Source organism: Scyliorhinus canicula, chromosome 10 (assembly GCF_902713615.1).
Source record: "Scyliorhinus canicula chromosome 10, sScyCan1.1, whole genome shotgun sequence".
Taxonomy (NCBI): domain Eukaryota; kingdom Metazoa; phylum Chordata; class Chondrichthyes; order Carcharhiniformes; family Scyliorhinidae; genus Scyliorhinus; species Scyliorhinus canicula.
Genome location: NC_052155.1, coordinates 39,565,975 through 39,638,063, shown reverse-complemented (window position 1 = coordinate 39,638,063; position 72,089 = coordinate 39,565,975). Strand labels below are relative to the sequence as shown.

Here is a 72,089-nt window from a genome sequence, read left to right as displayed (position 1 = left end):
AGAAGGAGTCCATTCGGCCCATCAAGTCTGCACCGATCCCCTGAAAGTGCAGCCCAAACAAGGCCCACTCTCCCGTCCGATCCCCGTAACCCCACCTAATCTTTGGACACTAAGGGACAATTCAGCAAAGCCAATCCACCTGACCTGCACATCTTTGGATTGCGGAAGAAAACCGGAGCATCTGGAGGAAACCCACACAGACACGGGGAGAACGTGCAAACTCCACGCAGTCTCCCAAAGTCGGAATTGAACCTGGGTCCCTGGCATTGTGAGGCAACAGTGCTAACCACTGTGCCACCCAAGACTTGTAACAAAATGTTGCTTTCTGGAAGAGACAAATACTTTTCGGAGGGTGACTACAGCACACGTGGCTCCTTTCACAGTTTTCGCTAAACACAACACATTCATCAGGACAGCACATGGCTACTCTCTCCCCAAAGAACTTTCAATCTTTCTTTAAATATGGACAGCACAATGGCACAGTGGTTAGCACTGTTTCCTCACAGCTCCAAGGACCTGGGTTCAATTCTGGCCTCGGGTGACTGTGTGGGTTTCCTCTGGGTGCTCTGGTTTATTCTCACGGTCCAAAGATGTGCTGGTTAGGTGGATTGGCTACTATTTTGAGGTCCCACAAACAAAACAGAAGAAATAGGAGCAAAGCAAAAAAAGGGCTGCTCCTGTTAGGGTCACTGCCCGAACAGAACAAAGATCAAAGGAAACTTAAAAAACATCAAATAAGAGTGCAGTTAAAGGGGTCAATAAAGCACCCCAGCCCCTGTGGTGCCCATCGGGCACAGAAGGCCTCGATGGTGCCCGTGGACACCGCATGCTCCCTTTCCAGAGACACCCAGCACCGAATGTAGCCGTGGAAGAGGGGCAGTCTGGCCGGATGACCCCCTCGGTTGTCCGCTATCTGGACCTATAAATTGCGAGGTTCGCCAGGCCCAAGAGCAGGTTTACAAGGAGTTGGTGGATTGGCCATGCTAAGTTGCCTGTTAGTATCCAAAAGGTTAGGTAGGGTTACTGGGATAGGATGGAGGCATGGGCTTAAGTCAGGTGCTCTTTCCCAGGGCCGGTGCAGGCTCAATGGGAGAATGGCCTCCTTCTGCACTGTAGGGCTTCTATGAAAAATTATATTCTATGTTTTTTTTCTCTTTCATATTTATACCCATTGCTCTTAACCTCCTTTGGAAGTTACCTTTTCCAAAATAAAAAACTCTTTTCAGTTATTTTCATGGCTACTAGCTTTGGGTAAAAAAAACATAATGCTTTGCTTTTATTCGTTTATGATCTTTGTCAGTTGTAAAGGTTCCTTTTGAAATACAGCAAGTAAACTTCAACTCACCCATTTATCTCTGAATGTAAATTTCTATTCATATCGTTTCCTGGTGTCCCATCATAACTTAACTCAGCTCCACTTCAAATGCTTACACCCAACTCCTTTTAATGATTTAAACCTTGCAATCGGGCATTGGTTTAATTAAATTAGTCACACAAATCCCACACCCTGCTTCCAAATATACCACAGTAATAGTGGTAAAATATGATATTTCTTTACAAATTCTACCACTCAGTGTGAAGAAATAGTTCCAAATTTCTCATCTGGATGGCCTGGAATTTTCCCCATGAGTGGAAAACATTAATCTCAGCCTACCCTTTCAATGTCCTAAAAACATCCAATCAAAATCACCCCTTAACTTGTTAAACTTGCTCAGAACGCTGATTCAACCACAACCGAGCACTGTGTCGAATTCGGAGCATCAGACCCGATAAAAAATGTGAAGGCAGCATTCGAGAGAGTACAGAAAAGATTCACAAAAATGGTTCCAGAGATGACAGGATATGCAGATAATTGATCTTCGATTCATGGAAGCTTCAGACCCATCCTGGAGAGTTGGCACCCCTAAATTGACTGGATTGCTCCACAGAGAGCCGGTATGATACTGATTGGCTGAATTATCTCCTCTTGCTATGACTCTTTGGGGAAAAGATGTATAAAAGGTGACCATGATTGGTTACATGCTTCAGCTCAGATGGCTACAAGAGAAGGTCAGAGGTTAGGAACCCCGAGGCGAATGACTCACCTCCTGACTCCCCAAAGCCTGTCCCTATCTACAAGGCACACGTTAGGTGTGTGATAGACTACTCTCCACTTACCTGATGAGTGCAACTCCCAACAACACTCAGAAGCAGCCCACTTGATTGTGCTGGTGGTGGCTGGAGTGAATGTTTGTGGATGGGGTGCCAGAGTGGCAACATGATGTACCATCTGCAAGATGCACTGGAGGAACTCATGAAGGTCCCTTAGACAGCACCTTCCAGACCCATGACTATCATCACAGAACGCATGGGAACACCACCTCCAAGCCACTCACTATCCTTACTTAGAAATGTATCACTGTTCCTTCACTGTCACCATGTCAAAATCCTGGAATTCCCTCCTTAACAGCACTATGGCTGTACCTACACCACACAGACACCAGTGATTCAAGAAAGTATCTCACTACCAGTTTCTCAAGAGAAATTAGGGATAGGCAAAAAATGCTGGCCCAGCCAGCGACACCCACATATCATGAATGATTTTTTTAAGAAGCACCTACTACTATTGAGAGTCCTGAAAAACTTGCTGCACAATGATCATAGGGAACATTATGCTCAGTAATTTGGTCAGTAGAGATGCAGATATAGAGATATGTCATCTGTTCCAATGTTACCTGCGCCTGCCAGGCCACAAAGGTTGCTAAAGTTGTGATGGAGAACCCCAAAGTGTATCATGGAGTTTACCTGACTCAAAACTTTTAATAGATTGTGGTATGGGGAGCACACGGCTCACTCTACAGGTGTGGTACAGCAGAAATGGAAAAGTATTTAAAGCAAAACAATGTATAGTCTATGAACTCAAGTTAACCTTTTTAAAACATGGTGAACATCTTGGCAACCATTAATGCAAAAACAATCCCCAAAGAATACAACACTAAGTAATCCTTTAAACTTGCCTTTTAACATCCATAAGACTTAAAATCACCTTTTTACCGAAAGACATCAGGCTTAACTTCACTTCTGAGAACAGTTACCACGTTGAAATCAGCAAATGGACACACATAAGCTTGCAGAGATTCGCACACATCCTGCTGTGATTGCAGCTTCTCCAAAACTAAAATGAAACCAAACCCACCCTGCAGCAAAAAGCCCAAAGCGAAAGTAAAAAGCTGACAGATAGCCCAGCTCCACCCACTCTCTGACATTACTGCAGTAATAAACACCCATTTCTTAAAGGTACTCTCACTACAGATATTTATATACACACTCATTTATAAACACTCATTTCTTAAAGGTACTCTCACATGACAAGTCAATAATGTTAACTTGCGGCCTGAAACCTGGCTCTATTTCCTTGTGGCTATGCAGTAATGATCTATGGGAATGATACAATGATGTAGTACACGGTCCTACTGCAACACTTCAGCAGCCATTCGCAGGAAGGTGGTGCAGGACTACTCCATCAGTTGCTTGCAAACTCATGTCTGCTTCTTGGATTTCCTTCCCCTCCACTTTTACCGCTTCAACTCTCGCTGAACATGGCTTGAGGTGCCTTTGGACTCTCCAAATGTTTCATGATTTTTTTCGTCACTCTTGTTCCACTGCCCTTATCCCTTTAAATTTCACCACAATGTAATTTCCCAATTCCATTAAAATCTGTACCTGTAGCTCAGCTAAGGAGCTGACTATAGTCCTTAGTTTTTAATCACACAAATAGTTATTCCAACTAGGAAGTTGAAAATGTAAGCTCGGATGTATATAATATTCAAAGTTCATTAACACCTTTTTCCAATGACCTTCCATGTCCCCCACTATTGCAATATTTTGAACTAAAGGGAATATAATTGAAGATATCTGCAAAGTCATATTGTAGGTTCATGCTTCTGAGGCATGTGGAACACTGATATTTTTAAGAGCGAGTTCAAAGAGGGGGAGAAAAATGTAAACACCAGTGGAATTGGTCATGCAAGTTCTCCAAGTCATAAAAAGGTTCATTACTTTTATTGGTCTACAAAGTAGAAAGGTCTCAGCATTAAAAGATTAAAATTATTACGAGTATACAAATTGCATATTTGAGTTACAAAGAACAGCTTATTCTTATGGTTTCCAAGGAGGGCGATGGAATGTCATTGGAAATATTAATGTTCCAACTTAAGAAATTTGAATGATGGATAATTTAATATGTTTGGCAGTGAAGTGAAAAGAAATGGTGCGTTTTTCTCATGCAAAGTTTAAATTCAACTCAGGTTACGAAAGCACATAGCCTGTGATTTAACTACTCTCACCAGAGGCAGTGGAAGGGACCCCACAAATGACCTCCACATACTGAAGGAGAAAAGGGAAAGTGAATAATGCTCCTAATGATTTCTTCTGTTATGTATGAATGCATAAACAATTGAGGATAACAATGGATTTGGCTGTGATAATCTGCTGATGTTCACTGTCAATTTGTGGTTAGCACTGCTGCAACAGTGCCAGGGACCTGGGTTCAATTCTGGCTCTGGGTGACTGTGCAGAGTCAGCACGTTCTCCCAGTGTCTGCGTGGATTTCCACCGGTTGCTCCGGTTTCCTCCCACAGTCCAAAGATATGCAGGTTAGGTAGATTGGCTATGCTAAATTGTCCCAAAGGTTAGGTGGGGCTACTGGACGACGGGGATAGGGTGGGGGCATGGACCTAGGTAAGGTACTCTTTCCAGGGGTCGGTGCAGACTTGATGGGCCGAATGGCCTCCTTCTGCATTGTAGGGATTTTATAATTCTATGAACAATAGCTACTTGAGTGAAATTTATCATATATATATATATATATATATATATATATATATATATATATATATATGAATGATCAGTGTTTGTAGACTATTAGTAATTTCATAAACGTAGTGATATTGTTGAATGAGAAGAGTCAGAAGCATGAGTAACATGCTCCAAGGAGAAAAAGATACAATCAAACTTAAATTAATAAAATTGACTTTGATACTGAAATTTTACTATAAAGTATATAAAGTATGTTGGGAAATCCTGAGGTTGTGAAAGGCTCTATGTAAATACAAGTCTTCATTTTATAGCTGAAAGTTTCACCTTGGAGCTATAGAATTCCTACAGTACAGAAGACCATTCAGTCCATCAAGTCTGCACCAACCCTCGGAAAGAGCAAAGGCCAATCCACCAAACATGAACATCTTTGAATTGTAGGAGGAAACCAGAGCACCCGGGGGAAGCCCATGCAGACATAGAGAGAAGGTGCAAACTCCACATAGACAGCCAGCCAAGGCCGAAATTGAACTCTGGTCCCTGGCACTGAGAGGCAGCAGTGGTAACCACCATGCCCCTTTTTTTCCATCCCTCGAGTGGTAAACTTACGACCGAACATCTGATTTATTGGCTGAAATCCAAACGTTTTAAATGTTGTTTAGGAGCTTAAAAGAGACGGTTGCTAACAGCTTCTGTTACAGTTCATGGCTCTTACTTGTGACCTATTGGAGTGTGTGACATTGGCATGCTCTCCTTTGAATAGCGTGATTGGCTCTCTCTCTGCTTGTCCATTTCAGCACACAAAAGCATGTAGTTTAACAGACACTACTGAAAATATTGCACTCTTCAGGATGGCACTTGTGTAGGGGCTCAAACCCACTATGGAACAACACAAGATTTTAATTCTGAAACATACATATAAAGTACTATTAATTTAATTATGAACTGCTTCTTTAGAATATTACAATCCCAGACCCCAACAGTGGCTAGGATACTGGACCGAAACTCCAATATTTTAGTTTATCTTGTAAGACCGTGAGGAAAGATTGATTCACTCGAGGAATGATTGCATGACAAAATAGGGATTTGGTATTCTAAAACAAAACTTTATTATGAATGCAAATTAAATTTTTAATTTCACACCCGAAAAGAACAGCTAATAATTAAACACTGCTACTCAATTCCACATTAAACAACAAGAAATGTACAGCTCTCAACCCATCTTAAAAGTCCAATAAGAAGTATTACAACACCACGTTAAAGTCCGACAGGTTTGTTTTGAATCACGAGCTTTCGGAGCACAGCTCCTTCCTCAGGTGAGCTCGAGCCAGTCCAACATCAGCATCTCCACATCATGACATCTTAAAGTCAGCACGGCATAGAGTAAAACTTGCTTTACAATACAGATTTTTGGCTCCTGTCAGAATCCCTTCAGACTCTGACTGAACGCCTTCAAATAGCTGTTTAAACGAGGTTGTTTCAGCCTCTTCCTCGTCTTCAGACAAGACTGCTCTGCTTTATTATTACTCTTTTTAGAACTATTCTACTGGGAGATAAAACTGCCTTTGCTTATGGTCAAAGCAAGGTTTGCCAGATCAGACTTTAACTCTCTTCAAAACCTCTCTCTCTCTTAGCGTCACCCATAGTCAATTTCAACTCTGGCTCATAAAAGCTCCCAAGCCCTGCAAAACAGGATTATTTTTCAAAAACATGACCACTGTATTCAAACACACTAACCCCAGGCTTTCATCCCTCAAATTGCCCAATACTTAGAATCCAATATTCTTATAATCCTCCAGTCATCACAAGGAGACACAAACATGTTGCACAAGCTGTGCTTTCTAGAAATATTGATCCTAAATTTCTGCATAGGCTTTCCTGCTGTAATGGCAGCGTGACATTATTAGAACTCTCAAACTGCCATTTTTAGATTTTTATGTTTTTCTGGGAGTTCTACTAAATCAATGCATCGTTGTTCAGCATTTCATTGCACGTTCTGCCTGTTGCTATGCTGTAGGTGGAGAATGTGCTGTTTAATAATCTGTGTCCCATTTTATCATTCTTTCATTACAAAAATGACTTCACTGCATGTAAATATCTTACGATTTTTAAAAGATTAATGATTGACAGCAAAAATGACTACTTGTGGAAGATGAAGTTTATAATCCCACTCCATTCAATTTCTAAGAAATGCAAAATTTAGTGACAGCATTTTGTTTAAAAAAAATTAAATTATAGCAATAAGAGTCTTTGAATTCTAATAATAATTTATAAAAATGATGAAATATGTAAGACCCAATGGCATCATTAGCCAACAGCCAGAACTATCGCCACATTCAATCTTCTAAGGCCCTGACCAACACACAATCCTGAAAGCAAAAGCAGATCAACCGACTACCGTTTGTATGTACTTCACAAAATACAATTTGGCTCCCACCGTTGACTAACAGGTGATTTGAAATGAAATTAATTTCTGTAAAGTATGGTGACAGTTAGGTAATGGTAATGTCACCGGCTGATAAGCCAGGGCACCAGGTGATGCACTAGGAATGTGGGTTCACCATCTGGTCTACTAATACCCTTTAAAGAAGTTAAAGGTTGTATTAGATCAAAGTCATAGTCTTACAGCATCGTGTCTGTGCCAGTCAGCAAGCACCAAGAGGATCATAATGTTGCCAAAAATGGTAGGAAGGCTGAGGATTGGGAGCAATTTAGCATTCAGCAAGGGAACACCAAAAACTGATAAATGGAGGATAGAATATGAATGTAAACTACAAGAAACATAAAAACAGATCGTAAAACCTCTTTAGGCCTGCAAAAAAGAAAAGATTAGCAAAGATAAATGTGGGTCCATTACAGGAAAAGACAGGAGAATTCATAACATGACACAGGGAAATGGCAGAGATGATAAATAATTACTATGTGTCCATCTTCAAGGAGGAAAATAAAACCTCCCTGAAATAGGGAAACAAGGAGCTTGTAGGAATGAGGAACTGAAAGAGATTAGTTAAAAAAAAAAGCACTGGAGAAATTCATGGAACTGAAAGCTTATAAATACACAGGACCCAATGATGTATATCAGTTTTGAAAGTGACGTCTACAGAGATAGTGGTCATCTTTCAAAATTTTATAGATTCTGGAATGGTGCCTGCAGATTGGAAGGTTGCAATCTTTAAGAAAAGAGGGAGAGAAAACAAGAAACTACAAACCTGTTAATCGGACATCAGTAGGGTCGTGAATCTTTTGAGATGGATGTGGAAGCCCATTAATTGACTATATTCAAGACATAGATCGATAGATTTCCAGATACAAAAACACCTAGGGATATGGGGATAATGTCTAGCTGAATGGCAGGAGGCCGATGGGGCTTAATAACCTACTACGGTGCTCCCAAGTACTTTTAAGACATTACAAAGATGGAAAAGATGTTCTATTAATACACATTTTTCCCTCTGCATCTTTTAACAGTTTCATTCACTTTCAAAAGCCTTTTTATAAAAGCAGGAAAATTGATAGCAGTTGCACATTGTGAATTTGTTAAATGCACATTGTCATTGTGTCCATCAATAAGTTTGCACTCCCTCAAAGTAGATGGGCCTCACGGTAGCATGGTGGTTAGCATCAATGCTTCACAGCTCCAGGGTCCCAGGTTCGATTCCCGGCTGGGTCACTGTCTGTGTGGAGTCTGCACGTCCTCCCCCTGTGTGCGTGGGTTTCCTCCGGGTTCTCCGGTTTCCTCCCACAGTCCAAAGATGTGCGGGTTAGGTGGATTGGCCATGCTAAATTGCCCATAGTGTAAGGTTAATGGGGAGATTGTTGGGTTACGGGTATACGGGTTACGTGGGTTTAAGTGGGGTGATCATTGCTCGGCACAACATCGAGGGCCGAAGGGCCTGTTCTGTGCTGTACTGTTCTATATATCTATATGGGCATCACTCGTCTTCCAGTGATGAACTAAAAGAATTTGAGGTGGGGGAGGGGAAGAGGTTATGATGGAAGGAAGCTGTGAATATCAAGAGGGGCTCACACGCTTGTCCTCAAACCTTTTCAGGGTTTCCACAGCTCTCCTACCAATGTTATGGCAATGAATGGGAGAACTCTGGCAGTACTTCCATCATACTGAAATCCGTGATTAACAGCACAATTTCATATACAATAATACATCATAAAACCTCAAAATGATTTAGTTTCATTGGGAGAAAACAGTATTTCATTTCAAATGACTTAAACCTAACAAAGGTCAATCAGAATAATTTGCCTACTGCTAATAGGCTACCGCTCATCTCAAACATAGCAAGACCTCCTTTCATTTTTGCTCCAAGTTCAGTTTAAAAATTATCTTCTGAGAAGGACAGATGATCAATGCTTGCATAAGAAGTACACCAAGTACACTGCTTGGTTGTGAAAATTTATGGTAAGTACAGTAATTAGCTCTGTATTGGTGTCCAAACATAATTATCTTTTAAAGTAGGGATGGGTAATCTGACAAGAGGAGCCGCAGACAGGTTTGGGAAAGAAGACCGACAGGCATGAACTCAATGTCAGAGCATATTTACAGACAACACATCTGGTACTTCACTACATAAATATTATTTAAGGGTAAACACGACCACAAATGAGCTTAATCTGTTTCCATCCCCACCAACTTCAAAATTTAGAAGAGGTTGCTAGGTAGAAGAGGATCAGGAACCCTGGCCAATTTTCCCTTTCCTAATCATGGGGCACTGACAATAACTATAACCCTTACTGATTCCAGCAGAAATCAGCTCAACAAAGAGGAAAGCCCTGGGCTCTAGGGCTTAGTTGCTCACTGTCTACCACTTTAAAAAAAAACCTAGCTGCAGCATTGGAGACACTTAATATATTATTGTAAAGATGCTGCAAATGTTCTTTTAATACAGATCTTGGTAGCATGGTCTTTAGGAAGTTAGCTCCCGATATTGATGTTACTGAAAGGCATGGAAACAACATGGGGAGAAAAACATTAGAGGAATTGTCTATAGGCCTCCAAACAGTAGTGGTAAAGTCGGGGACGACATTAAACAGAAAATTAGATATGCATGTAGAAAGTGTGCTACTGTAATCATGGGTGACTTTAATCTATATATAGACTGGGCAAACCACATGAGCAATAATGCTGTGGCAGATGAATTCCTGGTATAGATTTTTTTTTAAAGACTAGTACATTGAGGAACCAACTAGGGAACAGACTAACCTAGATTTGATGTTGTGCCATATGAAGAGGTTAATTAATCTTGTTGTTTAGGGAAGAGTGACCACATGTTAGGGCAGCATGGTGGTACAGTGCCTCACAGCGCCAGGTTCAATTCCAGCCTTGTGCGATTGTGTTTAGTTTGCACTTTCACCCAGCGTCTGCTTGGGTTTGCTTCGGGTGCTCCGGTTTCCCTCACCTCGCCCCCCCGCCCCCACAGTCGAAAGACGTGCAGGTTAGGTGGCTTGGCCTTGCTAAATTGCCTCTTAGTGTCCAAAAGGTTAGGTGGGGTTACAAGGATAGGATGGGGGCTTGGGCCTAGGTTGGGTGCTCTTTCAGAGGGTCGGTGCAGATGCAATGGGTTGTATGGTCTCCTTCTGCACTGTAGGGATTTTGAGCGATTTCTTTGTGGGGGTTGCACGGTGCAAAGTGCAAAGTTTCAGGTTCAGGCAAAGTTAACTCAAGGATGGTGCTGAGCTACAAAAAGCAAAGCAAACATTAAACGTTCCCGAAACACACATTAACATAAGTGTGGTGGCAATTTAAGATGAGTGCACATGCTGTTGAAATAGGTACAGAAAGATGAGAGATCTTAAATTCATTTCAGACATTTCTATATTACGTTTGACTGCTTTACCATATTGGAACAAAAATTTGATTCACGTAAGCTAATCTGTTGCTTGTGACATTCATGCTGCTTTTACAGTGCTTTAGTAGCAGGCCTTGCACTGCTGGAGGCAACAGTAAAGATTTACCAGATTTGTTCAGGCAGTTGCTTGGATACTAATTTTCTAATAATGGAGTTGGCCTTGGTGCCAGCCGTCATAGATTTTGGCTGCATGAAACCCATGCAATAACAACTGATGAATTAAAGCTATTTTTTTTATATTGCATTTAATTCTATCAGATTAAGTTGCTCCTACCAGCAGTAACCCATTATATTAATCAGCTCAAAAGCTTCCAAACAGAATCCATTTTTGAAAGCAAAGGTTTATTATTCCCCAAAAAAGATGGTTATGTAAATGAATTGGTGTTTTTCTACAGCCCGGTTGAGTAGAAATTCTTGTAAAGAGATATCTCAAAAATACTTGGCAATGAATGAATCACCAATTCTTATCACTTCCCTCATACAACAACATCATTACAATTTAACCTTTTGCTTTTGTCAAAAATGTTAACAATTCTTAATCCAAAGAGTTGTGGAAAAAACTGGCAAGGCCAGCATTTATTGCCCATCTTTTAACAACTCTAGAGATGCTGGCAGTTACCCACTTTCTTAAATTACTAAGACCTCATAACACCTAGTGCTGTTAGGGAGGAAGTTTCTGAATTTGACCCAGCGACAGTGAAGGAACCATATATTTCCAAGTCAGGATGGTGTGTGACCGGGCTTCAATATTGGAGGTGGTGGTATTTCCTGTTGCACGCTGGTCTATTCCTAGGTTTAGAGGTTGTGGGATAGGAAGGTGCTGTTAAATCGTGGCAATTTGCTGCAGTGGATTTTGTTACTACGGTTTTTGTGGTGGGAGTGAATATTTTAGAGGATGGGGTGCTAATCAAGCAAGCTTCCTCACTGTGAATGGCATTGAGCGTCTTGATTGTTGCTGGAGCTGCACTCGTGTAAGGAACATTTCATCACATTCCCGATACAAGCCTCAGTGGACAGGCTTTAGGCCATTAACAGATCAGTTACTCACTGCAGAATTCCCAGCCTCTTGACCAACTCTTGCAGCCTCGATATTTATGTGGTTGCTTCAGTTGAGATTCTGGTCAACGGGTAACCCCCAGGATGTTGATGATGCAGTGATGCTAATGGCATTAAATGTCAAGGATGGTCAATATCTGGCACAAATGTTACTTGCTACTTATTAACCTTGGCCTTAATATTGCCCTAGTCTTGTTGCATGCATTGTGCTGCAATTAGTGAACATTTCCACTTCTGTCCTTATCGTGGAGCGATGGTAATTGATAAAGCAGCTAAAGATGACCAACAAATGGAATGTTTTCAAGCACTAATTCAGCATCCTCTTGAATGTTCTGTATCATCCGGCTTTGATTGGATAGGTAAGAATGGCAAGTGATGTCCCATCTATTTGGATAATAAAGGAGGGATGTTGGAAGATTAATCAGCGCTCACGCGAGAAGGTTTCACATTAAAAGAAACAGCAAGAGTAGAGCACAAAAAATGACGGCACTCCAGTGCAGCACGGAGGGAGTTCTACACTCCTGGAGGTGCTGTCTTTCAGAGGAGACTTGAAAACAGAGGTCTCATTTGTCCACCCTCTCAAGTGGGCATAAAGGATCCCATGGAACTATTTCCAACAGCATGGGATTTATCCCTGGTTTCCTGCCAGCAATTACTCCTCAATCAAAATGATACACAAATTGTCTGCCACATTTCTAAAGACTAGTCAGTTGTAAAGTGCTTTGAGGTGATTATGAAATGTGCTACAAGTAGAGTTACAATGACAATTTGTTAAAATTATGGTTCTACATATTTGGATATTTGACCATATTTCCAAACAGGAAAAAAATTATAGATATTCAAGATTTTTTTCAAAAATCACTAGAACAAAATGCAATTAAAATGCTATAAATAACAAACCATCTGCTCCAGTAATTACCAAGAACTTCACACCCCATTATGTTAGGATCCTGGTTTTGGCTTCCTGTACAAGCTTTCCCTCACTTGTGCATTATTGGAGATGATAATCTGGGGCTGGTTTAGCACACTGGGCTAAATCGCTGGCTTCTAAGGCAGGCCAGCAGCATGGTTCAATTCCCGTACCAGCCTCCCCAAACAGGTGCCGGAATGTGGCGACTAGGGGCTTTTCACAGCAACTGCATTTGAAGCCTACTTGTGACAATAAGCGATTTTCATTTCATCATTTCAGATAGCGCAGAAATACATACAGGCAGTCAGGTTCAGAAAAGCTGTAGAATCAGTTACACTTTTGAATAGGAAGTAGTGAGAACAAGGTTTCACCAGGCTCAGAGGCTAGTAGGAATTATTTTAAAAATCTGATGTGAAAACTCATCAGTAGGGTTGCATACTATTGAATTAGTGAACTCAATGTGTATTTTTAAACTGTAAAATTTAAATGATTTATACCAGGCCTCATATTTGGCATTTTCCAAAGATACTACTTTTGAAAGATATTTGAGGGTATATATGAATAATACTTTGTTTCAGACCACAACAGATTCTGTTGTTACGGGATATGCTACCCTATCCAGACATCACACAAATTCAAGTATACCACAGCACCAAGTATGTGGGACCCATTACAGAGGAACTGTGGTCATAATTTACATGTATTGAACACCTGAAACACTGAAATTTAGGAATTTGTTGTATTTTCCAACAGGAAACTCCCCTATGGTTCCAACACAATCAACAACAGCATATGTATTAACTTACAAGTATTTTCCTTCTTATGTGAGAATACAGGTGTTCATTACTGCAACAGCTGGGCAGTGATCAGTGGATCAAGATTTGTAGCTTGGTATAATTTACATCAAATTGAAATTGTACCATTTTTGAGCCCTTCTTTCTGCATCTAGTGACATCTTCCAAGGAAGCTCTCATCCTAACTTCTAAAGACCATGTCAATAATTCAAAGAAAACAGTGCAATCTTTTCTGAAAATCTTTATTTGTGTATGACAACAGAATACAGAAACATTTGAGATGCTGCTTGCAGTTCACAGCAAGTCCAAAATTTGAAAATTTATGACAAATTAATGGCCAAATGTAAAATACTCAAATCACACAACCATCAGACAGTTGCGAATGGACAAATTAGTCCAAAGAACATTTTGACAGCCCCTGCAAACAAGTAATTATGAATTCAGCAATTAATAATAGAAGTAAAATTTGAAAATGATGCACTCTGGTGATCAGTCAGCATCTGTGGACAGAACAGAAAAGTTAATATTTCAGGCATGGACCTTTTATGTAAAGGAACAGATTAATTACCTAAGCAGTTAAAAAAGCATTTCCTGCAGTACAGTTTGTCCTCAGTGTTGATCAGGTTAAGCTCACATTTAATGCACAATGATTGGCAATTTACTGTTGAGAGAGTAGAACAAATTGGGTGTACTAAAACTGCAATGTTCTATGGTTGTATATATATTTCTATAACCTGAAAAAAGTTCATCTTAGCCCGATCATTTTTGTAACCGGTTAAGACAGCTGCAAGCATACAGTCATAATTACAACAGTTTAACGGGATATTTCTGTCAGCTTGATTAAACAAATATTCTGTGGACTGAAGTGCAAATTATCACTGGAATCCTTTTGGGAAGAATAACTAATGCTGTAACAGTGTGAAACCTTCTACGAGTTGATAAATATGTCAAGGGTGCATCTTAAACGCTTACAGTGTGCATTTTAATAATATATTGTGTGTTAATTTGCTGAAGAGCATCATGTTAATTTAATCTGGGTAAACCATCAGTAGTCTTTGGTGTGACTATGCTATTTGTGAACAATAGTTGTAAGGGTCCTTTCTGTGTTGTCCCTAATTTTCCCCTTTCTTTTATTTACATTTTTGATCCATGGATGATTAATGGACATGTGACTTTAAGGCAAACAGCCTGTACCTTTAATTCAAGCAGAAGAATAGAATCCAGACGAGATCATTCTGCCAGTCTGTGCTGGTCTAAACAAGGGCTGCAGATTTGTCGGCACCAGAGAGAGATGGGCTTGGCACTCTGCTTGATTGATTGGCTAGTGCCAATGAATTGGCCCAAAAGGCTCTAGTCAGGTGGTGATTTGATCCTAGCCCAGTGGAATGTTTTTCAGAGTCCCACGGTTTCAGTTTCGATTCTGGTAACCCAGAGGCAAGAGTGTTACCTCTTTCTCTCTCCAGAAAAGCTGCTGTGAATGCTATACTGCTACCTCTCCAGAAAGCCTGTGGGTGCTATACTGCTAACTCTCTCCAGAAGGCCCATGGGTGTTGTACTGCTATCTCTCTCCAGAAAGCCTGCGAGTACTGCATTTCTAAACATGAATGAAATTCCCCATGTGTGCGTGGGTTTCCTCCGGTTTCCTCCCATGCTAAATTGCCCGTAGTGTCCTAAAAAGTAAGGTTGGGGGGGGGGGGGGGGGGGGGTTGTTGGGTTACGGGTATAAGGTGGATACGTGGGTTTGAGTAGGGTGATCATTGCTCGGCACAACATAGAGGGCCGAAGGGCCTGTTCTGTGCTGTACTGTTCTATGTTCTAGGAATGAATCCACAAAGTAGACCATTACAGACTGCAAACTGAGACTTTAACCTCCAAGCCTGTTGTGAAGAAAGGTATGCCGAAAAACCATCATTTGAAACAAGGATTATTTTTCCTCATGATTTTGATCCCTTTCCACTCTGTCTGTATTGTGTGGATACGTAGCAGGTGGGAGCAAGTTATACTAGGGTTTAGGAATTAGCTTATAGATAACCAATTGTATTTGCTGCACATTTCATTACAGTTTTTGTTATAAATAAACAGCAATTGTGTTAACATTTACAAACCTGGTGACTGTAATTATTGGGCAGCCAAGAGCCAAAGACTTCAGGTATTTTTGTAAGAATTATTGGTTAATTCACTTGTGTTCTCACTCCTGGGCATGTGGAGCTGGAATTGACTGTGCACTAGCCCAGGGTGTTGTAACGCTGTACTAAACTGTGTTTGGCATTCTATGTCAAAATAAGCATTCTTCACATTTACTCCGGGGCGAGATCTGATCACTGGAAGCACTGTATAACTGCTGAAAGAGAAAGTACTAATTTCCAAGCACCACTGATTGCAGGGTATTCAAGAAGATTGCCTGATGTTTGTCATTCACTTGTTCAGGTTAGGTGGATTGGCCATGCCAAAATTTCCCCGCGTCCAAAGATGTGCAATTTAGGTGGGGTTACGGGACTAGGGTAGGGGCGTGGGCATAGGTAGGGTGCTCTTTCGGTGGGCTGTGCAGACTCTATGGGCCGAGTGGCCTCCTTCTGCACTATAGGGATTCTATGATTTAAACACATTCAAGATTAAATATTTTAGGAACTTATCTGTTGGCATATGTACCAATTTCCTGACTCTGTGCTACATTTACTAAACAATCTGTCCCATTGTAGAAAAATGTGATATGAATAAAAAAGTACTATAATCAGCACATCTAAGCACAAAATCAAGCTGCCATTCACTACCGTTTGCGATAACTGGAAATACAGACTGTCAATCCAGTTTCTTGTTTTGGAGAATTGGAACTCGAGCCAAACGTTCTTGCGTTCAGAAAAACATAGATCAATACAAATATTACAAATCATTACAAAAATACAAAACATATAGTGGAAATAACAACCTGAAATATATACCAGATATAGTAGTGCAAGCTGAGCTCTGGTTGTTAAAAGTTGGTCTATTGCTTTTCCTTCTCCTTGTTTCCACTTTCTCTGCTCACCCAAAAATGGTGATAGTGTGGAAGGGATTCTAATTTGAAATTCGCACTGTCAAGCAGGGGTCGTTACGACACAGAAAACCACTTAAGTCATGTCCACGTTTTTTCTCTGCAGAGTAATCCAGTCAGTCCCATTCCACCATTTTATTCCCATAATGGAGAATTTATTTCCTTCAATCACTAGATAATCAGGATTTAAAATCTTGCCAATTTCTCCTCCCCTCTCCCCAACCCCATGGCTCTAAGGCCAATTCTATCACCCTTACTTCTGAAAGATCAGCTCAACCAGCAAAATTGTTAAACCTGGGGACCATTCTGGTCTCTATAGTTCAGAAACAAATTAGATTCCACAAAGTCATCACAATAGTATTTTATTATAAATGTTTTTTATTCAGTTTTCATGTTTTATATTGAACAAATTACAAATTGTTAGAGAGAGAAAAAAAAAACACGCAAAAATTAACATATATATTTACAGGTGAGCATCTTCGTAGTAATAACTGTGGCCTCCCCCTCTTTGCCGGCATACATATTTTACATTCCCCAACATGTTTATTGGCATTTATTTAGTTTGGTTTTGGGCCTTAGCTAGCCATCAAACCCCCGTAACGAGCCCGTAGCCCCCCCCCCCCCCCCCCTCCCCGCCGGCTACCTTCCCCCGACTATTCTTCCTCTTGTACGTTGGCCACAAACAGGTCCCGGAACAACTGCATGAATGGCTCCCACGTTCTGTGGAAGCCGTCGTCCGACCCTCGGATGGCGAATTTGATTTTCTCCATTTGGAGAGAATCCGAGAGGTCGGACAGCCAGTCTGCAGCTCTGGGCGGTGCTGCTGACCGCCAGCCAAACAGGATTCTACGGCGGGCGATCAGGGAGGCAAAGGCAAGGGCGTCCGCCCTCCTCCCCAGGAATAGATCTGGCTGGTCTGAAACCCCGAAGACCGCCACTATCGGGCATGGCTCCACCCTCACCACTTTGGACATAGCCTCGAAGAAGGCTGTCCAGTACTCCACAAGTCTGGGGCAAGACCAGAACATGTGGGCGTGGTTGGCCGGGCCTCTTTGGCACCGCTCACATCTGTCCTCCACCTCCGGGAAGAACCTACTCATACGGTTTCTCGTTACGTGGGCTCTATGTACCACTTTTAGTTGCGTCAGGCTGAGCCTTGCGCACGTGGAGGTGGAGTTGACCCTATGCAGTGCTTCGCTCCAGAGTCCCCACCCTATCTCCATCCCCAGGTCGTCCTCCCATTTCCTTCTTGTTGCGTCCAGTACGGCGTCGTCCCTATCTACCAGTCGGCCATACATGTCACTACAGCTCCCTTTCTCTAGGATACTTGCGTCCAGTAGGTCTTCCAGTACTGTCTGTCGTGGCGGTTGTGGGTACGTCCTTGTCTCCTTTCGTAGGAAGTTTTTGAGCTGCAGGTACCGTAGCTCGTTCCCCCCAGCTAGCTGAAATTTCTCTGTCAGTTCGTCCAGTGTTGCGATCCTGTCGTCCGTGTATAGGTCCCTGACTGTCAGTGTCCCCCCGTCCTGTCTCCACCTTTTGAAGGTGGCGTCAGTCAGTGCTGGTTTGAACCTATGGTTGTTGCAGATGGGAGCCTTGTCCGACATTTTGTTCAGGCCAAATTGCTGCCGCAGTTGGTTCCAGGATTGGAGGGTGGCTGTCACCACTGGGCTGCTGGAGTGTTTTTTGGGTGGGGATGGGAGTGCTGCCGTGGCGAGGGCCCGGAGGGAGGTCCCCATGCAGGAGGCCTCCTCCGCACGCACCCACTCGGCTTCTGGCTCCTGGATCCATCCCCTTACTCGCTCGGCTGTTGCCGCCCAGTGGTAGAATTGTAGACTCGGGAGGGCTAGCCCCCCCCCTGGATTTTGTTTTCTGTAGGACCTTCTTTGGGATCCTAGCATTTTTACCCCCCCATACGAACGCCATGATAAGTTTGTCCAGCGCTATGAAGAAGGCCTTGGGGATGTAGATCGGAATTGATCTAAACAGGAAGAGGAACCTGGGCAATACGTTCATTTTGATCGTCTGGACTCTCCCCGCGAGGGAGAGTGGGAGTGTGTTCCATCTTTGCAGGTCCTTTTTTACTTCCTCCGCCAGGCTGGTGAGGTTCCATTTGTGGATCCCTTTCCAGTCATGGGCTATTCGGATCCCCAGGTAGCGGAATTTATGTCGGGCTTGTTTGAACGGCAGCCCCTTTAGTGCTGCCCCCCCCCCCCCCCCCCTTGCTGGTGTACTGGGAAGATCTCGCTTTTGCTCATGTTGAGTTTGTAGCCCGAGAAGGCTCCAAACTCTTTCAGGAGCGCGATGATTCCGTCCATGCTGCTTTGTGGGTCCGAGATGTAGAGGAGCAGATCGTCTGCATAGAGTGAGACTCTGTGCTCTCTGCCTCCCCTTCGGATCCCCCTCCAATTTTTTGCTGCCCTGAGCGCAATTGCTAGCAGTTCGATTGCTAGTGCGAACAGCAGTGGGGACAGTGGGTATCCTTGTCTGGTGCCCCTGTGCAGCTGGAAGTATTGGGAGTTGGTATTGTTGGTCCGTACACTCGCCATGGGGGCGTTGTGTAGGAGTTTTACCCACGCGGCGAACCCTGTTCCAAGCCCGAACCGCTCCAGTACCTCTATGAGGTATTTCCATTCGACTCTGTCGAAGGCCTTTTCTGCGTCCAGGGAGACGATCACCTCTTGTGTTCTCTCCCCGGAGGGGGTCATTATCACGTTCAGCAGGCGCCTGATGTTCGAGGTGAGCTGTCTACCTTTGACGAAGCCCGTCTGGTCCTCTGTGACCACCTCAGGTACACAGTCTTCTAGCCTTTTGGCTAGGATTTTGGCGTCTGCGTTCAGCAGAGATATGGGTCTGTATGACCCACATTCCGTTGGGTCTTTGTCTTTCTTAGGTATCAGCGAGATTAAGGCCTGTGCTAACGTGGGTGGCAGTGTGCCCCTAGCTAGCGAGTCTGTGAACATCTCCCGCATCACAATAGTATTTTAACAGGAACATTAAAAAGGTCAATTTTCTTAGAAATTAGATATCCGATATATTCAAGATTAACCTCAGCTTTCAGGAAATGCAATTTTTTTGAAGTCACCAAAGCATATGCTATTCACTGATATGCAAATTATTTCACATCGTTTTGACTTTCAGATCCTATAGATTCCAAGTTCATGTCACTTTAGCACAATAGAAGGCTTACTCAGGACACGCTGGCTACCTCAAAACAGTAATGCAGTTACTTTTTCTCACTGTAAAATTCAACTGTTACGTTTTGCCGCTCAAGAGGTTATGAGCACTGCTGCTCAGTTAAAAAAAATCCAAATAGATTATTTACCTCACACAGGGTTGGCATAACTCTATTTTAATATGGCAAGCAAATCTTTTTTTTTTGGGCATGTTGTAACACATTGAATCCTAATTTCCAGGAACTTCCTGTCCAGGAAACAAAGCACCTTAGTAAAAACAGAAAATGCTGGAAAAACCTAGCACCTTTAGTTTCTTGTTAATTCATTGCAATTGACCTGGTTTAAAGATAAAATTTTACTACAAAATCTATTAGATTTGACTTGGCAACCCACACTCACAGGATGACGATTATAATATTCTGGATCCAATAACTATATTGACTTTACTCCTCGGTTGAAATGAATTACATTTTAGATGATGGGAAGGAGATGCGAGAGAAAAAAAGTCCAACGCCATCTCAATGGTAATGTATTTTTCTGATCCAAATTATTGCCATCAACTCTACTTAGATAATAGAATTACAGTTTTCTTTCAGAATTCATTGCTTTACAAACTCTTTCCCTTAATCTCTCCAGATTTGTATAAATTGGAAAGCATGCCAACCGTTACAAACCTCCTCCAGATATCTTCTCCAAAAGCATTATTCATTTAAAAAAGTTGCTGTTCCAAGCCAGTTAGAGTAAACAACCTTCTCTCAGCCTCTTTTGTGTTACAGCTGAGTGTAGGATGTTTACAGTGCCTGGAGCTCAGTTGCACACGGTCAAGCTCTTGTTAGCACTAAAATGTGCAGAAACCAGAACATCATCATTCAAATGCCTTCTGTGACTAGAAATGGTTAGTTTCCTTAATAAATTACATGAACCGACAGAATTTTAAAGCTAATCTGCATATGCTAATTGTATAGTGTAAAGCAAAAGCAAAGTTCCACATACGTTGGGACTCTGAAATAAAAAATTACATAAAATGCTGGAAATACTCAGTTGATCTGGCAGCATTTGTGGAGAGAGAACTGCATAATGGTTTAAGTTGATAACATTTCATCAGAACCCAGAACTACTGACAAGGTGGCCAGGAGCTTGTACGTTAGCATTGTGGATAGCACAATTGCTTCACAGCTCCAGGGTCCCAGGTTCGATTCCCGGCTTGGGTCACTGTGTGCAGAGTCTGCACATCCTCCCCGGTGTGTGCGTGGGTTTCCTCCGGGTGCTCCGGTTTCCTCCCACAGTCCAAAGATGTACAGGTTAGGTGGATTGTCCATGATAAATTGCCCGTAGTGTCCAAAATTGCCCTTAGTGTTGGGTGGGGTTACTGGGTTATGGTGATAGGGTGGAGGTGTTGACCTTGGGTAGGGTGCTCTTTCCAAGAGTGGGTGCAGACTCGATGGGCCGAATGGCCTCCTTCTGCACTGTAAATTCTATGATAATCTAAGAGAACGCTGGGTAGAATTTAATCATCATGGTGGGCTGGGGAGACAATCAGGAACTACTTGACTGCTGTCAGGCTTTCTGGCTGGAAACTATGGGATGTCCCACCTCAAGAGTTGCTGGCTAATCAGAGCCCAGCAGTCCTCCAGTAGCAGCAGTGCAAGAGGGAGCTGTAATCACTGCTGGTACTACAGTGTTGCCTACACCTGGGAACATCATTGGGATCCCCTGGAAACAGGGGACCGTACCAGCCTCCCTGGACAGGCGCCGGAATGTGGCGACTAGGGGCTTTTCACAGTAACTTCATTGAAGCCTACTCGTGACAATAAGCGATTTTCATTTCATTTTTTCAACAGGCAAGTGGGGCAGGTTTCTGGGGAGGAAAGTAATTTACTGAGGGAGTCATACTTTGGAACCTTCTGTTCCTACCATTGGGTGTTTCTGTTTGGCAGTGTGTCTGACAAGGAATGTTTCCAGCTGCAGAGACCCGCGAGAAAACACGCCTAATCTTCTGGTCCTGGTGTCATTAATTAGACAACAAATTTTGTGCCATATTCCATGGCGGGGCAGGCCCAATGGCGCATAGCCTGCTGTCCTATCAGGGTGCCATACTGAAAAAGCACCCAACATTACTGAACCACGACTAAAAAAAAAAGGAAGTGGACCTCCTGAAAATGAAGATAGATCTCCATGAGGCTGCAAGATGGACCCCCCCACTGGACACCAAATCTGGAAGACCCACCTACAGATGCTCCAGACTTATTGCCGTGGTGTTCCAGGGTTGCAGGTGGGCCTCCATTCTGAACTCAAGGCAACCCCAGGCATTGTTCAGGTGAATCCAGACATCTGCACACCATGTTGTTCCAAACGTGCTTCACACCAGTGTGTTTTTCTGCAGGCGCCACAGGGAATCGTGGATGGGTAGTCAGACCATCACCTGCATCCATTGGCGGGATGCAATGAGTTTCACGACGGCCTCCTGCGGGTTTCCTAATCTGCCATGGTGGGCACCAGCAGAAGATCTCGCAGTAAATTCACAATGATGTAAAACTGGTTTTGGATCTCACGCTGAACATCTAAACCACACCCCCCCACCCCCAAACACATTTAACATGCCATCAGAGGCTCAGGAGAATTCCATCTAGGTTTAACCCCCTCCCCTTTTTTAAACAGATGTGAAACATTTGCAATCCACCAGTCCTCTGGAATCATTCCCAGGAGGTTTGTAAGATTGTAGCCAGAACCTCCACAATTTCTTCCTTTACTTCCCTCAATAACCATGGGCCAGATGGCTTTTCTATTTTGAAGAATGTCAATCTTTTAAGTAACCTCCTCTTCATTCTTATTAAATCCAGTTTCACCTCTTCTTTAATGCTGCATTGGCTGCATCAACTTCTCAATTGAAGACATGTGCTAAGTACTCACCTCAAAGATGCCTTCTGCCTCTTCAAGAACATGTATTTTTGTTCCCTAATCAGCACACCCTTCCTTTGAATACTCTTATTTTAAAAAAGATTGATGTTAGCCATTTATCTTTTCACACAATTTCATTTCCTTTCTCATTTCCTTCTTTAATCTTCTCTGTACTTTCCATATTCAGCTTGGTTCTCTACCGTACCATGAACTTTACAACTTTCAGAAGCTTCTTTTTCATAAAGAGGAAGCGGGAGAAAGAGTTGAGCAGTGCATTTTAAGGGGCCTTACTAGGATAAACTCTACCTCCTTGTGTGCGAGGGTAAACCTAATCCAGTTTAAAGTGGTGCAGAGCACACATGACTAAAACAGGCAAGAGTATTTTTTCATTGTGGAGGACAGATGTGAGCAGTGTTCAAGGGGCCAGTAAACCACACACACATGTTCTGCACCTTTTCAAAATTGAGAAAGTTCTGGGGGTCATTTTCGATATCAGATTTTAGAGATGAGGGTGGCGATATTTTGGGAACTGGTTCAGCCAGGAGTGCAGGAGGGGAGAAAAGCTGAAGTGTTGGCCTTTGCCCCTTGCGCCCCCCCCCCCCCCCCCCCCCCCCCCCCCCCGATAGCCCGGAGGATTTTGCTAGGGTGGCGGGCTCTGATGTCGAGAGTTTCTGCATCTGGAGAAAATGAAGTACACCATTAGGAAATTGGATGAGGGGTTCTATTCGAGGTGGAGGCTGTTTATCTCTTTCAACAATTGGTGGCCGCCAGCAAATAGAGGGGAAGGGGAGGTTTGCAAAAAAATAAAATGAGGCACACAGGGTGTGATGGTGGTTGTTTGTTTATTATTATAATTGTATAAAGTTGAATGAGTGTTGTGCCATGTTAAAGGTCATCCTATTGTTCAATTACTATTTTGTCAGCCAATTTTTGATTCCTTACATTTGGGATAACTCACTGAAGTTAACCCCCCTACTTTTAAGCTTGGTTGTACTTTGTCCTTTTCACTAACTATTCTAAACCCAATATGATCACCTTTCTTCAAATTCTCTTCCACTGAAACATGTTCCATCTACTCCATTTCATTTCAAATTAATTCCAGCACTACTTCCATCCTCAAATGAGTTTGAACCACAATGATCAAGGAAGCTCTCTTGTAACAATCTCAGGAATTCTTCCCTCACTTTGTCCTTTACATTGTTACATTGAGTGACACACTGGCACAGCGGTTACTGCTGTCTCAGCGCCAGGGAACGGGTTTCGATTCCAGCCTTGGACGGCGTCTGTGCGGAGTTTGCATGTTCTTCCCGTACCTGCGTAGCTTCCTTCGGGTGCTCTGGTTGCCTCCCAAAGAATATGCAGGTTAGGTGGATTGGCCATGATCAATGCGCAGGATTGCGGGGATAGGGCGGGGGAGTGGGCCTCAGTAGAGTGCACTTTCGGAGGGTTGGTGCAGATTTGATGGGCCGAATGGCCCCCTTGTGCACTGTAGGGATTCTATGGATTGTTACTATCCAAGTCTACATTAAGATAATTAAAAGCTCCCATTATCACTACTGCACTTTACTTCTTATAACAATCTATAATTTGGTCTTCATACCATTTGGTTGCCTGCATGTTCCTCAATTCTAACCAAATAAACGACCAATTACCCACCTGATTTTTATAATAAATGCTACCCATAGTCAATTACCTATCTATCCTCAAAGTCTTGCATCACACCCAGCATTATTAGCAAAAAACTATGAGCAAATTAGAGACATTGTAACAAGTTGCAGCTACATATTGAAGTCAGAAGAATTGTTTCAGAAACTGTAAAATGTAGTTCTGTTCCACAGGCACTCCTCTAGTAAAACAAACTTTACAAAGTACTCATGTTAAACGAATCATATTCAACACAAAACAAATAATATTCAACACAGGGAAAGGCCAAATTTAAAGGGCACTCACTACTGAAGTTACCAGATTGGGTCTGAAAGGATACACCATTGAGTTAAGAGTTGTGTTTAAATTTAAAACTTTTGAAACTTGGCCCAGGACCAAAAGCATTCCTGTCTGACATGATGCAATGGAAAAATTATCAACTGGATCCAAAATCCAGAGACGCTGTGCTATTTTATTCAACAGTGAAGGTTTGTAACCAATCTCCATCGCAAACTCACATCAAATGAGCCACTGTTGCAAACAGCATCTGTGAAATCATCTGACTGAACTAGAAAAAAACAGCATTAAGAGCTAGACAATATTTTGGATGCTGGGATTCTCAATGCTGTTCAGATCTTATTAGCAAGTTACTTGACCACAGGGGTGATCTGCATTTTGCAGCAGATGTCATCAGGACCAGAAACCCTTATTTTGCCCTTCCCCAGTTTAGGAGTGACAAATTCTAACATCCCAAAGAGTTTCTTTCTCACCTATTAGGCCACAAAACTTCTTTATCAGTCAAAAATTTAAAACTTAAAAAAAAATTGTAGGCAGAGAATCGTAGGCATACTTAGAAATACTTTTAAGGCAGTTATCCTAGACGTGTCAATTAAGTCAAACTGAGTTGCAAGTTAAAGGAGATATTGAACATCTCTCACCATTTTGAAGAATCTGGATGCAGCCGGTGGTCGCAAACATCTGACTGAAAGCTGGAGAAACTGTTTTACAGCTTCCAGTCGGGGATGTTTACAGCAACAGACCACAACTGTATTTTCACAGGAGAACCAACATCAAAATATCACAAGTATTTCAGCAAAGCTGAACAACCATTTATGTAACCTTCATGCCATTTCGGTTCGAATTGTGGAAAATATCCAGCTGTACAATTATCATTTTTGCTTCCTCGGTGCCCCATTTGGTCAAATGCTGCCTTGATGTTGCGAGCGGCAACACTCTCCTTTGGCATTCAACTTGTGCCAATTTCTGTCTCGGAAGGCGGTGACTGGGACTAGATGCAAATAGTTCTGGTGAAATGCAAAGTGTACACTGGTGAGTAGATGCAACTTAATAACACTATTGATGACATCTTATTGAGTAGTAATTGGCTAAGTTAGATTTGTCCTGTTGTTCATCTTTCCCCAGTTCTGATAAAGGGTAATCATCGACACAAAACATTAACTATGTTCCTTTCCACAGATACGGCCTGACCAGATGAGTATTTTCAGCATTGGTGTTTTTATTTTCATATTGTTGAATAGATGCCAGCAGCAGGCAATATTCTTGCCATTTCAGAAAAAAAGGAGCAAGACAAGATGGTCAGAATCAATAAAAATGTATCTGCAAACAAATCTTAAGTGAACATTTCTTTAAAAAATCGTAATGGTTTCACTTCCAACGCATATATTTCTAAAACATTTAACAATGGCCACTAACCCCTAGTTTGTGGTCTAGTGTGTGGTCAGAGCAACACCTCAAAATGATGTAGCGTATGAATAAGAGACTGCACAATGGTCCTAACAATGCATGCCAATAATTCAGTCTAAACCTCTCCTTCTGTATTCTGGATAGGAATTGAATTCAGTGCAAAATCGTTTGGCCTTTATTTAGTAAAGTACAACAAGGTGACTACAATTCTAACTACAAATTCACATATCTAACCAGCTTCTAGGAGGAAAAGAGGAAACAAGTAAAATTATGAATTTAAATGAATCGTTCTTTTCTTGTACAGAAAAGTTATAATTAGCAAGGAAACAACTTGGCGTTGATTTACATGCAAATTACAAAGCATTCTTGTCACTCCCGTACAAAATATTTTTCAGGTCTCAACAGGTCAGGACAGAAAATCCCAATCACATTCTTAGATGACTACTCATGGGTAGTCCAGCAGTCTGAAATATTTTTTAATGATCTGGCTTTATTAAAACTCACCGTCGTAAATACAGATTTTCTTTTCTCACTGGTTTATCTTCACTCGTATATTGACTTGGGAGAGAACCAATTAACATTTCTCGTACAAGAGCTGAGTATTGTCCTCGGGAGTGCTGCAACTTGGTTTTCGAGATCATAGCAATGTTCAAGTCTGGTTTTCTGGTTGACAAAAAAGTAATGCCCTTACATACAATGAGAAATAAAGCAATTGATAGAAATATTCTGTCTCACATACCACTATTCCCATCTGTATCCATCCCCACTCCATAACCATATAAATGCCTCGGATTGGGAAAATTATGGGATAGGGAAAGCCTAAGGCAAATTCCTCTCTGAACTCCCAAGGCAATTAAACAAGGATATCAGTAACTGGGAACACACATCCTCCAGTATCTCATCCACCTCCCTCTTGAATGCATGCAGGGCCAACATATTGATTGTGGCAACCGACTCGTTTCACCGGCCGACTCTGAAAAGCAGCATCTCGAACCCAAGATAAATGCTTACTAACTTAAAATCTTCATGTTTCCGTGTCCTCAACATATCTAATTCAAATAGTCTATCGACATGGAGCAAACAAGCCTTTCATTATTTTAAAGCCCTTAATTAAATAAATTTTACATTCTTCTTGAGGCAAAGGCCCAGGTGTCCAAGCCCATCATGGGAACAAAGGATCTTTATGTCAATCTACTGGCCCAATCTTATTCTTAGTTCAGCATCACCAGATTCAAAAATAAAACCAATGAGCCAGACATAACTTTACCTGGATACGCAAAGAGTTAAAACTTTGCGTTAACTACCAATCACATTTTTAACTACGGCAGAATGCAATGCTCATTACAGAGCATTAATTCAAAGTTCTCAGGAAAGGTCAACATTTTCCAGAGGATGGTTGTGATTAGGCAATTTTGCTATACGCAGTACAGCAACAAATGACGTATATTGTGCTGTGACTATTGGAAAAGACATAAACTGAATCCAGGTCAACTGAAGAACAAAACTAAAACTTTAAATGATAACATGGCTTATCCAAGGTTTTTCCTGGGTTTCAGTAAAATATACTAATCCAGTGTGCCGACCCCAATTTAAAAATAACTATTGTTTTATTTTTCTACCCCAATCTTCCCATTCAGTGTCAATCGTTCTTCATCCTTCTGCAGGTTTTAATTTTCTCTGACAATCTGCAAAATTAATTTCTGCGTCAAATCACTCCCACAACCTTCATTATTGGTATGTTTTTCTTCTTTCCCCCCACCACTTCAAAGAACAAAGAACAAAGAAAAGTACAGCACAGGAACAGGTCCTTCGGCCCTCCAAGCCCGTGCCAACCATGCTGCCCGTCTAAACTAAAATCTTCTACACTTCCTGGGTCCGTATCCCTCTATTCATGTATTTGTCAAGATGCCCCTTAAATGTCACTATTGTCCCTGCTTCCACCACCTCCTCCGGCAGCGAGTTACAGGCACCCACTACCCTCCGTGTAAAAAACCTTGCCTCGTACATCACCTTGCCCCTCGCACCTTAAACCGATGCCCCCTACTAATTGACCCCTCTACCCTGGGAAAAAGTCTCTGACAACAACTCTGTCTATGCCCCTCATAATTTTGTAGACCTCGATCAGGTCGCCCCTCAACCTCTGTCGTTCCAGTGAGAACAAACCAAGTTTATTCAACCGCTGCTCATAGCTAATGCCCTACATACCAGGCAACATCCTGGTAAATCTCTTCTGCACCCTCTCTAAAGCCTCCACATCCTTCTGGTAGTGTGGCAACCAGAATTGAACACTATACTCCAAGTGTGGCCTAACTAAGGTTCTATACAGCTGCAACATGACTTGCCAATTCTTATACTCAATGCCCAGGCCAATGAAGGCAAGCATGCCGTATGCCTTCTCGACTACCTTCTCCACCTGTGTTGCCCCTTTTAATGACCTGTGGACCTTTACACCTAGATCTCTCTGACTTTCTACTCTGGAGGGTTCTACCATTCACTGTATATTCCCAACCTGCATTAGACCTTCCAAAATGCATTACCTCACATTTGTCTGGATTAAATTCCATCTGCCATCTCTCCGCCCAAGTCTCCAAACGATCCAAATCCTGCTGTATCCTCTGACAGTCCTCATCGCTATCCAAAATTCCACCAACCTCTGTGTCGTCTGCAAACTTACTAATCAGACCAGTTACATTTTCCTCCAAATCATTTATATATACTACGAACAGCAAAGGTCCCAGCACTGATCCCTGCAGAACACCACTAGTCACAGCCCTCCAATTAGAAAAGCACCCTTCCATTGCTACTTTCTGCCTTCTATGACCTAGCCAGTTCTGTATCCACCTTGCCAGCTCACCTCTGATCCCGTGTGACTTCACCTATTGTACCAGTCTACCAGGAGGGACCTTGTCAAAAGCCTTACTGAAGTCCATATAGACAACATCCACTGCCCTACCTGCATCAATCATATCGGTGACCTCTTCGAAAAACTCTATCAAGTTAGTGAGACATTACCTCCCCTTCACAAAACCATGCTGCCCCTCACTAATACGTCCATTTGCTTCCAAATGGGAGAAGATCCTGTCTCGAAGAATTCTCTCCAGTAATTTCCCTACCATTGACGCAAGGCTCACCGGCCTGTAGTTCCCTGGATTATCCTTGCTACCCTTCTTAAACAAAAGAACATTGGCTATTCTCCAGTCCTCCGGGACATCTCCCGAAGACAGTGAGGATCCAAAGATTTCTGTCAAGGCCTCAGCAATTTCCTCTCTAGCCTCCTTCAGTATTCTGGGGTAGATCCCATCCAGCCCTGGGGACTTATCTACCTTAATATTTTTCAAGACGTCCAACACCTCGTCTTTTTGGATCTCAATGTGACTCAGGCTATCTACACACCCTTCTCCAGACTCAACATCCACCAATTCCTTCTCTTTGGTGAATACTGAAGCAAAGTATTCATTTAGTACCTCACCCATTTCCTCTGGCTCCACACATAGATTCCCATGCCTATCCTTCAGTGGGCCTACCCTTTCCCTAGCTACCCTCTTGCTTTTTATGTACGTATAAAAAGCCTTGGGATTTTCCTTAACCCTATTGCCAATGACTTTTCATGACCTCTTCTAGCCCTTCCGACTCCTTGCTCAAGTTCCTTTCTACTTTCCTTATATTCCACACAGGCTTTGTCCATTCCCAGCCTTCTAGCCCTGACAAATGCCTCCTTTTTCTTTTTGACAAGGCCTGCAATATCTCTCGTTATCCAAGGTTCCTGAAATTTGCCGTATTTATCCTTCTTCCGTACAGGAACATGCCGGTCCTGAATTCCTTTTCAACTGACATTTGAAAGCCTCCCACATATCAGATGTTGATTTACCTTCAAACATCCTCCCCCAATTTAGGTTCTTCAGTTCCCGCCTAATATTGTTATAATTAGCCTTCTGCCAATTTAGCACATTCACCCTAGGACCACTCTTATCCTTGTCCACCAGCACTTTAAAACTTACTGAATTGTGGTCACTGTTCCCGAAATGCTCCCCTACTGAAACTTCTACCACCTGGCCGGGCTCATTCCCCAATACCAGGTCCAGTACAGCCCCTTCCATAGTTAGACTGTCTACATATTGTTTTATGAAGCCCTCCTGGATGCTCCTTACAAACTCTGCCCCGTCCAGGCCCCTAGCACTAAGCGAGTCCCAGTCAATATTGGGGAAGTTGAAGTCTCCCATCACCACAACCCTGTTGTTTTTACTCTTTTCCAAAATCTGTTTACCTATCTGCTCCTCTATCTCCCGCTGGCTGTTGGAAGGCCTGTAGTAAACCCCCAACATTGTGACTGCACCCTTCTTATTCCTGATCTCTACCCATACAGCCTCGCTGCCCTCTGAGGTGTCCTCCCGTAGTACAGCTGTGATATTCTCCCTAACCAGTAGCGCAACTACGCCAGGCCTTTTACATCCCCCTCTATCCTGCCTGAAACATCTAAATCCTGGAATGTTTAGCTGCCAATTCTGTCCTTCCCTCAACCAGGTCTCTGTAATGGCAGCAACATCGTAGTTCCAAGTACTAATCCAAGCTCGAAGTTCATCTGCCTTACCCGTAATGCTTCTTGCATTAAAACATATGCACTTCAGGCAACCAGTCCCACTGTTTTCAGCAACATCTCCCTGTCTGCTCTTCCTCAGAGCCATACCGGTCCTATTCCCTAGTTCTCCCTCAATGCTTTCACCTTCTGACAAATTGCTCCGGTGCCCACCCCCCTGCCATACTAGTTTAAACCCTCCCGTGTGACACTAGCAAACCTCGCAGCCAGGATATTTATGCCTCTCCAGTTTAGATGCAACCAGTCCTTCTTACAGGTCACACCTGCCCCGGAAGAGCTCCCAGTAGCCCAGATAACAGAAACCCTCCCTCCTACACCAGCTGTTTAGCCATGTGTTTAGCTGCTCTATCTTCCTACTTCTAGCCTCACTTCTGCTGGTTGAAATGTTTCATGCTAATGAAGATGCAATTTACCCATGTCTTTTAGCAACAGCAAATCACTCTTTAATCATGAATTTTAAACAGTTACAATCTTGCTGAACGTGGGAATAACTAACTTTACTGACCACAGATGCTGCCAGGCCAGCTGAGTATTTCCAGCATTTTCTGTTTTCCTTATTTATAGATAGGCATTGCCCTTTGAAATGCAGTCCACTAAATATAAGAAAGCTTTTAATTATAATCAATTATATGTTAATCAATCCTATACTGTCGTGGCCATTAGATTACCATCCAAATGTCAGTTCCAAAATGAGAAAAGGGGATTCATGTCCACGGTTCCAAAAGACTACTTACAACTTGACTTTCTGATGAAATTTGAAAAAAAAAAATCAGAGACAGTGTAAGAAACCAGAGATAATTTACAGGAGAAACTTAATTGTGCTGCTTCTTACTTTCTGACCATCCTTGCATCAAATTACTTTCCAGTTTTAAAAAACAGCTTGGCATCACTAAACACCACTACTTTAAGTTTCCCTCCTCTATTTTTCGTCTTTACGTAGCATTAAAAAAAAAGTTCCCCGTTAAAACAGAATGAAATTATTTTGATCAATTTTTCCCACATACGGAAAAAAAATATATATTTGTGCTTTGCTACCATGTTTCAGACTTGCAAATACAGATATATCACTGAACTATCAAAAATGAAGTCACCTTCTTTCTTTGCCAGACAACCGAAGCACGATTAGTTTTTTTTATTTGGGGAATATCTGGAGAAAAAAATACAATAGAATCATAGCTACACTGCAGGAGGCCATTCTACCCAGGGAATCTGCACCAATTCTTTGAAAGAGCACTCACCAATGTCCATTCCCCCGTCCACCCCACAAGCTAACCTACGCATCCCTGGCATGGCCATTAGACCACCATCCAAACACTTAAGGGGAAATTTAGCATGGCCAATCCACCTAACCTGCACATCTTTGGGTGCTCCAGTTACCTCCCACAGTCCAGAGGAAACCCATGCATACACAGGGTGAACGTACAAACTTTACACAGACAATCACCCAAGGACGGAATCGAACCCAGGTCCCTGGTGCTGTGAGGTAGCAATGCTGACCACGATGCCGCCCAAATGATATCGCAGGCACAAGACCCCAGGATTTCTAGTTGGAACATTTGGAAGGTTTCTTCACAAGCCACAAATTGAAAATTTGAAGATAATTCAAATATTTTTGACTTTTTCCCCTTCGACTCAAGAGCTCCTAGAAATTATAAGACACTGCAAATCATTTTTTCTCCCAGATCTTTTGAGCAATTAAGATATTTTTGAAACCATGCAATAAAAACAGCAGAGAAAATAGCACCAGCCACCAACTCTATAAAAGAGAGAGAAGTTTGGGAGGGGAAATGATCCAGTTTACAACTGCAATTAAATGAATCAGGAAGTGAAACATTTTCCTGTAGTTATTTGTGATTATCTCGTTCTCTGGCCTTTAATCGGCATTTTACTTCATCACCACAAATTGCTCATGCCAGTATACCATAAGATCTGGAAGCATCAGTACTATATAGCTCAAAATTATTCCTCCAAAAAAAAAGACAGGCCCAATTTTGGGCACCAGACCAGAGTGTTCTGACAGTGCAGCAGGAATTTAGCCAAATGTTTCCAGGGATGAAGAATCACAGTTATGTGGATAGACTAGAGAGGCTGGAGTTCCTCTCCTTCAGGCAGAGAAGACGAAGGGGGGATTTGATAGGTGTTTAAAATCATGAAGAGTTTGGAATATAAATAAAACGAAACTGCTTCTAATGGCTGAAGGATCGATGATCAGAGACAGATTTAAGCTACTGGCAACACAAAAAAAAGGCATGAGAATTTTTTTTATTTTATAAATGCAACAAGTAATTAGGATTTAGAATGCACTGAAAGTTGGATAAACACTTGGAAGGGGAAGGAAATACAGGGTTCTAGGAAACATCAAGGGCTGTGGGATTAATTGATTAGCTTTCCAAAGAGCCAGAACAGGCACGATAGTCTGAATGGCCTCCTGTGCTGTATCAGTGTATGAGTCAGTGTGTATGAGAAAGGAATAGTAGATGATTCCAGGATTGGGCCTGGCTATGATGCCTTCCACCTGAGGAACACCCAGGCATGAGGACTAATTACTTGGGTGAGGGAAGAACCAGTGTGTTTCTGTTCATTCTAGAATTACATCTTAGCTGGAGTCAGAGTATTCAGGATAAGAGGGAAAAAAGGAATAGAACATTCAGAATTGCAAAATCTCCAAGAATCAAATGCAACTCAAGATTTTTTTTTTTAAAATTGTGTTTTAAAGGATTTCATCTGTCCTGCATATAATACTTTTTAAAACTAATAAATGTCTAAAATTCCAAAGTTTTTGCTTTTTTTTTTCAAACCTTCAGTCCATCATGCCTGTGCCATATTAAGAATAGGAGGTCTCCTACTCCAGACTGAGATTAAGAGAATATTTTTATATCAGCAGATCATTAGTCTGTGGAATCCTCTTCCCCAGAAAACAGTGAAGGCTGGGTTATGAAGGTCGAGTTCGACAGCAAAATGGAGTTGAGACCACAATCAGATCGGACATGATCTTTTGAGTGGCAGAGCAGCTCGAAGGGCCAAATGGATTACCTCCAGTCCTGTTATCTCTTATGTTCTGTGAAAAAGCTATCCAAATGGCCCCATTACCCTGAACCTTCCTGTAAAACTTTATTTATTTACCTTTTCCAAGTATTTCCCCTTTGAACGTTTCTTTTGAAACTCTTTACACCACTCGCCTGGGGCTGATTTTTCCCCATACGTGCTCTTATTTGGTTGATTATTTTCTTAGGAGGTTGATACACCAATGCTCCTCCTATGTAATAATTAAATATTTTCCCTTCATAACACTTAACAGACCATTGCTTCCAATGCTGATTGATTAGTTTAATCTAGTCTGTAGCTTGCATTACACTGTCCAGTTGCTGTTCAAATAAAATTTAGTCTGCTGTACCAAATAGTCCACACAAAACAAAGTTAGTTTATAATATTAACTTGCAGCAAGCTTTACATGGAATGGTTTTTTATTTATTCATTTGAGATGTTGAATACAAAGGGGAAAAGTCACACTACAGTTACAAAGTCCTCATTAGACCACACCTAGGGTACTGTGAGCAGTTATATGCACCACACCTAGAGAAGAATGCAGCATAGATTTACAAGAATGCAACCTGAACTTCGAGTGTTCAATTACGTGGAGAGATTACACAAGCCAGAATTGTATTCCTGGAATTTAGAAGGTCAAGAGGTGATTTGAATAAAGTTTAAGATATTAAGGGAAACAGATACAGGAGATAGAGAAAATTACTTCTACTGATTGGGAGGCTAGGACTAGGAGGTAGAGTCAAAAAAATTCAAGCCATATTTTTCAGAAGTGAAATTAAGAAAAGCATAGTGGTGGAAGTTTGAAAAACTCTACCCAAGGAGCAATTGATAGTAAATAGTGAATTTTAAATCCGAGATGGACAGATTTTTGTTAACCAAAAGCACCAAGAGATATGGGGAAAAAAATGGGTATGGAGTTGGGTCACAAATAAATCTTAATACTGAACACTCAACGAGCTACATAGCTTATTCCTGTTCCCATCTTTATTGCAGTCCAGGTGGTGAAGGTACTGCCCTCAGTGCTGTTCGGTAGTGGGTTCCAGAATTTTAACCTAACTATGAAGGAATGGCAATATATTTCCAAGTCAGGGTGGTGTGTGACTTGCAGGGATGGTGTTCCCATGCACTGCTGCCCTTACCCTTCTAGATGGTGGAGATTGCAGATTTGGAAGATGTGATCAAAGAAGCCTTGGCAAGTTGCTGCAGTGCACTACTAGAGAACTGGGGTTAAAACTCAGGTTAGAGCTCCAGATACCATCTGCTGAAGATAATACTACCAAGACATGCTGGACTGAAACTTGATTTTAAAAAATGCAAATAAATATGAGGACAAGTTTCTGTATGGATGGTCATTAAAACAGTGTGCTTACTGGAGTAAAAAAGATGATAAATGAATAAAGCTTAGCTGCCAAGATTTTGCTACACTATTTGGCTGACAAATTTGACAAGCACAATAAATACAACTTCATGTTGCAATTACAAACTTTAACATTTTTATTATACAGAAGAAAATACAAATCTTTGCCTTCTTTTGCTATATGTACTGAAAGACAAAGTAACACTTTACAAACACTGTTTTCTGATTTAATGGGCTGATGAAATGTTGGATGTGGCTTAGTTTAGAAGGCTTTCAACAAAGTCCCATCTAAGAGATTAGTGTGCAAAATGAAAGAGCATGGGATTGGGGGTAGTGTACTGAGAAGCATAGAAACCATTTGGCAAAAAGGAAACAAAGAGCATAGGAAAATGGGTAGTTTTCAAAATGACAAGTAGTATTCAGTGGGTCCGGACACTGGGGATAACCTTCCCTTCTCTTTGAAATAGTGCCACGCATTTTTAGGTTCACCTGAGGGGGCAGGCAGGGCGTCTGTTTTGATGCTCCATTCACCTCCGAAAGTGCAGCAGTACTGGAGTGTCAGCCTATATTTTGTGCTCAAGTCCTCGTGTGTGTCCAGATATGCATCCTAACTTCCAGCACTATAGAAATAGAGAAAATCGGAGAAGCAGAAGGCCACTCAGCCCTTTGAGCCGGCTCGCCATTTGTTATGATTTGGCTGTATTTTGAGTCTGTCCATGCCTTCTCCCCATATCCTTCGATTCCTTCCCCCTCCCCTCCCTCATGCAAAGGGTGCATGATAGCACAGCGATTAGCACAGTTGCTTCACAGCTCCAGGGTCCCTGGTTTGATTCCCGGCTTGGGTCACTGTCTGTGCGGAGTCTGCACGGTCTCCCAGTGTCTACGTGGGTTTCCCCCAGGCACTCTAGTTTCCTCCCACAGTCGAAAGATGTGCAGGTTACGTGGATTGGCCATGATAAATTGCCCTTAGGTTAGGTGGGGTTACTGGGTTATGGGGATTTCCAAGAGCCGGTGCAGACTCGATGGGCCAAATGGCCTTGTTCTGCACTGTAAATTCTATGATTCTATGGATGCTCCGGTTTCCTCCCACAGTCCAAAGATGTGCACCATAGGTGGATTGGGCATGCTAACTTTCCCCTAAGTGGGTTTATGGGGATATGGTAGGGGATTGAGCCTAAGTAGGGTGCTCTTTCAGAGGGTCAGTGCAGACCTGATGGGCTGAATGGCCTCCTTCTTCATGGTAGGGATTCTGAGACAGGCGCCTTCTAGGCCAGTCTAAATTTAGGACTTCATTGCAAAGTATAATGGATTAATTAAGCTTTATTCCATTAAGCACAAAGCTGACCTAGTTCAGAGAAACAAGCTATTGGTCAACTATGCAAGACCTGGTCGTGATAACAAATGTTTAAAGGTGGTGTTCAGCATTTTCTCACCACTGGAGAGGAAAAAGCTGAACATTGTCCCGAACAGCTTTGCTGCCTCAGATGTATCCTCAACATCTCTTGGCAGGACAGTATACCAATTGAGGGGTCCTGGAATATGCTAATTCGATCAGCATTCATCCATTGATGTCTGTAGTAGCTTGGCACCTTAATCGGGGATGACAGCCCGATACATAAAGATCCTCTGTATGGTGAGCTTGCCATTAGGCCATGACCTCTTGGGCATACATGCCTCCGCAAGGAGGCCACTTACAAGCTCGATATGAAGATGATGGATATTGACACCGACAACTAGGAGGCAATTGTTAACAGCTATGACCTCCAAAGGCCAACTGCTTGGAAGGGCGTTGGAAGAGGCAAGCAGAACTGACAATCTCTGCTGGCCGAGAAGAGGGTCCAGAGAAAACAGAGGCAGAGAATTGTACTTCTTCTCAGCCCATTGTCTTCCTCTGCAGCAAATGCCAGAATGGGGCTCGAGTGATGCTTAACACAAGAGTTGACCACCATGACAGAAGGAAGGTCGCACAGACCCCAATAATGTGCAAAAAAAATCTGGAGTCTTCTGTTTGTAGGAATGCAGTCATTTCCTTAACTGACCTGCTACCCTATACAACTCTCTTACCAAGTAACCTATTGCATAGCATAATGGCAAATCTTCTCTCAAGTAGTAAATAGCACTACATATGCTAAATGCAAAAAGTTAATCAAAGTATATGGGACACCCAGAATACTTTCCTTGGGTCAAGTGGCTTAATGCTGACTCCCAGCTTAGTCCATGTTGGGATCCAGATTAAAACCAGGAACCACTAGAATTCAAAAGCAAAATATGCTAGAAATCAGAAATAAAACTGAAAATGATGGAAACACTCAGCAGGTCAGGCAGTGTCTGTGGAGAGAGGAACAGAGTTAATGTTTCAGATCAACACGCTTTTAATGACATCACAGCAGTTCTGATGGGAAGGAGAGAAGAAATGGAGGAGGGTGGGCACTTCGTGAGCTGAAAAATGTACATGTTTTAGGTGTTTCTCCCAACTCTAAAAAAGAAAAAAGGTGGAAACATGGGATGTAGGATTGTAGAATATGAAATGCTAGTTATTCTTCCCTAATCCTAAAATATAAAAACTTAACAGCTGAATTTTGCAAATTCCAAGACAAATGTGCCCAATTGAACATAAATCGGTTAACTTGCTGGACTGACACAGCAGATGTTTTACTGTTCATTAAAATAACAGAATAGCTACAAAAGGTGCAACTCCATAAAGACAAATCAGGTGATACCATAAATCTAGGACGTTTAACAGTTGAAGGTCACCCAACTCCTTAGATTGTCTTAATTACTTGCTTTGTTGAAACACTTTAAAATTCAAGCATAGTGCACTAAAATAAACTTAAACCAACAGCAGGCATGTATTCAAAAAGAACCTCAGGTTTATGCAACACTGCAGCTGGTCAGCATACAAGGTAGAATACTGCATTATTATTGCCAGGAGGGCGAAATTTATAGGAAAGTGGTGGCTTATTATTGCCAGGAAAGGGAAATTTATAGGAAAGTGGTGGCCAAAATATTTGCTGGAGTCTCACTTACAACCCAACAACCACCATGAAGTGTGCATGAGGAATCATCAGACAAGGACAGGAACCAACTCAGGAATTATACCCTACAGCTAAGCTCCATTACGCTAACACAAAGAATGTCTATTGGACAAGACAGTGAACAATACTACTAGTTTATTGAATCACACCCCAACATTGATAAGCCCCATCAAGAGGGAAGGCTAGAAAACTCAATATTGGAATCATGAAAGAACTTTGGTTCAAATAAGCACTATATACACATTAGCACACAGTAACTTAAAAGACTTGCAAGCAAAAGATGAGAAAATGTTAAGTGTATCAACAGGATGCACAGATATACTGAAAAAATAATTCCTAAATAAGCACGATGTAAACAAGTGAAACAAGTGAGGTGAATGACTACAGGAAGCAAAATTTGCTAATACATGAACCAGCCTGACATAATCTTGATCTGGATCAAAACAAAAGTGAACTATTTCCATAGTTTGGCTGGGGCAGGATAGGAAGGAAGGGGTAAGAGGGAGAGAGACACAGAGCTCATATAAATGTATCATGCTGGGGCAAGATATGGGTTAATGTGATTGAGGTATTAGGAAACAATGCTGACCTTCATTTTTTACTGAGGGGCATGCTGCATTTCAAAACCCACAGGCCATTTTAGGACTACATTATAATGACTAAATCCATAATTGAAACTACACTAAAAATAGCTATTTTAAGTAGTATGCATTAGCATACACATTAGGACTAGTCAGGCTTATTAATATTATTCATTTCAAAACAATAACAGAAGGTCAACAGAACATCAACAATTAAGGTTTCCATTAGCCTGCTTGCTTTCTTCTCTTACACCAGGTCTCATTGTATTATTTAGTTCAGAAATAGATTCACAACGGAGAACTTAAGACCAAGAAAATTTACTTTATGTAACCTTATGTTTAATAAAAAAGCAAGAGGCATTTACTACTGTGAGAACTGACTGGGTAACTCTGTCCTGTGCTCTGGAATTGTGCGCATTAATTTCTGGGTATTCAGGATTTTCAATAGACAAGGGTCCTCTGTTAATGCAATTGGACTATGGATAGGCCCAGATGTTAGAAGCATGGAAAGAGTATTGAGGAGGCTTATGAACATACGAATTAGGAGCAGGCCATTCAGTCCTTCAAGTCTGTTCCGCTAGCCAATAGATCGTGGCTGATTTGATTTGAACCTCAAATCCACATTTCCCTTGGCGGCACGGTGGCACAGTGGTTAGCATTGCTGCCTACGGCGCTGAGGACCCAGGTTCGAATCCCGGCCCTGGGTCACTGTCTGTGTGGAGTTTGCACATTCTCCCCGTGTCTGCGTGGGTTTCACCCCCACAACCCAAAGATGTGCAGGTTAGGTGGATTGGCCACATTAAATTGCCCCTTAAATGGAAAAAATGAATTGGATATTCTAAATTTATTTTTTTTTAAATCCACATTCCCACCTATGTCTGATAACCTTTCACTCCCTTGCTTATCAATAATCTATCTAGCTCCGTCTTAAAATACTCAAAGACTCTGCTTCCAACATCTTTTGGGGAAGGGAATCCCAAAGACTCAACCCTCAGAAAAAACCTTCTTACCTGTTTCCTAAATGCCGATCCCTTATTTTTAAATAGTGGCTTGGAGTATGAGATTATTTCACAAGAGGAAACATCCTCCCCACATCGACCATGTCAAGACCCTTCATGATCTCATTTTCAATAAGTGGCCTCTTACTCTTCTAAACTCCAGGGCGAACAAGCAGAGCCTATTCAACACAAGACAACCCCCACCCATTCCAGGTATTAGTTCAGTAAACTTTCTGAATTGCTTCCAATGTAATTGCTTCCTGAAGTAACGTGACCAGTATTGTACACATTACTCCAGATGTGGTGTCACCAATGCCTTGTATAATTGAAACATAATCTATTTGCTTTTATATTCAATTCCCCTCACAATAAATTAGAACATTCTATTAGCTTTGCTAATTATTTGCTATACCTGCCTTTTGTGATTCATGCACAGGAACACCTAGATTCCTCTGTGACTCAGAGCTCTGCAATCTCCATCATGTAGAGAATATGCTTTAGTTTTATTTTTCTTGTCAAAATGGACAATTTCCCACATTTTACTCCATTTGCCAGGTCTTTGCCCACTTATTTAACCTACCGATATCCCTTTATAGCCTCCTTGTATCCTCTTCCCATCTTACTATCCTACTATCCTACCTAGCTTAGTGTCATCAGCAAATTTAGCAATTATACCTTTGGTCCCTTCATCGAAGTCATGTATTTGAATTGTAAAAAGTTGGGGCACCAGCACGAATCCCTGTGGTACACCACTCATTACATCTTGCCAACCAGAAAATTACCCATTTATGCCTAGCCTCTGTTTCCTGTTATCCAGCCAATCTTCTGCCCATATCAATATCTTATCCCCTACGCAAAAAAAAAAACTTTGATGTGGTTCCTTATCAAATGTCTTCTCAAAATTTAAATATAGTACGTCCACTGACTTTCTTTTATCCACAGCATATGTTAATTCTTCAAAGAACTCCAATAAATTGGTTGAACAGGATTTCTCTTTCACAAAACCACGTTCGGTCTGCCTGATTACCCTGAAATTTTCCAAGCGCCCTGTTAATGATAGTTTTTAACATTTTCCATATGACAGATGTTAATCTAACTGGACTATCGTTTTTTGGCTTTCTGCCTCCTTCCCCCTTTTGAATTGTTATTTTCCAATATAATGGAACCATCCCTAAATCTAGGAAATTTTGAAAAATTAAAACCATTGCATCAACCACCTCATTAGCCAATTCATTTAAGACCAGAGGATGAAGTCCATCAGGACCCGGGTTTATCAGCCCGCAGTTCCAAAAATGTGCTCAGTACCATTTCCCTTGCCTGGTGATGTAATTCTTCCAAGTTCCTTCCTCCTATTCCCTGATTTACATATCTTTCTCTTGTATCCTCTATTGTGAAGACCAAAGTAAAATACCTGTTCAATTTATCTGCCACTCCTTATGAATTAAGGAGTTAATTGATTTCCAGTATCAATTTCCCAGGCTAACTTTCCATAGATTATGCTCACTTTATTAACTCTGCTTTTTAAATATAGATACTCAAACTATTTTCATATTTCGAGCTACTTTTGTCTTGTACTCTAATTTTTCCTTCCGTATCAGTATTTTGGTAATCAGAGGCGTTTCCTAATAATTATGTACAGACCATCAAAAGCAAACTCTCACCGACATCAAAAGCAAACCCGCGCCGACACAGGTTAGTCATAGACACATTAAGACACAGGAGGCCTATCTCAGAACAGACAATATTTAGAACTTTCTTTCTCCCAAGAGTTATTACTGTATACATAAAATACACTTAAGTTCCAAGTGAAAACCTAGAAAAGAAAGACCTTAATTCAATTATATGTGGAAAAGCCCAGATGCTACCATATTTTGGCAAGGTGGACAAGTGATCCATGTACTTGGCAACTTTTAGTGTTCACTCTGTGGGGAATTCAAAGACAAGGGCTGGATTCTCCGTTTGGGTGACTAAGTGCTGACGCCTGCGGAGCATGCGTGGACTTTTACGACTGAAAAATCGACCCGAAACCCCCACCGATTCCGGTACTGGCAAGGGGCTAGCACCGGCACTGATTGAAACTCCCGCGGACCGTGCCGAAAAAGGCTCGAGAATGGCCTGGTCCCGGGCCTCGCATGCGCACGACTGATGACCTGCACAACGTGGCTCCGGCCGTGCGCGAACCCAGCCCACCAAACAGGACTCCACAGCCCACCCTCCAGGAGTCTCCCCAGCCTTAGCAGAAGCCTCCCCCCCCCGCCCTAGCCAGCGGCACGATCCGGGCTAAGGGTGGCAGTGCTGGGCACAGCCGCAGCCGGCTCCCCGCATGGTTGGGACCACACGTGGCCCGCGCCGTTGGGAACTCGGCCCGTCGAGGGCACGCCCAGGTAGCACCGAACATGCCCCGATATGTTTTTATACTAGGAGGCAAAATGTTTAAAGTTAATATGGCACAATTGAGGCAACCATCACTGGGGGCACAAAGTGAGAGCACCCGCATCTGTACACACATTGTCTTTGTATACATACCTGTTTATATTCTTAATTTTCCCTTTTCTTTCTACTCATTTACCCATTCTGTAAACATCTCATTATTACTGTATGATGTTTCTTGCAATGTTATTAGATTATAAATGCAAAACCAATAGGAATACTTGTTACTTGGATTACTTGTTTCTGGATTAAATAGTTGTACAGTGTACAATGACGATGTGGTGGAAAGCAAGTAATACTCTGTCATTGGGATGTAGGATGGATTGAAAGCTGTATATTTTTTCTTTCTTGTTGTTTAATTGGGAATAGAGATCGTAATTAAGGGTACTGTATTTACTAGTATTGTTTAAGGGTTAATTGTAAACTATTTTGGGTGTGAGGGTCAAGATTTTAATACTCTGTTAATAATAAAGTTTTGTTTTAAAAATACCAAATCCCTATTTTTTCAGGCAATCACTCCTGGAGCGAAGTATTCTTTCCGCACAGTCTTAAAAAAATATATATTAAAGAGTTTTGGTCCAGTATCCTGGGCTCTGGTCAGGGATTATAATAGAGGAGAATGAATAAAATAGGAAATACTCACCAACCAATCACCTTCCTGCTTATATGATGTTACACCTCATTCTTCTTTTTGAATGTGAGTTCAGGACCCACTCGTAATTACAATGGATAGCCCTTCTCTTGGTTTCTCATTCTTCATCAAGTCTTACTGAAAGGAAAAGCAGTAGCAATACTCACCAGCCAGTCAACTTTGATTTTTTTTTCCCTCCTCACTTCTGTGCTGCTGACCTGCGGCACACTCCTGCCGGTGGTCTTCACACTGATGCTGACCTGTTTCACACACATCCCATTAAAAATAATCACAATTGGGAATAAACTATATTTTTAGCTGTTTGGTTTAGCCAGATAGTGTTTACTGCAGTTAGTTCATCTACTAAACAGACATATACATTCGGCCAAATTTTACTGAAATTAATCCAAGGATCCACAAATAGTAGGGATCCCATGAGGGGGCTTCTTGGACCCCTCATAAATGCATCAATAACAGCACTAATTGAATAATGATTAGCATATGTAACAACAGACCACAGCATGACTGATCCAACAAAATAGTGAACATGCTTTGAATAATGTTTGCATAAAGAATAACAGAATGCTACAACGCACAGAGGACAATCAGCATATCAAGTCTCTGCTGGTTTGTTTCCCCCACGAGTTACATATCTTAATTCCACTCTCCCATCTGTTCTCCCTACTCCTCTTTTCAAATGAAGGCCCAATACCCTTTTAAAATAATTTAAGGGCCTGTCTTGAAACCATTATGGGGAAAGCATAAAATATTTTCTCCCTACAATTCGGATGTCACGCAAGTCTTGATAACATCAACACAATTAACACATTTATATGACACTATTGTATAAAACAAATACTACCAATTCTCTTATTTATTTAGCTAGTCTATCCCATTCTTGCAGCATGCAAGCTGCAGCTGGTCACATTCATCAAATCAACTTTAGAATCTCACCACTCAAGCTTTAATAAATAACTCATTAAGAATGAACTTCATTTCTTAAAACATAAACGGAAACAGCCACTAACAAGAGTCATTCCTTAAGCCAAGGTCGCCTCTTAAACCATACAATAGCTTCAAATTTTTTTTAAAAATCTCTAACGATATGATGGATTGCAACACTTGTCGATCAACTCCATTAGCTTGTGTTTCCGGAAAGACCACAACCGCAGGCATTTTGTGAACTTGGAGGCAGACACATATAACAAAGGACTGGGATGAGAAAGTGCACCCGCACTAACCCAAGTTACTTTTCCAAGCTTAGTGAGCAGAGGGAAGTCCATATTAGGTCACATGATACAAGCCAATTGTAACCAGTTCTATTGTTAGAGGTCGAATTTACTGTGGATAACAGCGCATTTTAAACTGACATCTGATAACTTAAAAAGGTGGCTCAAGGTTTTACTGCCTTCCTTGCCTAAAAGTTTCCATTCACAAAAAGCATTCTACATGCATTGAATTGCCAAGATTGTCTTTGGCTCAGTAATATCTTTCTTTCCTCAAAGTCAGAAGGTTGTGATTTCAATCTTTACCCCAGAGATTCAAGCACACAAAGCTGCTCTGTGGGAAATGCTGCCTCTCGGATGAGACACAGAACAGAGGCTCCACCTGGCCTCTCATTGGATTGGATTTGCTTATTGTCACATGTACCAAGGTACAGTGAAAAGTATTTTTCAGCGAGCAGCTCAACAGATCATTATCGCATGAAAAGAAGTACCCAATTCATTTTTTCCAATTAAGGGGCAATTTTGTGCGGCCAATCCACCTACCCTGCACATCTTTTAGGTTGCGGGGGCGAACCCCATGCAAACACAGGGAGAATGCGCAAACTCCACACGGACAGTGACCCAGAGCCAGGATTGAGCCTAGGACCCCGACACCATGAGGCAGCAGTGCTAACCGCTACATCACCATGTTGCCCTATCACATGAAAAGAAAAGAAAATACATAATACATCATGTGGTCTCTATTCCAAAATTCAGGAGTTCCCCACTCTTTATCAACATGTATCCCTCAACCAACACCACCAAAATAATGTAATCTTTATCTTATTGATGCTGATAGGATCTCACTGTGTGAAAATTGGCTGCTGCAGTGGCCATTAGAAAAATGACTATGGTTCAAAAGTACTTATTAATTGACTCTGAAGTGCTTTGAAACATCCTGAACATTTGAGAGGTGCTTCAATAATATTACCTATTTGAGTGACCACTGCTTTCTCCTTTATTTTGTTGGTGGAAGGTGTGAGCGAGTACTGGCTGGGAAGTTTCAGACTGGGGCTAAGGTAGGTTCTTTCTGAGCTGCAGGCCTTTTAGGTAGAGTAGGAAATTATGGCACCAAACAGTCCCCCGCATCACAGATCCTTCCTACCTCAAGATTATATGGTGACATCAGCCAGAGCCTCCACTGGCTACTGACCCTCGTCAGCCAACTCCTCTGCACTTACCAAGTCTTACCACCGCCAACCCCCCCCCCCACCCCCACCCCCCCCCCCCCCCCCCCCCACACCCACACCATTAATAAAGCTAGTTCCTGCTCTGAATAGGAATTTTTTTGTTTGTTAAGTGCTTTGTTCTTGAAAAGAAACATAAGCATCCTTAGAAAGCACCTTCCAACCCAACGACTGCTACCATCCAGAATGACAAGGACAGCAAATACACATGGGAACACCCCTCCCAAGTCACACATCATTCTGATTTGGAAATGTATGTTGGGTCAATATCCTGAAACTCCCTCCCAACAGTAAATTGATGTACCTATACCACACAAACTGCAGCAGTTCAAGAAGGCAGGTCAATACCATCTTCTCAATATAAATGCTGGCCTCAACAGCAATGCTCACATTTCATGAATGAATTAAAAAATTAAAAAAGGTGCTATAGAAATGCAAATAGTAACGATTATTGTAAAGCCAAGTCCTTTACCTTGCAGACTGAAACATAGTTGGCTTATCTTAGGAACACTGGCATATGCCACAACTTTAAACAAACTTAAAGATCTCATATGGAGGCAATTTTCAGAGGTTGCGATAAAATAGGATAAACCAATATTACTGGTCAATGGGTTGGTAACATTGCTTTGTGAGCAAATGGAGATGTCAAAGGAGATTGTTGGGGCATTACCTACCAGAACCAGTAGTAGGAAAATGCGCTAACATTGCTTTTTTAAAAAAAAGTTAAGTGATTAAATGTTTAATGTCAGAAGAGCAGAGTGAGCGAACTCCAGGAGCTGGTATTGGGAGTTAAGTCAAATAGATGCTGTTTTTCTTAAGTTTTAGCAGACTAGTATGAGGAGTCTAATTTCACAATTAAACTCAAGAAGTCTGACCTTTTTGAAAGAAAAAAGAGAGATAAACTTTAACCCACAACAAAAAGAAAAATAAATAATGGCACTTTCCCCTAACCACTAGCAGGTGTAAGGTGCTCAATTTTCAACGTCAAGAAAAATTATTGCAAGCCACACTCATGATATTTTAGAGAGTGTGTGAATGCAAGTCTTCCTGCACCTAAACTACATTTCAATCCAAAGTGTAGAGATTGTGAAATAAAGCTATTTTTGCTACAAGTTAAGCCAGCAGAAAAGTCCTTGACCCCGTCATTGAGATGTTTAAAAATTCAACCTTTCCACTTGAAGGTGGTAAAGTCACTGTACATGGCAAGCTCGAGAATTGGCTGCCATTGGTTAAAAGGGTGGTCGAGTGCGGAATTGTTTCACAATCACACACAGCAATTAAGCTCAATTCAGTCCTCACCAGGTATCAAAACATACAGCAAATTTCCAGGAATTATTACTGGATAGTAGTTAGGATTGAGATGTACTAATTATTTCCTCAACAATCTCTTCCCAGGAACGCCACGGCCATCTGTGCAACCTATATGATTCTCTTTCCGTCCAGAAAGCCAAAACAGTGAAACAATTGACACGATTGTCTCTGCTCGACAACAGGAGCAACCCCAACCACTTAACATGGCCTTCATCGATCTGACCAAGGCTTTTGAATTAGTCTGCTATGGAAGACCCTGTCAAAGGCTAGCAGTCGAGAGCAATTCATCAACATCCGAGTCCTCCACAACAAGAAGTTAGCAAAGTCCTCACTGACAGAAATAAGACAGAAACCTTTGAAGTCAAGACTGGATGAGTCATCGCCCCCACCCTTTATCCCATCTTCATCACCACAATCCTTCACCTTGACAAGAACAAGTTTCCCAGTGGAGTGGACATAGTCTACAAGATGGACGGAAAATCTTTCAACTTCAACAGATTGAAAACTAGGAAAAAAACATGGATATCGCTCGTGGAACCTCAGTATATAGATGGCAACACCATCTCTGCTCTCTCGGAAGAAAACTTTCAGTCAGGCTTTACGCCTTCATGGAAGCATACTGAAGAATCGGTCTCAGCCTCAACCTCAAGACTCAAGTCCTTTACCGACCCTCCCCAGGGTAGGATCCAGTCTCTCCCTCCATCAAGATCAGAGAAATCCTCCCAAACATGAAACACTTGCCCTACCTGGGAAGCCACCTCTCATCGAAAGCTGACATGGATGCGGAGATCCAACATCCCACAATTCGTGAGTGCTGCCTTTGGACGCCTCAGGATGAAATCTCCACCGACTGTGACATGCATGCTGATACCAAGATGCTAGTGCACTAGGCAGTCATCCTCACAACTCTTCCATATGGCTCGGAATTGTGGGATCACATACAGAGATTATCTCAAGGCCCTGGAGAGTAGCATCAATGCTCTCCAAGATGGATTCTCTGCATCAGCTGGGAGGACAGGTGAACTAACATCAGCATCCTTAAAGGAGCCAAGAGCACCAGCATTGAGGCCATGATCATCCAAAACCGACTCTGCTGGGTTGGACAGTGCTTAGGATTATCATAGAGTTTACAGCGCAGAAGGAGGCCATTCAGCCCATCGGGTCTGCACCGGCTCTTGGAAAGAGCACCTACCCAAGGTCAACACCTCCACCCTATCCCCATAACCCAGTAACTCCACCCAACACTAAGGATAATTTTGGACACGAAGGGCAATTTATCATGGCCAATCCACCTAACCTGCACATCTTTGGACTGTGGGAGGAAACTGGAGCACCCGGAGGAAACCCACGCACACATGGGGAGGATGTGCAGACTCCGCACAGACAGTGACCCAAGCCGGAATCGAACCTGGAACCCTGGAGCTGTGAGGCAATTGTGCTATCCACAAAGCTACCGTGCTGCCCATTCCAAGAGCCAGTGCAGGCTCGATGGGCCGAATGGCCTCCTTCTGCACTGTAAATTCTATGGTAATCCCAGGAAGTAAGGGTCCCAACTGCCAAAGCAAACCTTCTTCCTCCAGCTCAAGGAAGGCTCCAAAACATAAAAAGAATAGGACAAAGAAATCGCTTCAAAGACACCCTGGAGAGTTATCTTGAGAAATGGAACATGGACATCATCACCTGGGAGACCCTTGCTCAGAAGAACTTACTTCGAGGAACCTCGGATTGAAGGAACACAATTCTTTGAGAACACCTGACGGCAAGAGGTCTAGAAAAAGAGTCCAAGAAGAGAGTACCAGCGATCTAAAATTCAAAGACCAATTCATCCTCCTGGAAACACCTGCCAAGTGTGTGGCTCCAGCTTCGGGCTCATCAGCAAACCAAGGACCTGACCAGTGACACGGAGTTTCTCAGGTGGACAAAAATGCTCGTTGGTATGTGATCGTCAAATAAGGCTAAATGTTCTCAGGATGTGGCCAACACTGACATGGCCCTATTTACAGCCAATCTCCTTGAACTGTTGCAGTCCTTGTGCCAAGGGTACTCCAATAATGGCTTTAGGTAAGATTTTGACCCAGCAACCAAAGAAATACATTACATTTGTTGACATGGACAAGATGTTTCCACGGTACTCTGGTCTCTCCCAGTGATGGAGGCCACAGGGCTGGGAGTTACAAGATAAGTTTGGTGAAATGTTGCAGTACATCTTGCAAATAGTATATAGTCCAATTACAACGCACCTGATCATTGAAGGATGGACACAGAGGGCAGGGAGCACCAATCCAAATGATTGCTTGATCATAGTGTAGAGCTTTTTGACTGCTACTGCAGTTGCTAACTCAGCAAATGGTCATAAATTACAATTCAGATGAGCCTTGACGATACTGTAGAAATCAGGTGGTGAGCCAGTTCCTGCCGAGAACATAATCCTTAGCTTGTTCCTTGATCCAAGATACAGTGCAGCATATGGAGCTAGAAACAATACAGTAATGGCTACATTTCTGATCTTAAGAGAAGGTAACTGATTAAGTTGATGATGGTTAGGTAGAGGGAACTTCTCTTGGGTCAAAAATCTTAGAAATCTATCTGTCAAGCCTGATTCCAGCCATTGGAAATAAACCTGCAGCTAAAGCACCACGTCAAAATATATGACTTTCCTGGCTGGATGCCACACTACACAGCATGTACCAACAAAATCTTATATTGATTTTACTCACTTCATGCAATAAAACATCGCAAGACACTTCACAGGATCATTATAAAATAAAACCAATAAGGTGGCATGGTGGTACAGTGGTTAACACTGCTGCCTCACAGCACCAGTGACCCAGGTTTGATTCCGACTTTGGGTGACTGTGTGGAATTTGTCCCTTGTCCACGTTGGTTTCCTCCTGTTTCCTCCCACATTCCAAAGATGTGCAGGTTAGGTGGCTTAGTCATGCTAAATTGCCCTTTAGGGTGGGGTTGCAGGACTAGAACGGGGGATTGGGCCTAGGTAGGGTGGTCGTTCAAAGGGTTTGAGCAAACTCGATGGGCTGAACGGCCTCCTTCTGCACTGTAGGTATTTTAGGATTTAGGTCAGACGGCCAAAACCTTGGACTAAGAGGTATGTTCTGAGGAGTGTTTTAAAGGAGGAGAGCAAGGTAGAAGAGCAGAGGTGTAGGGCGGGTATTCCAAGGCCAAGGGTCAAAGCAAATGAAAGTACAGCCATCAATATTGGTGTGATTAAAATCAGGGATTCTCAAGAATCCTGAATTAGATTAGCATGGATATCTGAGGATTGTGCAGCTGGAGGAGATCACAGAGATATGAAGGGGCGAGGCCATGGAGCAATTTGAAAACAAGGACTAGAATGTTAAAATCAAGATCGTGCTTGATGGAGCTAATGTACCGCAGCAGGTGGGTGAAAGGTGAATGGGACAATTGTGTCATTTTATGTTCTATTATTTACGAGATGTGGGTGTTGCTGGTAGCTCAGCATTTACTGCCCATAAGATGGTGGTGAGCTCCCTTCTTGCACCACTATGTCCCGATGGTGGAGGGAGTTCCAGGATTTTGACCCAGCAACAGTGAAGGAATGACAATATATTCCCATGTCTGGAAGGGAAGGTCCAGGTTGTGGTGTTCCCCTGTGTCTACTACCAATGTCCTTCTAGATCAGGGGTGGGCAAACTTTTCCGTGCAAGGGCCACATTCAGAAATTCACAATTTTAAAGGGCCGCATAGTATATTAAGTAAAATAATTAATATTTAAAATAGCCAAAATAAAAGGTTTTTAAAGAAAAAAAAAAGCAATTAATTTTTATTAATCAATATTTTAAAAGTAGAAACTTCACATGAAACACATGTTGTGCCGAGCAATGATCACCCTACTCAAGTCAACGTATCCACCCTATACCAGTAACACCCCCCCCCCCATTAACCTTAATTTTTTAAATGACTTGATCTTGGTGGGCCGCATAAAGACCTTTGGGGCCCGCGGGCCGTAGTTTGCCCACCTCTGTTCTAGATGGTAATATTCATGGGTTTGGGAGGTGTTCCTAAGCAGCCTTGGTGAGTTCCTGCAGTACTCCGTGTAGATGGTATACTGCAGCAACTGTGCATTTGTGGTGGAAGGAGTGAATGTTTGTGGAAGGATTGTCAATCAAGCAGGCTGCTTTGTCCTGGATAGCGTCAAGTTCTTTGAGTTATGTTGGGAGTTGCATTCATCCAGGTAAGTGGAGAGTATTAATCGCACTGACTTGTGCCTTGCAAATGGCTGGAGTGTCAGGAGGGAAGTTACTCAGCGTAGGATCTCTGGCCTTTGACCTGCTCACATAGCCACAGTATTTAGATGGCTGGTCCAGTTCAGTTTCTGGTCAATGGCAATCCCCAGGGTGATGATAGTGTGGGTTCAGCGATAGCAATGGTATTGAATGTCATGGGGAAATGGTTAGATTCTGTCTTTTTGGAAATTGTAATTCCTTGGCATGAATGTTACATGCCACTTGTCAGCCAAGTCTTCACATTGACCAGGTCACGCGGCATTTGGATATTGACTGCTTCAGTTTTTGAGGAGTTACAAATGGTGCTGAACAATCAGCAGTGAACATCCCCACTTCTAATCTAATAAATGAATGGAAGGTCATTGATGAAGCAGCTGAAGATGGATGAGCCTCACACACTATCCTGAAGAACTGCTGCAGTAGTGTTGTGGAACGGTGATGATTGTCCTCCAACCACCACAACCATCTTGATTTGTGCCAGTTATGACTCCAACCAGTGAATCCTCCCTCCATCCGATTCCCATTGACTCCAGTTTTGATAGGGCTCCCGAGATCATACTCTGTCAAATGCTGCCTTGATGTCAAGGACAGTCAATCTCACCTTTGAAATGCAGCTCTTTTGTGAATGTTTAAACTAAGGCTGTAATGAGATCAGGAGTGCAGTGATCCTGGCGGAACCCAAACTGAGCCTCAGTGCTATTGCTAAGCAAGTGTCGCTTGACTGCACTGTTGACGGCCCCTTCCATCACTTTACTGATGATTCAGAGTAGACTGATGGGGCTGTATATGGCCAGGTGGGATTTGCCCTGCTTTTCATGCACAGGATATACTTGGGCAGGTTCCGACATTGCCGGGTAGATGCTAGCGTTTGTTGCTGTACTGGAACAGCTTGGCTAGGGGCGCAGCAAGCTCTGGAACACAAGGGTTCATGGCTGTTGCCAGAACATTGTCAAGGCCCATAGCTTTTGCAGTGTCAAGTGCCTTAAGCCATTTCTTGATATCACTTGGGAGCGATTTGAATTGGTTCAAGACGAGCATCTGTAATGCTGCAGACCTCCAGAGGAAGCAGAGATTGATCATTCACTTACTTGGCACTTCTGACTGAAAATTGTTGCAAACGCGTTAGCTTTATCGTTTGCACTGATGTGCTAGGTTCCTCGATCATACAGGATGGGTAACTGTATGATGTGGAAAACCAGCCAGGAGTGTGTTGGAATAGTTAAGTCTAGAAGTTAAAAAGCATGAACGATGATTTCAGTAAATCAGCCGACACTCGAGTGAAGTTGGGACATGTTACAGAGGCAGCCTGACAGATGGTGCAAATACCGTATATACTCGATTATCCTTCGATCTCGCGTATCATGCGCCCCCTAAACTTTCGTCCCCAAAACATGATTTTATGGTATGCCTCATGTATCATGAGTGACATTTTTGGAAATTAATTTTGGAAACTAAAACTTTCAAATGGTATCACTGTGTGTGGTTTCTGCAGAGTTGATTCTGCTGTGAAAGCTGTTCGCGATTCGAACAGCTTTCCAGCTGGCTTTACTCGCGTTGTTCAGCCACTTGCCGTTTCCATTCATAAAAACATGAATGGAAACGTCAAGTGGCTGAACATCTTCCCATCAGAATGCTGTGGTCAAAATCTGAAGAGTAGTATTCTGATGGGAAGATGTTCAGCCACTTGACGTTTCCATTCATGTTTTTATGACTGGAAACGGCAAGTGGCTGAACGACGCTAGTAAAGCCAGCTGGAAAGCTGTTCGAATCGCGAACAGCTTTCACAGCAGAATCCACTCATCCCATCTTCCCATCAGAATACTACTCTTCAGATTTTGACCACAGCATTCTGATGGGAAGATGTTCAGCCACTTGACGTTTCCATTCATGTTTTTATGAATGGAAACGGCAAGTGGCTGAACGACGCTAGTAAAGCCAGCTGGATGCTATGTGACTTATCTTGGCCAGCATTTCACACCTGCGATTTTTGTACCTCGCGTATCATGCGACCCCCGAAATTTAGGCTTCAAATTAGGTGCTCAAAAGTCGCATGTTACGCGAGTATATACGGTATATAGAATCCCTACAGTGCAGGAAGCCATTCAGCCCATTGAGTCTGCACCAACCCTTCGAATAAGTACTCTATCCATGTCCTTCACACCCTATCTCCACAACCCCTTAACCTAACCTGCACATCCCTGCACACTTAAGGGGTAATTTAGAATGGCCAATCCACCTAACCTGCATATCTTTGGACTGTGGGAGGAAACCGGAGCTCCTGGAGGAAACCGACGCAAACACGGGGAGAATGTACAAACTCCACAGTGACCCATGCCGGAATTGAACCCGGGTGCCTGGCGCTGTGATGCAGCAGTGCTAACGTCTGTGCCAGAGTGGTAGAGACCAGTCAAGTACAACAGAACGATTGCCAATAGATTGGTGTAGTCTGTGGCTGTTGCCAGGATGGAGTTGGTAGGGAATAGATTTGGAGCTCAGACCAAAAATAAAGGCTTTAGCTTTCTCAGTATCTAACTGGAGAACATTTCTGTTCTTCAAGTTTTGGATGGCAGATATGCAATCTGATTATTTAGCATCCAATAATTAAAGAGTCACCAGTGGGTGGTGGCGAGAGAGAGAGCTGGGTGTTATTGACATATATATGTAAACACACTGGAGACTTCACCTATCTGTTAGCAATCTTGCTGTTTAATTTGATTGGACTCTACCATATATGTTTACACCATCAATAAGACTCCCCTGTAACATGGCCCAACTTCACTTTTTGATAATCCCAACCAATTACCTTTAATAGTCATTTAATTTTGGTTCCATTGATAATATTTTCTTTGATGGCTCATTTCCCATTAGAAACCTGCTGCTGGCATTTGGACTTGTGGTTATGTATTAACGGATTAGTCTTTAAATTTTAGATCGAGTCTTCTCCCAGAAGTGCACTACAGCCAGGCCAGGCAATAAATTCAGTGCTTTTCAAAAAATTTCGCACCATTAGCAAATCCAAGAGCACTGAAAGGACATTTTACTGAGTAAAAGATAAACCCTAGGTATATCAATGTTAACAATCATAACTTAAGAGCATGTTAGCAATTGTGCCACTGCTTTAAACATTCATGATCTGGAGCTCGGCAGACATACACATGGCTAAACAAAGGATACTGCAATAATTTCCTGATCTTTGAAAATAGCTCAAGAACATTTGCATCCACCAGAACAGGCAGATGGGCCTTGGACTGACATCTTATCCAAAAATTGGCACCTCGACTATGTAGCATTCTCTAAATAATGCATGGGAACACCAATCTAGATTACAAACTCAAGTCCTGATGTCGGTGTTTAACCCATAACTAAATCAAAGAGTCGAATGTGTGGCCACTGAGTGCATCCAGCACTTGTAGATTGTGAATGGCACGAAAGGTTATGGGGTGGAGTTGAGGGCAGGGTGAAAATGCCATTGAAGCAATTTTTAAAACTCGTGCAACATAAATAGAACATGTCCTTGTCAGGACTAACGAATGATAAAATTACACGAGGTTCAGAAGATAACAAAAATGACAAAATTGAGTGATTTATGACTTGCTTTACAGAATTATTTATCAAATTATGCCAGGCATGATATAGCCTCACAATAAATAAATCAATTTAAAAACTGCTATACTGGATATACAAGATCCATTTTTACTTCTGATATTCCAAAGGTAAACAGTCAAAGGGTTTGAAAACTGAATCATTTGTTTAAATGGTAAAAAAATTGTGCAAAACTGTTTAAAAAAAAATTTTTTTTTTTTCCCCCAGCTTTGGAATCAATATGAATATTGTGAAAAGACAAATTTTAGAAACTCACTGTGCTGAATGTAAACCTGAATGCCTTTGGTTAGGACATAAATTAGAGGTTAAGGAAATTATGGGCTTGGCTAATCCAGTATTGGTGGCTGGACAACTGGTTTGTGATGCAGAGTGAGGTCAATAGCGCGGGTTCAATTCCCATACCAACTGAGGTTATTCATGAAGGCCCACTTTCTCAGCCTTGTTCCTCGCCGGAGGTGTGGTGATCCTCAGGTTAAACCACCACCAGATAGCTCTCCCTCTCAAAGTAGAAAGAAGCCTATGGTAATCTGGGACTATGGAGATTTTACTATTGTCACTAAACTGCCTTGATACCAACACACAAGGGGCAAAAAGAAAAGAATTTTAGCCAATACGTAGTGCTGTACCCGTACAAATTGGTTGTCATACAGCATTCTTAATTCATCACCTCGAATTGCACCATCAACACTCCACTGATACTTGGGCTGCATAGAATGTACAGAGCAGAAGGAGGCCATTCAGCCCATCGGGTCTGCACCGGGCTCTGAAAAGAGCACCCTACCTAAACCCACATCTCCACCGTATACCGATAACCCAGTAACCCCACCTAACCTTTTGGACACAAAGGGCAATTTAGCATGGCCAATCCACCTAACAGGCACATTGTTAGACATCTTTGGACTGTGGGAGAAAACTGGTGCAGCCGGAAGAAACACACGCATACATGGGGATAACATGTATGTTCATATTCCAAGCCGGGAATGGAACCTGGGACCCTGGAGCTGTGAAGCAACAGTGCTAACACTGCTAGCGTGCCGCCCTGCGGCTCACGACTCAAAAAATGCTCACCACAAACTAAAAAATGATAGAAGCTAGAAACATAACCCCACAAACTGCTTCAAGCAGTAATGTATGAATATTGTACACAAATTGAGGGCAATATTTGCTGGAGTTTCAATAGCTTTAGTGAGCAGAAATGGCCCCTTATCTGCAATTAAAAAACAATAACTGAAAGGCCATGATGAAAGCATAGCCAGGGATGGAAAAATATATATAATTTGATAAAATGACCTTAATTTGGGGTTTTAAAAAGTCAGTAGACTGTAGCAAGAAGAAAAGCCTGAAGGATGCAGGGAATTTCACAGTTCAATCACCGATTATCTTTTTTTTTAAATTGTCATCTTGCTTCAAGATAGCCCCCAATATTGCTACAAAATTAAGTTCACATAATCACAGAATTGTTCCAGCACAGGAGGCTGCCAGTTGGCCCAGTGTCTGCTGCACTGGCTCTCCGAATGAGCAATTCACCTATGCTCCTGCGTTCTCTTCAATAACCCTGCACATTGTTCCTTTTTAAATAATCATCTAATTCTCTGTAGTTCCTCCAAATCGCATTGTAACCTATTCATTTTAAACACATTTCTGTCAGTGTTCCAACTGAAAACCTAGGCCATATTCTCTATTGTTGGGTTAGAACACTCCAATTTAGAACTTCACAAGCAGTGTGAAAAAATCTCAAATTTATGAAGGAGCTCTTTCAGCACATAAAAAGATAACAGTGTAGATGAGACTATTCATCAAATTTAAGCCATTCTATCATCAGTTTCACAGCACAACAAAATAGAGTTTATACCTCCACTACAGTCACTGGAAAATAATCACTTCCTAGCATCATAGAATATAGCACAGGAGGTGGTCATTCGAATCATCATAACTCTCTAAAAGAGAAACTCATTCAGTCCCATTCCACGTGGCCCTGTAATATTTTTATCTTTAGAAAATGATCCAATTTCCTTTGGAAAGCTCCGATTGTATCTGACTCTACTTGCTTTAGAAAGATTGATTCTTCTTTCGCCGCCATTGGTTCTTTAACCAATCAACTTTAACCTCCTCCTTTTGCCAATGAGAGCCATTTCTCTATCTACTGTCAACTTCTTCCCAGTTAGTTTACTTTTTCTTTTAAAAAGAACAAACTTCTAGTCACAAGTAAAACTTCCTTCTCGTTTACTGTTTTTCAAAGCTTAGGGTTGAATTTTCCTGCTTTGCCCGATAACTCAATTTTCTGACACTATTTTCTGACACTAAAGATCAAACTTATCCTTTGTACAGGTCTAGAGATTGAAGGTCAGAAGCTCAAGGTAACCATAGATACAGCACTTTGGCCTCAAATTCATACACTACATAATTGGCAAAAGCTGTACAGTTCAGCATTCTATAACCTTTACTGACATACTGTGTGTTGGGTCTGTCATTCCCAGATCCTGAATAATCTCTTCTCCAGTTAGTTTAATCCCATCTGTTGAGTAATTCAACATTAATTCAATCTTCTACTGTGCATTACCTTAGTTTTAATACAACATGCATATAGTTCCCAAGGTCATCTACTACAGATCTGTTTACTTGCAAATATTGTTCAGTTCTTCTGTAGTTCATTTTTAAATTTGTTTTGACAGGTTATCAGCATTGCTGGCTAGGCCAGAATGTATTGTCCATCTCTAATTGCCCTTGAGAAGGTGATGGTGGGTTGTCTTCATGTGGTGTAGGTACACTTCCAGTGGTGTAGAGAGTTCCAGCATTTTGACAGTGACAGTGAAGATATTACATGATGATATTGTGATACAGTTCCAAGTCAGGATAGTACGTAGCTTGGAAGGGAACTTGCAGGTGGCACTGCTCCTATACATCTGCTGCCCATGTCCTTCTAGGTGGTAGAAGTTGCGGGTTTGGATGGAGCTGTCTAAGGAGCCTTGGGTAAGTTGCTGCAGTGAGGTGGTACACATTGCTGCCATTGTGCATCGGTTTTGGAGGGAGTGCTAATCAAGCCAACTACTTTGGCCTCAATAATGTAGAGATTCTAGAGTGTTATTGGAGCTGCACTCATTCAGGCAAATGGAGAGTATTCCATCACGCTCCTGGCTTGTACCTTGTAGGTGTTGGACAGACTTTTGAGTGTCAGGAAGTGAGTTACTCTATTTAGTTACTGCCTTCAAAGTGTCAACTGCTTTTGCCCACGCAGCAGAGCATCTGCAAATCTGTCCGAATTTGTTTCTGAATCCATATATAGAATAGGAAGAATAGAAGTCCCAAAATCAGTCTCTATGGTATTGCACTCACTGGCTGGATATCACTCCAGTAGGAACATACAATATGCAGCTCATGAGCCTGTTCCACCATTCAAGGAGATCATGGCTGATCTGTACCCCAAATCCACCCACTTGCTTTGGCACCATTTCCTTAAATTCAGCAAAAGCCAGCGATCTCCAATTAAAATTAATTTAACTAGCATCACTCTTTTTTGAGAGATTATTCCATCTTAGTGTGAAGTCGTGTTTCCTAACTTCTTGCCCGAATAACCCAGAATTTTCCCCATGATTTTCCTCAAACTACCCTATCAATTCCCCTTTCAAAATCCAAAAATCTTCCAATCAAAATTAGTGTGAATGCACAAAAATGGTTCCAGAGATGAGGAACTTCAGTTATCCAGGCAGATTGAAGAGGTTGGGACTGTTTTCCTTGGAGACAATAGGGAGCTTTGATAGAGGCACTCAAAATCATGAGGAGTTTGGACAAGGTAGATGGGGAGAAACATTTCCCATTGGTGGAAGAATCAAGAACAAGAAAGCAAGAATTTATGGTAATCATCAAAAGGAGCAATGGAGGCATGAGGAAAATCTTTTCCACACAGCAAGTGGCTAGGATCTGGAATGTATTTTGAGAGAATGTGGTGGAGGCAGGTTGAACTGAAGCATTTATCAGGAAACTGGATTCTTAACTGAAAAGGAAGAATGTACAGGGCTACAGGAGCACAATGTAATGTAAATTGTGCCTTCGGAGAGCCAGTGCAGATATGACAGGTTAAACGGTCTCCTTCTGTGCTTAACCATCTATATCCCAAGAATTAGGGCTGGTTTAATACAGTGGGCTAAACAGCTGGCTTGTAATGCAGAACAAGGCTGGCAGTGCGGGTTCAATTTCCGTACCAGCCTCCCCGAACAGGCGCCAGAATGTGGCGACTAGGGGCTTTTCACAGTAACTTCATTGAAGCCTACTTGTGACAATAAGCGATTATTATATTCTTATTAATTACTACCCTCGATTATGTCATCTCCCTTCATAATTTAACTTTGGAGCCCCACACTCCTTCCACAGCCAGAATATCCTTTCAATGGTGCAGTGTCCAGAAAAGGGCACCATGTATTAGAAGTGATGAAAGCAAGGCTTTGTATCACTGTTGGAAAACTCCTCCCCCTTATATTCCAGTCCTCTAAACAAAAAGACGAATGGAATATTACTCTTTATGATTAATTTCCATACCGTATCACAATATTTTATTGAGCTGTGCATATGAATACCTAAGTCACTTTAGACTTCCACAGCTCCTTTATTGAACATTTAACATTAACATCCATTTAACATTTAAAAAAATACTAGGATCTATCCCTTTTTAGTACCAAAGAAGGACTTCACACTCACTGTATTGCAGTCATATGCTCTCGTGTATCTGACAGTTTTGTGTACTTGCTCAATCTATCAAATTGCTTTTTGTAATTTTATCGCCTCTAAACTACTTATTATCCCACCAAGCTTTATTGAACAAATAAATTAGGAGCAGCAGTAGGCCATCGTACCCTCAAGCCTCCTCTGCCATTTCATAAAATCATGGCTGATCTGATTGTGGCCTCAACTCTACTCTCCTGTCTACTCTCTCTAACCTTTGGACTTCCTTGTCAACCAAGAATTGTTGTAACTCAGCCTTAAAAATATTCAATGACCTTGCATCCACTGATCTCTGGTAAAGAAAATTCCACAGGTTCGCAACTCTTAGAAAAAAATGTCTTCTCAACCCAGTTGTAAATGGGACACCTTTTAATTTTAAAATTATGTCCCCTCTCCCAAAGGATAACATCTTCTCAGCGTTGAGGTATCAACTCCCCTCAGAACTTACGTGTTTCAGCAAGATCATCTCTCACACTTCTAAATTCAAATGGATATAGGCCTAACCTGTCCAATCTTTCCTCATAAGATAACCCCATCTTCCCAGGAATTGATAGAGTGAATGTATGGCTTTCTAGGGCAGCACGGTAGCATTGTGGATAGCACAATTGCTTCACAGCTCCAGGGTCCCAGGTTTGATTCCAGTTTGGGTCACTGTCTGTCGGAGTCTGCACATCCTCCCCATGTGTGCATGGGTTTCCTCCCACAGTCCAAAGATGTGCAGGTTAGATGGATTGGCCATAATAAATTGCCCTTCGTGTCCAAAATTGCCCTTAGCGTTGGGTGTGGTTACTGGGTTATGGGGATAGGGTGGAGGTGTTGACCTTGGGTAGGGTGCTCTTTCCAAGAGCCGGTGCAGACTCGATGGGCCAAATGGCCTCCTTCTGCACTGTAAATTCTATGATAATCTACTAAATCAATTGAATAATTGAGACACCAAAGCAAATCCTTATGGCTTATCGCTAGTCACTTCCCTCTATTTAAGTATATACCCATTATCCATATTGTGTGTCTTCTACCAGGTAACCAAATCAATAACTTACCTTCACATGGATGGGCAAAACTTGAATCCTTTGCTTCCTTATTTTCAGTCAACTCCTCTACATCTGCAAGTTTTAGCAGGATGTCTACTGCTTTGAATTCAGATAACAGCCATTTATGTAAAACTTTGTCAAGTTTTCCAGAAAGCTAAGACTCATGACAGATAGAATTCTGTTTCTGTTTGGTAGTACCAGTCATCCACTGGGTTTGAGCTGGGTAGAGGCCTTCCATCTAACTTGTGTCTTCCTTTGGTATTTGCTGTGGAGCAGGAGGTCTGCACTGCTCTGTGGAACAAACCTCATGGGGCATATCTATCTTCATTTTCTCCTCTTGGGAACGAAGAAATTTGCTGGCTACAAACAAAAGGAAACAATTCCCAGTCTCTCTGCATAAAGAAATGCTTCCTCGCATAAACTTAGCACAGTTCTTTACCTAATTGGCCATTGTTAAGTGAAAAACATCTATCTGGAAAAATACAGGTTAATGCAATAAATGGAAAAAATAATTCAGTGGAGGAAAGAAATGAATCAAGGTACCACCCACAGGAAAATTGGGCCAGCAGACATTGCAAAGCAAAGGCTAAACATAAATTCCCCTGTTTAAAAAAAAAGTGGCAGATTTGTTAGACATCAAGGTTAACCATCATCATTAACAAAGATGGTTTAGTGTCAACAATATTTTTTCCAAGGTCCTCCTGAAGGTTCAGCCACCAACTGACAAAATTAAAAATAGATATTTTTCAAATGGAGTGTTCATGGAAGGAAGGACATGTGCCTAAAGCCTTCAGAATCTTAGGCTATCTCAAAACATTTCAGTCAATTCATTCACATGACTGCATGTCAAAATTTGGTTCCAACTCCATCTACAAGTTTGCTGACAACACGACCACTGTGGGTCGGATCTCGAACAATGACGGGTCAGAATACAGGAGGGAGATAGAGAACCTAGTGGAGTGGTGCAGTGACAACAATCTATCCCTCAATGCCAGAAAAACTGAAGAGCTGGTCATTAACTTCAGGAAGCAAAGTACTGTACACACCCCTGTCTGCATCAAATGGGCCCCCGAGGTGGAGATGGTGAACAGCTTCAAATTCCATGGGGTGTACATCACCAAAAATCTGTCCTGGTTCACCCACGTCAATCCTACTACCAAGAAAGCACAACAGTGCCTATACTTCCTCAGGAAACTAAGGAAATTTGCAATGTCCACACTGACTCTTACCAACTTTTACAGATGTACCATAGAAAGCATCCTATCTGGCTGCATCACAGCCTGGTACAGCTACTGCTCGGCCCAAAATCGCCAGAAACTTCAGAGAGTCGTGAACACAGCCCAGTCCATCACACAAACCTGCCTCCCATCCATCGGCTGTCTATACCTCCCACTGCCTGGGGAAAGCAGGCAGCATAATCAAAGACCCCTTCCAGCCAGCTTACTCACTTTTCCAACTTCTTCCAATGAGCAGGAGATACAAAAGCCTGAGAACATGCACGAACATATTCAAAAACAGCTTATTCCCTGCTGTTATCAGACTCCTAAAAGACCCTCTTATGGGCTGACCTCATTAATACTACACTCCTGTATGCTTCACCCAATGCCGGTGTCCATGAATTTACATTGTGTACCTTGTTTCCCTATTATGTAGTTTCTGTTTATTTTATTTTCATGTACTAAATGATCTGTTTGAGCTGCTCATAGAAAAATACTTTTCACTGTACCTCAGTACATGTAACAATAAACAAATCCAATCCTTTGAAATTTAGTCAATGGTGTCATACAAGCACAGCAGCCAATTTTGTGACAAAGTCCCACAAGCGCAACAGGATATATGCCAATTCAATTATTTTTAGTGACATTGGCCAGGATACTAGAACATCTCTGGTCTTCTTTAAATGGTGCCATGGGATCGCTTACGGCCACGTAAAATGGGAAAATGAACCTCATTTTAATGTCTCCAAGAAGTGGCATCTTTGATAGTGCATTGCACTCTCACTACTACACTGGTGTTGGCCCAGACCGTGCAAATCACTGGACTGGGGATTGAACACGAACGTCTAACTGAGGTGAATCTGAAGCCAAGGTTGGCACCTAAAATGCCTGGGATTAAGGTACTCTTATAAAGGCAAAACAAATTGTTTCTGATGTGTGAAGAATCCAATGTACAAAAACTTAATCTTTTTGACTGAGTGTTCTACAGCTATTCCTTTAGTTGGGATTAATCACAATCATTTCCAAAGATTATAAATATAGTAACACATGCATTAGCTTACAACTTAATTTGAACAGGTTATTGAATTATGATTTTCAATCACAATATATAACATACATTCTTTTCCACACCTCACCTCATCAGCGGCAGGGAAGCATCATTGTCTGAAGCAGGCACAAAACAGATCAGATTACTAGCGATCTGATGCTCTCTTCCAAATTTGTAACAGCCAATGGCTTGAAGCCTAAATATTATAATCACTTCCCAGTCTCCAAAGTTCTCAGACATGACAATTAACTGATTGACCGGAGCTTGTTTACTTAACAATTGGACTTTGAGGCCTCAGAGGCAGAGCTCCCAGTTTAGCAGCAAAACATTCTTGTCCTTCTAAACAGTCAAATTACCACAAGTAATACTACAAAACATATGTATTTCTTGCATATAATACTCCTAAAACATGTAAATTATAAACAAATCTTACCTAAAGTTTAAAAGGGAAATGTGATTTATTTCCTGTTGTTTCTGGTACGCAAGTGACCTGGCCTACCAAAGAACAGAAAAAATAGACCATTTGGCCCAACAGGCCTGCTCTGCCATTCAACAAGACCATAGCTGATCAGATTGTGGCTTTACTTCCACTTTCCTGCTGTCTTGACTCCCTTGTCAATCAAATATCTGTCAAACTCACCTTGACTATAGTCAATGACCCAGCCTCCATTGTTCTCTGTGGAACAGAATTTCAAAGACAAATGACGACTAGAAAGAAGCAATTCATCAGCATCTCAATGGGAGACCTCTTGTTTTTAAACTGCGTCCACTACTTCCAGATTCCCCCAGAAGAGTAAACATCCTTTCAGCATCAATACATCATGCACCCACCCCCTCAGAATATATTTTCAATAAAATCACCCACTGATCATTATTCTAACCTTGTCTGAGTTGCTTCCAAAGCAAGTCTATCCCTCTTTAAATGAGACCAAATCATGCAGAGTCCTCTAGGTCTGCCTTGTATAGTTGCAGCAAGACTTTTATACTCTTACCTCCTTATAATAAAGGCTAATATTCAATTTTCCTTCTTAAATACTCAGTGTACCTGCATGTCAATGTTTTGGAATTCATGTACAAGGACACCCAGATCCCACTGTACCACAGCATTCTGCAGCCTCACTCCATTTAATTAATATGTTGCTTTTCTATTCTTCTTGCCAAAGTAAACAGCCTCACACTTTCCCACATTATACTCCATTTGCTAATTTTTTGTCCACTGACAACTTCTCTATATCCCTTTGCATACTCTATGTCCTCATCACAAGTTTTTTCCTAGCCATCTTGACAGCAAATTTGGCAACATTGAACTTGGTCCCCTCGAAGTCATTAACATAGATTATGAATAGTTGAAGTCCCAGCACTAAACCCTGCAGCACTCTACTACTGTAGTTAGTTTGCCAACTTGAAAATGACCCACTTATCCAATTGCTTCCTGGTCATTAACCAATCATCTATCAATGCCAATATAGATAAAATCCCAACATCATGAGCTCTTACCTTGCATAGTAACCTTTTATGTGGAACCTAACTGAATGCCTTTTGGAAATCCAAATATACTACATACTTGTTCCCTTTTATCCATCTTGCTTGTTAAATCCTCAAAAGAACTATAAATTTGTCAAACGCTATTTCCTCAAAATCATGCTGACCTTTGTCTGATTTTATAGATGTCCTGCTACTGGTTCCTTAATAATGGATTCCAGCATTTTCCCCAATGACATATGTTAGACTAACTGGTCTACTTTCTGTCTACTTTGCTTGAATACATTTGCAGTACTACAATTGACACAGGCCTTTCTAGAATCTAAGGAATTTGCAAGATTACAACCGCTATCTGTGATGCCACTTCTTTTTAGACTCCAGGATGGAGACCATCAACTCACAGTAATAGTCAGCTTTTACTCCCATTATTTTCAGTTGGCTGGACGTCTGTTTGGTGATGCAGTGAGGCCAACAGCGCTAATTAATTCCCATACTGGCTGAGGTTATTCATTAAGACCCCGCCTTCTCAAACTTTCTCCTCAGCTGAAGTGGGATGAAGCTCAGGTTAAATTACCAGTCAACTCTCCAAGGGGAAAACAGCCTCTGCTCATCTGAGATTAAGGCGACTTTACTTACTTTATTTTTCCTGGTAATCTTTCTCCAATGGATTTTCTAAATTCTCCACTCCTTTTTGCCCTTTATTTTCTCATTATTATTGGAATGCTTTATGCATCTTACATTTACAAAATACATATTCAAACTCTGTTAATTCCTAGTTTCCCATTTAGTCCCCCCAGTTTCATTCTTTAAAGGGATGAACACCCAGTTTAGCTACTCTCTTCCTTTTTACATACATGCATAAGATGCTCTTACTTCAGTTTTTTTCAAGATTTCTTGCTACTTTACTTCCAGACTATAATTTCTCCCTCTTTTTAAAAAAATGTCACCTTTTGCTGATTTCTAACATTTTCCCCACTCTACAGGCCACACACTAATCTTCACAATATTACATGCCTTTTGTTTCAATATGATGCCACCGTTAACTTTCATAGTTCACCACGGATGGGACATCCTTCTCGTGTCTTTCACAATGGATTAAATCTTTCACCAGCAATCTAAAATATTCTTAGACTCCAGTAGACCTCAGGCGACCACTTTCCCACACCCAGCAGCTGGTTAGCAGTCTTAAAGGGCCAGCACCTCATCAAATCACATTCCAGTGCCAAGACCACCCAAGAGCAATGCCATGGGAAATCAGTTTGGTTTTAAAAAAAATCATCCCATGCAAGACACAACAAAGCCAATATTTGTTACTCAAGCCATTTTGAACATTTACAGACATGATGAACGATCAGACGCCCAAACTGCAACCCGGCTGGCCCCTGTCTCAATGCAAGTGAGATAAGAGGAGAATATATATATTTTTTAATGTGGACAAGGAGGAGGGGGACACTTCATGTGACATTCCTGCAAAAAGAAAACCGAGCGGTCGCCACTTCTCGGGCAAACCGGGTCATAAATTAGCGGGGAAAACAATGCACTCGACCAATGAAATGTAAAATATCACTTCAGATGGGATGATGGGGGGGGGGGGGGGGGGGGGAAAGAGAGGGGAGAAGAAATGCTGGGAGCACACCTAAAGCAAAATCCTACACATTTACAAACCTGGACATCAACTCCAGCAGTATGAACAATTTGCAATGTAAAAAAAAATCAAACCTCTTGCTGCAAAGTATTTACAAAACGATATTTGTTTATTTTAGGCGCGGAAAATGTAAAAATCTAGTCGGTATTAAACCTATTAAAAGGATCGAGACATCCGGAGAGGCAGGAAGATTTTCAAATGTAAAATTCGCAGATTTATTTCTCTCTCTCCCTTTTGCCCCAAAATGTTTGCCAGTTAACGCAATCCCCAGCGCTCGTCAAAACATTCTTGGGTCACTCACCGAAGGGCCCTGCAGGAGGAACGGCCTGTTCCCTACAACTGCCGCCCAGCTCGGCGTAAACCAAACCGCTCGCTCCCTTCCCTCCGACACCGGCTCCCACAGCAAACGCCGTCGATTTTTATTTTGAAAATAAAAAAGAAATTAATAAAACATTGGGACCGCTTATGCTCTACGTTCCCGGTTGTCCGATCCCGGCCGTCTGTCTCCGATTCGCCTCCGTCTTTCGTTTGACCTTTTTTTTCTCTTCCCTCTGGTGTTTTTCTCTCTCTCCAAGCTACTGTTTCCCCTCACAACAAAATATCACCTAGGCCCAAACCGTCACTCCTGCCACGCCCCGCCCATTTCCCTGGACTGGCGGTTCGGACCACCAATCGGAAGGCGGGGTGCCGCCGGCTGCCTCCAGGCCGCCCCGCCTCGCTTCTGAATGACAGGACTCTTGCCCAATCAGACCCCAGGGCGCCCTTCGCCCGCCCGTCAATCGCGGCGGTGGAGAGGCGGATTCTCCATCCTGATTGACAGGCCGCTCAGTGTCGGGGGGGGTCCGGGGGTGGGGAGAGGACGGGAGACATTCCGATTACGTAATTGCCCCGCCTCTCCTTTTTGATCGACGCCCGGCCTAGCCAATGGTAAGATGTGCTACTCTCGCTCTCGTCCAATCATGTTGGAGTTGGGTGGTTCCACGTCTGGATTGATGGATCTCTCATGTCACCTTTCAAGTTGTTCAGTGAGTGAGTGAGAGTGAGGGAGGTTCGGAGAGCTTTGGCGAGGGCGACCTGCCAACAGCTAAATCATTAAAGCCAACAGGAAATATTGATGGGTGGAACGAGGTTATTAGTGGAATTGGTGAAGACTCCACCAGATTGAAAAACAACTTTTTACATTTAAGATCACAGGACTTTGTTTAAGGCAATAAGAAGTCTTACAACACCAGGTTAAAGTCCAACATGGTTGTTTCAAACACTAGCTTTCAGAGCACTGGTCCTTGCTCAGGTGAATGAAGAGGTATATTCCAGAAACGTATATATAGACAAATTCAGAGATGCCAGACAATGCGTGGAATACGAGCATTTGCAGGTAATTAAATCTTTACAGATCCAAAGATAGGGGTAACCCCAGGTTAGAACTTAGAACAGTACAGCACAGAACAGGCCCTTCGGCCCTCAATGTTGTGCCGAGCAATGATCACCCTACTCAAACCCACGTATCCACCCTATACCCGTAACCCAACAACCCCCCCCCCCCTTAACCTTACTTTTTAGGACACTACGGGCAATTTAGCATGGCCAATCCACCTAACCCGCACATCTTTGGACTGTGGGAGGAAACCAGAGCACCCGGAGGAAACCCACGCACACATGGGGAGGACGTGCAGACTCCGCACAGACAGTGACCCAGCCGGGAATCGAACCTGGGACCCTGGAGCTGTGAAGCATTTATGCTAACCACCATGCTACCATGCTGCCCTTAAATTGTCTCAAGCCACTACAATCGTGTCATCAGCAAACTTGTAGGTGAAGCCAAATTTTTCAACACAGTTGAGTGTGTATAGGGAGCGTAGTAGGGGGCAAAGTACAAAGCCTTCGGGACCCGGTATTGAGGAATAGCGTTGGGGAGGTGTTGTTGTTTATCTTTATTGTTTGTGCTCTATGTGTCAGAAAGCTGAGGATCCAGTTACAGAGGGAGAAGCCAAGTCATAGGTTTTGGGGTTTTGCTATGAACTTGGCAGGGATTATGGCATTGAAGGTGGCGCTGTAGATAATGAACAGGAGTGTGACATAGGAGTTCTTGTTGTCTTGATGCTCCAGTGTTGAGTATAGTGCCAAGGAGATGCCGTCTGCTGTGGACCGGTTGTGGCGGTCTGCAAATTGCAATGGATCAAAGCATTCTGGGAGTATGGAGTTGATGTGTCTCATGACCAACCTCTCAAAGCACTTCGTAATGATAGATGTCAAGGCCACTGGGCAGATTGTCTGGTTGTTCTTTGGCACCGATGATGGTGGTCTTCTTGAAGAAGGAGAGAATCTCGGAACGGAGTAGCGAGAGTTTGAAGATATCAGTGAACACACCCGCCAGTTGGTCTGCACAGTTTTGGAGTGCTCGACCAGGGACTCCCTCAAAACCCATTCTCTCTGAGGGTTCACGATCAAGAAGATCGATCTGACTTCGGAAGTGTGCCATTGGCTATAGGTGTGACCGAGGCAGTTAGGGCAGTTGACAACTGTTTGTTGATTTGCTGCTTGAAACGAACATAGAATGCATTCAGTTCATTGGGGAGGAGCGTGCTGCTGCCAGAGATTCTACTCGGCTTTCTTTTGTAACATGTTACATTGTTTAAGCCTTGCCACAACAACGAGAGACAGTGTCATTAGTCTGTGAATCTAGGTTAGTCTGGTTGTGGGCAACACGGTAGCACAGTGGGTAGCACTGCAGCCGGGAATCGAACTTGGGACCCTGGAGCTGTGAAGCATTTATGCTAACCACCATGCTACCCTGCTACCCTGGAATGGTGATACCACACACACCTTGCCTCACCTTCCCATTCAGCATTCAAAAGAGGCTATTCCCTTCCTGACACTGGTCCTCGGTCACAGAATATAATTTTGGTATCAAGCACCTATCTATTATGATCCCATTTTCCAGTACTTGGTCTGTAGCCCTGTAAGCTATGCATTTCAAGTGCTCATCTAAATGCATTCCAAAGAGGCTCAGCATAAACTCATCTTTCGATGAAGCATTTTATAGCCTTCCGGATTCAACATAGAGTTCGCCAATTTCATATAGTGATCTCTGCCCCCATTTTATTGGTATCCTTTTTCTTTGCAGGTTTCGGATGTACTCCCAACTTTCTCCAGTCTTTGGTTTTGGTTGGCAGCTATTCATAATTCTACCATCAGGGCCTCCTCTATGCACCTTTTTAAAGATTTATTTTGCTTGTCCCATTATCATTTCCTTTCGCCCTACACCACCTATGCTTCTGTCATTCAATGTCTCCTGTTTTTCACAGACCTTTGGTTCTTTTTCCACCCACCCCTTTTTCACTAGCTTAAAACCTGTAATAAGTCCACGGAGGCAGAAGTCCCATCACCAGAATTCCTTTTATTTACAAACCCAACAGCTGAACAACCATTCCCATTCCCATTCCCATTCCCATTCCCATTCCCATTCCCATTCCCATTCCCATTCCCATTCAGCCTGCTGTCTACAGCAGGGGTGCAGAGGATCTGACACTCCCTGTTATTTACACAGAAAGGGGTTCCCTGATTGGGCCACTAATTAGGGAACTCGTATTCTAATTGGCCAATCTCAAAGGCTTGGCCTAAGTCATTACAAAACCTCTTTCAAACCAACCCCAGTTCTGATAAAAGATTATTGACCAAAAATGATGACTCTGCTTCCTGCTACACATCTGCTACCAGACCTGTTGAGTATTTTCAGCATCTTCATTTTTAATTTCAGATTTCTGCAGTATTTCGCTTTTAGATTTCGAGTGGGTTGTGGGAGAAAGTAAAATAGACTAAGACAAGTTTAGAGCGCAGGTACATAATATTTATTATTGTCACAAGTAGGCTTACATTAACACTGCATTGTAGGTACTGTGAAAATCCCCCAGTTGCCACACTCGGGCGTCTGTTTGGGCGCACTAAGGGAGAATTCAGAATTGCCAATTCACCGAACAAGCACGTCTTTCGGGGCTTGTGGGAGGAAAACAGAGCACCTCGAGGAAATCCACGCAGACACTGGGAGAACATGCAGACTCCGCACAGACAGTGACCCAAGTGGGAATCGAACCTGGGACCCTGGTGCTGTGAAGCAACAGTGCTAACCACTGCATGGAACATGGTTGATAAGAGTGGTGAGCTGCCAGTACAAGTAACCACATGAGGTATAATACAGTGGCTGAGAGATTGTCTCGAGCAATGGAAAACTAGGATCGGATTTTCACTACCGACGCAGGTAGTTTAAGTCGGGATTTTTCCTGGCTCGACAGACCAGTCTTAGTTTAAAGCAACTGATCACACACAAATTTAACTCTTGGGAGGCGGGTGAGTGCTAAGCCAGACCTGCCACAATTCCTGGCTACCACTCCAGAGTCTTGCATCTTGAATCTGAACCCTGTTCAAAACCAGCAGGAATGTTGGTTGTTGAAAGTGGTGAGGTTGTAAGTGTGTTGCCAGGATCTATCGGAAATGGTCTTTTGCAACTTAAGGGCAGCACGGTAGCATTGTGGATAGCACAATTGCTTCACATCTCCAGGGTCCCAGGTTCGATTCCGGCTTGGGTCACTGTCTGTGCGGAGTCTGCACATCCTCCCCGTGTGTGCGTGGGTTTCCTCCGGGTGCTCCGGTTTCCTCCCACAGTCCAAAGATGTGCAGGTTAGGTGGATTGGCCATGATAAATTGCCCTTAGTGTACAAAATTGCCCTTAGTGTTGGGTGGGGTTACTGGGTTATTGGGATAGGGGGAGGTGTTGACCTTGGGTAGTGTGCTCTTTCCAAGAGCCGGTGCAGACTCGATGGGCCGAATGGCCTCCTTCTGCACTGTAAATTCTATGAATTTGGTGGAGTAGGAGAATAAGGTTCTGTTACTAAGTCAAGAGGAATTTAACTGAAGAACAAAGAAAGAGTGGGAGAGAGGGGAACCTCGAGACAGAGAGCGACCTAAAAGAGCGGAAGGGAGGAGGACCCAGAGACAGACAGCAACATCGAGAAGAGCGGGAGAGAGGAGGAAATGAAAATGAAAAAATGAAATGAAATGAAAACCGCTTATTGTCACAAGTAGGCTTCAATGAAGTTACTGTGAATAGCCCCTAGTCACCACATTCCGGCGCCTGTTCGGGGAGGCTGGTACGGGAATTGAACCGTGCTGCTGCTGACCTAGAGACAGACAGCAGCACCTGAAAGAACGGGAGAGAGGAGAGTGTAGCCACCAAAGTTGGCAATTCCCTCAATACAAAATGGAGGAATGCAAAGCTTGCAGGGTAAAATGGACAAAGTTTGCAGCACAAGCAGGCTGCAACAAGCCACTGTGTATTCTGTCTGCTAAGAGAGCAGACAGCACCGAAACGAACATTCTGCATACTAATGAGGCAATCTCCGGGACAGTTAACATAGTAATGGAACGATCCCAGGGACAATGGACACAAATAGGGAAGTGATTGCAACATTGTATGGGATACCAGACACCCCGGCACCAGTGGGGTTTGAAGACAAAGCACCTGAAGGCCCGCCCAGTAGCCTAGGGACAGCCTCAGTATTGGGGGGATTCAAACAAATCGATTGGGAAGAGGCCCAACCGATCCCCAGCAGATAGAGGGTCCGCCCAAAAGGGCGCAAAGCCCTAGGACCTATAAAAGACAGGTCCCAAACTCAGTTTGTTCTTCTTGACCAGCCCTCCTCTCTTGACCAGCCCTCTCGACCAGCCTTTACCGAAGAAGACCTTGACCGAGAGAGAGGAGAGGTTCGGACAGCAGCCGCCAGCAAGTAAGTGTCTCACAACGATCGCTACCAGAGATAGACACTCCTGACCCCTTTTAACCCGTACCAACCTGAAGTCTGCGGACCCAGTGCAGAGCAAGAGGCCTTGTCCACTGATCCGGCAGTTCCTTATTCAGATAAGTATTGGTCTATTTAGTGGTAGGAATAGTTTAGTCATCTTAGCGTGTGGATGAGTAGTTTATAATTGTATTATAATAAACTCATTTGTTTGAACTTACTAATTGGTGTATGGTTTTATTGCTTTGAACTTGTCCTTGAAACATGTGGCGGTATCTTAACGATACCTGGCGACTCCAAAGCTAACGAACGAAACAGAGCCAAATCGAGTGTTAAGCACACTCACCCAGAACGAGCAACAAGGACCCAGAGACAGACAGCAACACCTAAAAGAACGGGAGAGAAGAGTGATGTGTTGGGCAGGCTGGATCAATGTGGACTGCACTTGATACAGTGTAGCGAGAGACAGACCTCCAACACTTGATAAGATGCAACACGATTTTATTTAACATCTGAACTATTATACATGTTCAACTGTGGGTTGACACTATACTGACTTGACTGGAGACCTGATACTAGCCTGACCAGACTTACTAGCTACCGCATGGTGTTTGCACTAGCCAACTCACAAACTCTGATTGTCTCAGAGGCTGGATCCCGAGAGAGCGGGAAAACTGGTGTCACCTGGTTTTATAGTGGTCGTGTCCTGTCTGGTGATTGGCTGCTCTGTTCTGTGTGCTTACTGGTCATCCTGTGTGTCAACCACGGCCTGTTTGCACTCCATTATACACATAGATATATATTGTGACATCTCCCCCCTTTCTTTTATTGTTTGTGTTTAGATAATAAATATTAAGGTGCATGTGTGTGTGGATGTGTATATGTGCATGACTATACACAGAATGTGCTAAAATGAACTTATGTACATAGGAAGGTGTCGCTCGTGCAGATACAGGGCAGATGAAACGGTAAAAATGATATTTACAGAGGT

General features: G+C 42.4%; 1 long non-coding RNA gene across 5 annotated transcripts; it reads right to left on the bottom strand.

Moving 5' to 3' along the window:
* Window positions 1–13,641: 13,641 nt before the first annotated feature.
* Window positions 13,642–65,952, bottom strand: LOC119972304. 5 transcript variants are annotated; one of them, XR_005462035.1, is made up of 6 exons: window positions 65,608–65,952; window positions 59,924–60,274; window positions 48,540–48,771; window positions 42,704–42,796; window positions 26,370–26,528; window positions 13,642–13,915 (listed from the first exon to the last, which is right to left on the bottom strand). It is a non-coding gene; the product is annotated as an uncharacterized LOC119972304 (long non-coding RNA). The 5 variants fall into 5 exon arrangements; XR_005462034.1 differs by having other exon boundaries at window positions 48,540–48,711; window positions 65,608–65,951; XR_005462036.1 differs by lacking the exon at window positions 48,540–48,771 and having other exon boundaries at window positions 42,549–42,796; window positions 65,608–65,950.
* Window positions 65,953–72,089: the final 6,137 nt, after the last annotated feature.